At 35.3% G+C, this 72,089-nt stretch overlaps 4 protein-coding genes across 5 annotated transcripts in view; 3 read left to right on the top strand and 1 right to left on the bottom strand.

Moving 5' to 3' along the window:
• The first annotated feature begins 5,123 nt into the window (after positions 1-5,123).
• LOC145608817 (transcription factor MYB108-like) lies at positions 5,124-7,416 on the top strand. The gene is made up of 3 exons (XM_081664412.1): positions 5,124-5,277; positions 6,205-6,334; positions 6,522-7,416. The coding sequence occupies exons 1-3, from the start codon at positions 5,124-5,126 to the stop codon at positions 7,156-7,158; spliced, it is 921 nt and encodes a 306-aa protein (XP_081520538.1). The 3' UTR covers positions 7,159-7,416.
• Positions 7,417-21,868: 14,452 nt separating this feature from the next.
• On the top strand, positions 21,869-30,086 carry LOC145609646 (alkaline/neutral invertase A, mitochondrial-like). Its single transcript, XM_081665098.1, has 6 exons — positions 21,869-22,959; positions 23,723-23,888; positions 23,969-24,180; positions 27,187-27,680; positions 27,781-27,829; positions 29,329-30,086. Exons 1-6 carry the CDS (start codon positions 22,156-22,158, stop codon positions 29,653-29,655), a joined length of 2,052 nt encoding a protein of 683 aa, XP_081521224.1. The 5' UTR covers positions 21,869-22,155; the 3' UTR covers positions 29,656-30,086.
• Positions 30,087-34,839: 4,753 nt separating this feature from the next.
• LOC145607250 (uncharacterized) lies at positions 34,840-39,027 on the bottom strand. The gene is made up of 5 exons (XM_081662968.1): positions 38,040-39,027; positions 37,421-37,793; positions 37,186-37,381; positions 36,049-36,957; positions 34,840-35,274 (listed from the first exon to the last, which is right to left on the bottom strand). Exons 1-5 carry the CDS (start codon positions 39,025-39,027, stop codon positions 34,840-34,842), a joined length of 2,901 nt encoding a protein of 966 aa, XP_081519094.1.
• Positions 39,028-67,832: 28,805 nt separating this feature from the next.
• LOC145608453 (U11/U12 small nuclear ribonucleoprotein 35 kDa protein-like) overlaps positions 67,833-72,089 on the top strand; it is a 5,531-nt gene continuing 1,274 nt past the window's right edge. The window contains exons 1-6 of one of the 2 annotated variants that reach the window (XM_081664068.1): positions 67,833-68,021; positions 68,115-68,212; positions 68,347-68,398; positions 69,877-69,947; positions 70,497-70,587; positions 71,249-71,324. In XM_081664068.1, coding sequence (XP_081520194.1) covers positions 67,868-68,021; positions 68,115-68,212; positions 68,347-68,398; positions 69,877-69,947; positions 70,497-70,587; positions 71,249-71,324 — 542 coding nt within the window. In that variant the 5' untranslated portion in view covers positions 67,833-67,867. Of the gene's footprint in view, positions 68,022-68,114; positions 68,213-68,346; positions 68,399-69,876; positions 69,966-70,496; positions 70,588-71,248; positions 71,325-72,089 lie in introns of both variants that reach the window. The other variant, XM_081664067.1, reaches the window with a different exon arrangement.

The following is a 72,089-nucleotide window of genomic DNA, read 5'->3' as shown; positions in this document are numbered from 1 at the left end:
AGTCTTAAAGAAATAGAAGCGTATTATATACATACACAAAGTACATATGCCATGGCAAAGCGTGTAGATGTAGAATATGTTGCTATTTGTTAGCCAAAAAGCAAATTTTGTAAAATAAATTTTTTTTTGGCACCTTTTTTAATTTTGATTTTTTGGTTAATGCTTTATTTTAAGCCCCCCAATCAAGAGTTTGGTAGATTAATTTAGATTAGGTCCTAGGCTCTACACCGTAAGATGCGCCTCAAATTAGATGCTAAGAAGGTGTACACGTATATGGATTAAAATCACATAAAAAAAATAATAAAACATGATCAAACTATCAAATCCGTCACATAATTGGAGGCACTAAAATATGTAATCATTTGGAGGAATTTGGAACAATTCATTAATTAAATAATGTTATTATGTTAGAGATACACATTCTTTGTTGAAAACGATGTATCAAATTTATAGTTTAGGTATTGCATGTGCGAATAGAATAAGGGAGATTATTTGTTGTTTAAGAGGTTTTAACTTGACATGTTGGCATTGTTGGGACTTTCGGGTAATTCTAGTGGATTACTCAATATATTGGTTTTATGTAAATTGATAGTAAAGTGATTTCATCAATTTAACGTTGCATGATATTTAAAAAACATTATGCACTATTTAACATAAACATAAAAAATCAAATAATCATTTTTTTTTTAATCAAAACTATAGTGTATAATGTATAATGTATCATATGTTTCAACACAATCTTTTTTGTATGTGGCCTGCTGTACCGTGCGGCAGGGGTTATTTGAGGATCTAGGTCAGGGGTTACTTGAGTTTCTGGGGGTTACTCGAGTTTCTCAGTCAGGGGTTACCCAAGTTGCCAAGGTTACTCGAGTAACTAGGTCAAAGATTACTCGGATTGTCAGAGTTACTCGAGTTTCTCGGTCAGGGGTTACTCAAGTTACTCGGTCAGGGGTTACTTGAGTTACTCTTGATTAGTCTTGTCCGAGTAACCTCACAAGTAACCCCTGATTGAGTAACCCCTGACCGATAAACCCCCGACCGAACTCCTTAAATAACCCCCGACCGATGAGTAACTCGAGTAACCCATAACCGAGTAACCCCTAACCGATCAACTTGAGTAACCCATGATCGAGTAACCCCTTAAGTAACCCATGATCGAGTAACCCCTAAAGTAACCCTTGACCGAGTAACCCCTGTCCGAACCCGTCATGACTCTTGACCGAGTTACTCAAGTAACGGCTGACTGAATAACTTGGGTAAAACCCTAACACAATAACTCTGGTAATCCCTGCCACACCGTGTGGGCTGCTGCACTAAAAAGTTGTTGATGTTTCAATGTTTGGTTTGGTTCTAGAATAGTTTATATGATACCTAAAGAGCTACATATATCATTATTCAAAAATTATTGGCGTATGTAGTGTATAATTAAGTTAAATAAATTGTAAATAGGAAGAACAAAAAGGATCAAAGAGAGTATAACTTAAAATAAAGATAAAATGATAGAATTTACTCTACCAATTATCACCATTAGTTTTGGTCACCTTCTGTTGCCTTCAATGAACCATAAGCCGGTAATAGCGACTAATTAGTGGAACAATGGGAAACATTCCAAAATTGACTTGGTCTAATTAAAATTAAAACACACACAATTCTAGCTTTGTTGGAGCTTGATTCAGCTCTTTAATGAGTTTGTCTTGATTGACCTTAAGTCCTTAACTTGATGTCCACTCAATTCTAATATTTTTTTTTAAAACTCCTACCTCTAAATTTCGTTTGCACAATGATGAGTAAAACTCTTATAGATACCTATATTAACTTTTTCATTGCTATTTTAAAAGACGATCTTGAGCATATTATTGGAAAAAACCTTCGTAGTTGACACGAAATATCCACATTATTATACTATAATTAGTTTTTGGGTCCGGGCGATGATCCAAATTATTACATGAAACTAGTTGATCATTAATATTAATATACATTGTAATTTATGATTTAATTTTCTTGTAATTAAAATTTTTATTCATATTGTCATTTGATACACATTAATAGTATTTTGTATTCAAAAGATTTAGAAGTTACGAGTTCAAATCTTGTGGAGAACTTTTTTTTTTTTTTTTTAGAAACGCCTTTTAATGTATTAGTATAGATTTATTTAAATGAAGAAAAAAAAAATTATTATATTAACAAACAAAAATTATTTGCAATTTGGATACACTATAACACAGCACCCTGCGTATGGTGTGCCCTATTAAAAATTGTTGTTCACGTTATTTGTAATTTTTGACTTAAATCTAGGTTGAATTTTATCTACTTATATGCAATATTTTCTTACTTATACGCATTATTCTTTTTACTTTAATGTATTAGAGCACTAATATAAATCTATGATAAAAAAAATTAAAAATAAAAAATAAAAATAAAAAATAAAAAAATGAAAATAAATACTTTGATTCAAAGGATATGTTATTTATATTCCACATCAATAACTTTTAAAATTAAAATTGTTATTTTAATTATGTTTCACCAAATACCCCTAAATTAACACTTTATTCACCATATACCCCTCATTATTTTTAAATACATCATATAGCCTTGATTTTTACAAAAATGAACTAAAACCCTTAATGACTAACTGTAGTTAACCTCATTAGTCATTAGGGTTAATCATGTCACGTGGCATCAGATGATGGATTCTTCATTTTTTTTAAAATATACCCTTCGTCATCGAAGTCCCTCCGATGGCAGCCACCACTGAACAACCATCTATCAGCAGCAACCGTCCTCGAAACCACCCATTACTCCCTTCCCCTGCCCCTACAAATACCCCTATCCCTTCTCCACTTATATGAGACCACCCTAAATCCCCTTCCCTCACCGCAAAACCACCTAGCCCTTTCCCTTCCCCAAACCAATCCCTCCTTTCCCCCTACCCTTGAAACAACGAAGCCCTAAACCCCCACACCACCAAAATTCACCTGAGATTAGCTCTCTTCCCTCGAAACTACCTGTCCACCCCAGAATCCACTAAACTTATACTACCACCGATCCACATTAGTTGCAACTATTTTCTTTTTGGGCCGGTCCACATTACTTGCAACTTTTCCATTTCTTTCCTTTTTTATTGATAAAATTAACATTTTACCCTTACTTTTTTTTTAAAACACCCTAATTAAAAAACTGATTTATCTAATTAGCTAAAACCCTAACATTAATTAAGTTAACTATTTTCACCAAAATCAACCCCTTTCCATCTAATCAGCCACCTTCATCTTTCTCCTCATCACCATTATTCATCAAATTTCTACATCTTCTTCCTCATCCCCATTTTTTTCTCTCTCCTCCTTCAACCTTCCACGTGAATCGGCAAAGATTTCAGCGGCAATTTCCGTGCAGAAAATCAGCGGCAATTTGCTAGGTTGGTTGCGTCGGTGGCCTCGTGGGTTTGCTGGGTTGGTTGCGTCGGTGGCTTCGTGGATTTGCTGGGTTGGTTGCGTCGGTGGCCTCGTGGGTTTCAAATCGGTGGGTTGGGGTTGGTGGTTTCGGTGTTGGTTGATTCGGGGTGCTGGGTTGGTCGTGGTTTCGGTGTCAGTGTGTCGAGTTTTCTGGGTTGGTTGCGTTGGTGTGCTGGGTGTGGTCGTAGGTTAGTGGTCGTGCCTGGGTTGGTGGTCGTAGGTTAGTGGTCGTGGTCGGTGGTCGTGGCTGGGTTGGTGGTCATGGCTGGGTTGCTGGTGGTGTACCGGTGGGTTTCTTTTGTAAAATTGGGTTGAATTTGTTTTTTTTTATTTAAATAATCATGTTTAGGATCTTTTGCGTCGGCCTTCGCAATCACCTCCAAAGTTGCAACTAATGTGGACCGGAGGTAGTATTTGAGATCAAAGAGAGAGAGAGAGAGAGATGAGCAGTGTTGATATGATGGTGCAGTGGAGGTATAAAGACGACGATGTTCGACAGGGAAACCAAATGGAGGGAAGGGTGGTTTTAGGTGGGCTGGTCTCGGGTTGGTGGGTCAAATAATTACTTGAAGGATAAGGCGATGGCGAATTGAAGGAGGTTGAAGGCTGGGGAAATAATGGTGGTGGAAGAGAAAAAGGAGTTAGGGTATATGGTGAATAAAATCATAATAATTTAGGGGTATTTGGTGAAAAAATAGAACCGTTGATAATTTACTACATTTCAAAGTGATTCAGTGTGTAGATTTTTTAATAATGCATATGAGAATGAAGATTTTGATAATGATTAGGAAGCGAAATAACCTGCTAACTAATCTTATTTCTTTGAATCTTTGCCTAAAGTTTGCTTCATAAATATTTAATTAAATACTTAGGGCTATGCATTTGCATACCCATTGTGTAAGTTGCATCCGTCACTGATTTAACATAATTAGTGATCAGATTCCAAATAAGAAGAACCAAATTAAACAACAGATCGAAATAAATCATAATCAGATTCCAAATAAGAATAACAAAATTAAACAACAGATCGAAGTAAATCGAGATGATCACGAAATCGATGACTAATTACTTTTACCGTTCTACCATAGTCAACCGGGACCATTTTTTAAGTACATACAAACAAGGAACAATGGTCGGAACCAACAACACGAACACCTATAATAATAAGAAGCAAAATACCACTTTTCAATTTTTTTTTTTTTTTTCTTAACCCAAAACCCCCGAAAACAACGCGCTTAATACAGTTACTCACGATCTCAGATTTATGCAAAAAATGTCAAACAGTCAAACTTCATACCACTTATATTAATCTCCTATTTTTAATCATATAATCGTACTATTTTTACACTTCTAATTACTATACTTTACTACCAAGTTGATGTATGACATTTTCATTTCTTCTTATATTATAATAACCAAATAAAATTAACCAAATTTATAAAATTCTTCCTTCCATAAAAAACCATATATTATAATTCAAATTGCGGCGAATTTCTACCACATGGTCACCTTTTTTCTTCACTAATTTCAAACCCCTCTTCTTTTTTTCCATCTATAAAAAGCTTCACACCTTCTATATCTTCATTATGTGTTAATCCTCTTTCTCACTCTTCTCTCTACAAAAATAATACCATTTTTTTCGTCGATCAATAAGTTCGAAAGAAACAAAGTATGGACGTGAATAATACTACTAAATCGTCCGTTAATAGTGAAGATGAATCGGACCTCCGAAGAGGTCCGTGGACCGTCGAGGAGGATCTTGCCCTCATCAATTACATTGCTACACACGGCGAAGGTCGCTGGAACTCCCTTGCTCGTTGTGCAGGTAACGTTAACAACAACAACAACAACAACAACAATAATCGTTTATCGATCTAGTATGAATCATGCATATTGATTGTGTCATGATAATTATGGTTTCGAAAATAACTTGATTAAGTTTAGGAAAAATGGGTATTGATTAATAACGACTTTTGTGTACCATAAATTTCTTTCACTACTATTTTTGTGCAAGTAACAAAACTCATGTGTTAGGCCAGTTATTATGTAGTTGGCTAAATATTCTTCTCTTACAACATCACCTGAGTTGTTTTTGCATGAACCATTTCGAAGATTCATTTTTTCATTATTCTCATCGTCTCTTAAAGTTTTTCTTGTTTGAACAACTGTTTTCTCTCGAAAACAATTAAAACGAGAATAACTTTTAAAAAACAAAAAGAGTATTTATGAAAAAACGATAAAGAAAATATAAAGATTTATGATGTAATAATTGGGGTTTTTATGACGATTTGGCTGAGTTGTCATCATAAAAACAACTTAGGAAAAAAAAAACGTTTTTCAAGTTAGTGATACTTTTTAAAAAAATTTGATGATACCTTTTATTTTTTTAAGAGAAATAATTTGATGATACCTTGATACAATTCATCTATCTTCTCCAAATCTTTACAAAAAATTAAAAATAAAAATGAAGTACATGGCCTTTGTGTCATTATGTGAACTCGTACACATCTCTTTAGTGCGCAAGGCATTTCGTAGGGATATCATATTGTCCTTAATTATTGGTTCTTGCTTATGTTTGTGCTTATGTTATTATGCACTAACTTTACTAATCTATGTACTAGTATAACATATCATTCTTCTTTTTCCCCTTTTTCTTTTATTTTCGCGTTCTTTTTCTGGTTTGGATAATCTAATGACAATTATTATTATCATCGACTTGTACTAACTTGTACATGAATAATGTATGTAACAGGCCTTAAGCGTACTGGAAAGAGTTGTCGATTGAGATGGTTAAATTATTTACGCCCCGATGTTCGTCGAGGAAATATTACTCTTGAGGAACAACTCTTAATCTTGGAACTCCATTCTCGTTGGGGCAACCGGTAATTACCTCCCTTCAATTCAATGAACAAATTAATATTTTGCTATACAATCATGTTAAATATCTACTAATTATGCAAACTAATAATGTTATTAACATCATCTAAGAGATTTTTATTGCATGTAATTTTTTTGGGTTATTAAGTATGAACACTATTAATAATTAATAGAATTTTGTGTATATTGTAGGTGGTCGAAAATAGCACAATATTTGCCCGGAAGAACAGACAATGAGATAAAGAATTATTGGAGAACTCGTGTACAAAAGCATGCTAAGCAACTAAAATGTGACGTGAACAGCAAGCAATTTAAGGACACAATGCGTTATCTTTGGATGCCTAGACTAGTTGAAAGAATCCAAGCTGCAGCCGCCACCAACGGGCCCCACACTACTGCCACGGCTACTACTTCCGGAGGATCGGGCACCACCACTGCCACGGGTGGACCAACCATGGGGTACACCGATAATTTTATTCATGCACCGGTAAATTCTAATTTTACCCCTGAAAACTCGGGTAACTCTTCAGATTCCTATGGTACACAAGTCTCGGATTTTGGGGATTATTATGGAATCCCGGTTGCTAATCAAAGTGTTAATCAAGATTATTACCAAGGTGATCAAGTGAATTATGGAGGTGATAACTCATTAACAAGTCCTAATAATTGTAATTATCTTAATAACCAAGGGATGGATTTCCAAGGTGTTGATAATTACATGGAGCAAAATAGCCAACAACAATGGTCTTTTGGTCTTGGGGATACAACGGATAATTTGTGGAATATTGAGGACATTTATGTCTTACAACAACAATTTAGCAACATGTGAGTGGAATGTTTAATTTGCCTCTTATTTTAGGAGCCAAATATTTAGAGAGTCTCCCAATTGGAGCTCATTATATACTTATTTGTGTCATAACTATACACAACATGTTATCTTAATTAGGATCATACATATATATGGGATTTATGAAACAAAAATCCAAAAAAAGAAAAAGAAAAAGAGATCGAGAGAGAGTTGATTTGTATTTGTGGATTCTTGTAATTTTTCACTTTTTTAGCATTTCGGGTTGGAGGTAAATTTGTAACTGGGATATAAAACTTTAATCTAAATTCTTTAAATTGAATCATTTTTTTTACTCTCCTTTATGATATTTTCTTCTTGATATTGGCACATAGATATTACATCCATACATAGTTTTATATTTTGATTTCATTGATCTCAAACTTATGAGCTTATATACATAAAATCTTTAGCTAGAATGTCAAAACTATAATGATTTGAAATTGTAAAACTATTAATCACATGAACATTTACTTCATAGTTATCGTCGTGCATAATATCTAACAGACTATACAATAATAATAATAATAATAATAATAACAATAATAATAATAATAATAATCCGATCCTTTGCATCTTTGTCTCTTTTATTCATTATTTACTACTTTTACTAAATAATAATTAAAAATTAATTATTCAATACTTCTCGTATAGCTTAACCTTTTAAAACTCAATATATAATCCATCAAAACACAATAATTTTTTTAATATATTTTAATTAAATTTGACACTAATTTTATTTTAAAAAACCATGCTTCTAGAGAGTGTGCTAGGTCTCATCTAGCTAGGAACTTACTTTTGGTAACATTTTCACACACGGACACAAACAAACATTGATTGGATAAAAGAAGCTAAGTTAACTTGTTTTAATTAAGGTCACCATAAAATAATAGTACTTTGATTAAGAAGCATAATTGGTTCCACCATCTTTCTTTGTAATGTCATTATTATATACAAGAATTAAACACTTACTATTTCTTAATAATTATGATATGGAATTTGTTTTGGAACATAGTCTATGGGGTCTGAACCAAGACTAAAATTAAAGGACACCCTTTATTTATATATTTTTATTTTTTATTTTTTCACTTTAATTCTTTGTAAATTACTAAAAATTGAAGAAAAAAAATGAGAAAAGTCTGCTGGTGATGATATTGACAATTGGCATATGATTATTGAGTGGGGAAGACTTGGAAGTCAGCTTTGGGAACTCCAAACAAGGCTTTAAAAATTGGTCTTATCTTGATGGATGTGTGTTCAAAAAGGTGCACGTGAGTATTGGATTAGAGGGATATTTTTGGAATTTTATTAACTCAATTTGCATTGAAACAAAAATAGTAAAATATTTTAATGGAGTGATAATAATAATACTAGTAATAAGCACTCCGTAGAATGTATGTAGCATATAGAATTTTCAAGTGTGAATCCTTTTTTGGATTCTTGTTTACTACCGTACGGACATGGTACTCTAGGTTATCCGTTTTATAATTAAAAGCCTAGTTTTGATATTTATTATTCACATAACAAAGAGGAATTGGCTTCTAATTATGAAACGGATCGAAGAAAATATATTATTATATTTTTAAATTTTTATTTCAATAATCTCTTGTACGTAAGGGGTTAAAATATTGACAAAAAATTTGAAAGTCACATGTATTAAGTAAATTATACTTTTATAAAAGTAAGGAAAAGATTCTATATATGAAGGAGCTGAAAAACCTTTTATAGGTCAACTCGATTCGAGTTAACAGACAGAATCTTTAAGAGTGAAGGAATGGTAAAGGGAAACTTCACCTCCACTAGTTGAATTTTGATCCTATAAGATTGTAATTATGAGAAGTAACATGTAAATCTTTTCACTTGGTCAAGTCTTGCTTTGGTACATTTATTAGGAAAAAAATTAAAATAATACGAAAAGATGGTTAAACAAATGCTATACTACCTCTGTTTCATATTATTTGCAACGATTAGAAACGAAGGTAGTATCTATCTTTGCTCGTTGTACAAACATAAAATAAAGTTAACTACATACAAATATCAATATTACTTCTATTATACTAAGGCCCTGTTCTCTTACGTTGAAATTCAGTTCAGCTCATTTCAGTTCAGTTCAGCTCATTTCAGCTTTCAGTTCAGCTCAGCTCCTAATTTCCTTTTCTTATAATATATTCAGTTCAGTTGAGCTCAGTTCAGCTTTCAGTTCAGCTCAGCTCCTAATTTCCTTCTCTTATAATATATTCAGTTCAGTTGAGCTCAGCTCAGTTCAGTTCAGTCAAGTCAATTAGAATAGGCCCCAAGTATTCACTATTCAGTATGTATGCTGTGATAATACAAGTATAAATCATGCACTTTTGCATTCTACTCCATGATCCCATACGAAAAAAAAAAACACTTAAAACTGTAATTTCCATGTTTCTCTCCTTGTCCCTCTTCTCCAAACATCTTTGTCCCAAAGCGGCTGGCTCAGATAAACTTTACCACACTATAGGGCCATTTCTACAAAAAAAAAAAAAAAAGGTTGATGATGTCTCATCAGTTTATCAACTTCATTCATGGAACTACTGGATTAGCTTTCTAATTAGTATAATTACTAATAATTATTCCATGTAAACTTTGTTAATAAGCCAAATACATGCAATAATAAAATCTCAGTAATGATGGTAATCGGTTCAGTGTAGGCCCATTTAGTTATTCATATACAAATGTAAAACACTCGTATGAAATGATAAAATTTGTACCAATTATAAACACATAGCAGTATTTGGTAGAGGTGGAAATTCCCTTATACCATTTCCCTCAACTTAGGGCCTGTTTTGATTGATTGAACTGAGCTGAGATGAGCTGAGCTAAACTTATTATAGCTAAATTGAACTGAATTGAATATTTTTATGAGAGGAGGAAATAAAGATAAGAACTGAACTGAACTTATTGGAGCTGAACTGAAAATAAGCCGAAGAAAACATACCCTTAGATTAATCAATTAAGTACATAGCTCGTAAATAAACGTTGGATAAAAATCAACAGTAATGGTTGAGGCTTTGTTAGAGTAAGAGCAAAATAGAGTAGAAGGTTCATCCATTCTTTATGAGCTGAATTGATCGAAGTAGAAAAATGAACTAAGCTAAGTTGTATGAAGTATTAAACGAAGTTGAACTGAAAATAAGTCGAAAAGAATAGAGCCTAAATAACTAGTGACGGGAATTTTTACTTGATGAGCTTAATGTTAATAAGTTCGAGTACCCTCACTAACCACTGCAAGTAAGGTCCATAACCCACGTCCGTTTCAAACAAAAAACATGTCTTCTTGCCTTAGTACAAGTTTGTCTATGTAACTATAGAGCAAAAATGGTCCCCCTAAGCAAATATTGATTTCGCAATCCCTTAATAATTAAGCGTTTATGTACTATCTTGTTTGGGACAAGACTAGCTTGTTAATCAAATATTCCCCATATGAAGTAGTTTTTTTTTTGGAAAATTTCACATTTGCTACCAGGGAAAGCACCATATTTCACATTTGCTACCCCTTTAATTTTTTATTTTATATTACTACCACACAAACACACTAACTATTGTAATCACTACCACTTGACAGAATCCGTTAGGATTTCCGTTAAGTTTATTTTAAAAAAATTTAAAAAATTTAAAAAATAAATTTTAAAAAAAATTAAAAATAAACAAAAAAAAAAGTCAGCCACCCAAAAACCCTAGCCCTACCCGTCAGCCACCCTCCCCCCTCCCCCTGCCGGCGGCCAGTGCCCAAAGATGCGGCGGCCGGCGTCGGAATCGAACCCCCCCCTTCCCCACCCAAAACCGACAACCCTAACCCTTATTTCCCTGCCCGAAACCACAACCACCGACACCACTGTAACCCCCAAACCCGGCGACGCACCATACCACCACCACGACACCACCCTAACCCCCAAACCCAGACAACCACCACCCACGTGCTTTCCCACGAACCCACCCACAAACCCACCGCCTAGACCACCACCACCCTCAAACCCACTCAAACCCACGAGCCCAGACCACCACCCACCGGAACCACCAAACCCAGACCTGTCGGAATGGGTCTAGGGTTGAGTTTTCAAGGGGAAGGGGAAGTTTTGAAGGGGAGGGGGCTGGGATCGGGGTTTGGATTGGGTTTTTGAGGGGAGGGGGCTGAGATCGGGGCCATTTTCGGCAGCCTTGGTGGTCTGGGCTGGGAAAAGGGTCGTTTTCGGCAGCCTTGGTGGTGGAAGAATGGGTGCGCTCTTGGTGGTGGTTATGTGAAGGTGAGGAGGTGTTGGTGGCGTTTGGGAAGGAGGTGGGCTGCTGGTGGAATTCGCGGCTGCCGTGGGCTTCTTTGGGCGCCGGCGTTGATGGGAAATGGAGGTTGGATGGTGGCAATGACGGTGGTTGAAGATGGAGCGGTGGCGGTGAGGTGGTTGGATGGTGGTTGGGCTCCACTAACGGAAATAGTAACGACATCATTTAAATGGTAGTGATATCTAAAATTTTGGTGTTTGTGTGGTAGTAATATAAAATAAAAAATTAAAGGGGTAGCAAATGTGAAATAGGGTGCTTTCCCTGGTAGCAAATGTGAAATTTTCCTTTTTTTTTAATATGGCTTGGTGACTCCATTTAGGGGTGTCCGTTCGGTTTTCGGTTTGGATTTAGTCCAAATCCGATCCAATCCGAAATATAATTCGGTTTTCAATTTTTTAATCCGATCCGATCCAAATTTTTCTCTTGATCCAATCCGATCCAATCCGAATTAAAATTCGGTTATTTGGATCCGATCCGAAAATCCGAATTATAATACATTATTTTTTAGCTCCTCATACAATTATAAAAATAAAGCTTTAATACAAATAAAAGTCTTTAAAATAATGAGTAAAATAAATAGTTCAACGTCAAGTCATTAATTAATTAATACAAAGTCTCCCTAATTTATTTTTTGTAGTAGTAAGTATTTGAGCTAAACTTCAAAAAATAAAGAAATACATATTTATACAAGCTTAATTTTACAATTCGGTTTTCGGTTTGGATTGGATCCAATTAGGGTAAATCCGATCCAATCCGAAAATCCGAATTCCCAAAAAATCTCAATCCGATCCAATCCGATTTAAAGTTCGGATCCGATCCGAATTGATAATTCGGTTTGGATTGGATTGGATTTCGGTTTTTATCCGAATTATGGACACCCCTAACTCCATTAGATGTATGAATTTGAAAGACCCACAATTAATTAGAAACTAGTTATTGGCCCGGGCAATGCCCGGGTCATTATAAATTTATTACTTTAATCGAACTATATATATTTTGGCTTGTTTGTCATTGAGAGATTGAGTGGTGGTTTTTTTTTTTTTTTTTTATTTAATATGATAGCTTAAATAGTTTGTTGCTTGTATGAGTTGGTTTGATTATAAGAATAATTTTTTTACATTAAAATAATCATAAAAATATGATAAATCAAATCTTTATAAATTTGATGTCAAAATATATACGACTCCATAATGCACAAAAATCTTTTACTCTATGATTACAATTTTATGAGTTAATACACAAAATAAAAATGGAGTAATGTTTAATTTCTTACAAACTTTATTAGTATCTAATTATTAAGGAGTTATAGTCCAATTCAAGGGAAATTGTCATGCCATGCATATGAAGAGTTTATCAGTTAAATTTAATATTAATACATGAAAGTTAATGCATAGAGTTTTTCAATAATTAATGCTATGGTATGATTTGGCGACGACACATCATATGCCAAATGGCAAAATTGTTGACACATGGCAAAACATCATGTCTTGCCATGAGTTTTAATATATATATATTAAATACAGAATGAAAATAATCTTAAAAAGTTCTTTATATTTATGAGGCTATGGTATAATTACATGACAATATTAGTCACCGGACAACGAAATGTTGTTGCTTGCTTTATGTGGGGTTTTTTTCCTTATTTGTGAAGGTAAATAATAACGACTTACCCATAATTGTGTTTACTGGAAATTGAGACTGGTGAAAATAATCTATGACTGTGTCGAAATATATAGATTTACTATGCTAGGAAGCTAGGATAGACTAAGGTGAAAAGGGGAAGAAAGCAAGAAAGGATTCAAGGAAATTATCAAGGATGAATAAAGAGGCTACAAGTAGAGCCGCATAGAGCTAATTTTACTTCAAAACTAAATTCTTAGATGCATTTTGTCCGAGTTAATTTTCCAATTATTTGTTAACTTTTGAGCATTGTTGAATCATGTGTATCTGAATACTGAGTATTATATATTAATGCCACTCATTGTGATGTACCCTATATGCTATATGTTGTACCTTGTTTCCAATTAGGTCAATGAGCGCAAAAGATATATTAATTAGCACCGTAAATTCCTATATAAAGTGGTAGCACGTTGCTTCTAAATCGTCTGTTATCTTTATGTAAAGGCGTAAAGGTACTGGATGCTTTCTCCATCTTCTTCACTACTATAGTATTTGAACTGTGTCAAAAAACTTGTTCTCTTCATGTGAAATGCAAACACAAGCCAAGAAAAATTAAGCTGAAACAATAGATAGATAAATCTGATACGTCTTATCACTCCATTATCCATATGAAGTGCAAGCACAAGCCCAAAAAAATTAAGCCGAAAGGACTTGCCATCCCACGCGCAACGCGCGCATTGGCTGCCCTACTATTTTAAAAATTCGGAATAAGTAACGCAAAATTAAATTTTATGGACACACTAACTCTACATATACCTTTATCACATACGTTATAAACGGATTAAATACAATTTATAATCGACTACAATCTCAATTTAACAAAAAGCACATTTAAAATTTATCAACTACAACGTCCTAGTTGTTTCTTTTTGTTTAAGGAAAATAAAAACCTTATTATGGTTGACTTTTAAAATTGTGTTTATACTATCAAAATTTAATATAGTACGGAGTAATATAATTATGTCTACCTCCTTTTTGTTCTTTCATGTGAATGAAATTGCGACCTACACTTTCGGAAACTTTTATATTGTACATGAAAAAAATGTGAGATTTTATTGAGTTAACTGTAACAATGGATCAACTTGCCAACTTGGCAAATATGGACAGCTATGAGCCATGTCAGCCAAATTTTGTTTATTTCTTTATTTTACTCTCTTCATCTATCACTCAATTTGCAAGCAATCACATGTTAGAAAACCTAACCACATAAGTAAATCTAATAACTAATTAACTACTGTAAAAAGTTCCAAAAGTAAAATCAGGGGGAAAAAAAAAATTGAGAAAATAGAGTATGGAAAAAATGTAGAGGTAAACAATTTAAAATACTTGTAAAAGACAGTTGAGAATTATACAATTTTTTTTTTATTATTTATTTTTAAAAAAACGATCAAATAAGAAGAAGACACAATGACGTCCATGGTCTAGTTACAAATACCCACGTCACATATTATTTATCGAAAACATAATGTATATTGAAAAGACAAGTTATGAGTTATGATACTATTATTACAATAATTAAAGAACTTTGTAGACCACAAGATGTGATCAAATAATACCATGCACTTTCATTGTCCCTTTTTCACCCATTAATTCAAAATTAGTACTAATTGATCCTATTTTGTTCTTTCATTCTCAAATTTCTCACTTGCGTGAAGCATTGTTTTGAAAGTGACATTAAAAGACACCATGTTAAATGATGTATGCACATCAATTTTTTCAATACTTGAGAACCACAAGTTAATATCATGATCAAATTAGTTAATTAATTTGATGATTTACTTTAATTACTAACCATCTTAGGTTGTTACTTAATAAGTGCATTTGATGTAACGTCTTCGCAACTTTTTTGGGTATTTTTCCATGTTCGATTTCTTTTATTAGAAATATACACATGTTCATCTTAATTGATAGTTGTCCAAATCTTAAAATTTTAATTATTATATTGACAACTACCCTTTTCGTAACTACTCAAAATTCTTTGGAATAGGTCACTAGATTACCATAATAGATTAATAACTTACGTAGTTTGCGTTACATGTGGTAGAATTTTAACTTAATGGCATATCTATTTCTTTTATGTGTATATTTTTTGTTATTAAGTAAAGGGAATTACTAGTTGTACAACCATTTTCAGTAATTTTATATGGATTATTGAGTACTTAGGTAGCTAGAATATGTTAATACCAAACTTATTGACTGTTTTGCAAGCTTTACTCATACAATAATATTATTACTCACGCGTACGCAATCACCCATATGTAAAATATTTGAAATATTTTAAGTATTATGGTATGAAATATTGAAACCAAATAAGAATCACATGATCATTCTTTTTCTTAAACAATTTCACTTTTAAAATTCAGGGTACTAGAGCATACTCGTACAAAGCACAGAATGCATTATACATTATTACCTAAAGTGATAATAATAATAATAAAAAAAAATATAAAAAAAAAAAGAAGTGTGATCAACATAATTTGAGGATTTGGGGGATTGTGGTAAATTGACTCTACAATTATATTATAGATATATAGTAGTATAAGATTTGCAAAAGCTTTACTTCATACTCTTATTGACTCTACATATGCATGGTTTGGTAAGTTTATGTACCAAGATATGCCCTTATTATTATTATTATTATTATTATTATTATTAGCGTTAATAGATCGGCATAGTCTACATCCCTAAGGGGCTAAGGGGGCTAGCCACATACATAAAACATGTACTTGTGTGGCAAATTACTTAGCGGCTTAACTGACACGGTTTGGAGGATCGTTCCAAGCATGGATGCAAGAAGCTAATTAGACAATGTTGATCCATTAAATTGCAAAAAAAACATGTAAAAGAACCTTTTAAGTCTCATCCACATCCCAGTTAGACATCAATCACTCAAATTGATGGTTAGTTAAGCTTATTACTTTAGCACGTGTGAATGTACTTGGCGTTGTAGGAATCGACCAACCTTATCATGTATGAATGTGTTTAACACGTGTGATTATTGTGAAATTGACTTTATATCGGATAGGACAAGGGTCAAGGTAAGGAGCCGCAAACAATTTTTTAAAGAACCTGTAAATTGTCCATGAATCATTAACGAAAGGGACAAAAAAAGGCAACCAAAATATGGACAAATCCGAAAGCAATAACGATTTAATCCATAAAGGTTACACCTTATTCATAAATCATAATCCATTAAATTGCTAACTCCGTATGGTAACGAAACTCGAGAGTTTGAGGAGGATGGTATAAATTGAACAACGAAGACAATTCCGCCCATATTGGCCTATACTTAGTTCTAATTACGACATGTATAAATTGCAATCGAAAAACATATAAACAAATATTGAATTTGTAACATCCTAGGTTAATATGAGCGCATTAAGTAGATATTGTTATTTTTGGGCCCTAACTCGCAAAGATTTGCTTTGCTTTGAATTTTGGGCTTAACAAAGGGATTGAGATAATGAAAAAGCTAAAGTGCACTAGAATAAATGGCTTTGGGTTATAACAAAATTTTATTTAAGCAATATTCAAGTCAATTGCGCAACTACCCAAACTAAATTCAATTAGTATTACATGCACCATGGTGCACCTAGAATTAGGTACACCAGGCCCAATAGCCCAGCAAATCCATGTCTAATAGAAAGAAGTCTGCACTCAAGAGAAAGAAGCCCAACCATTTTTTTTTCACCATTGAATTTGGATATTCTTTTTTTTTTTTTTTCTACCTCTAAATTCTTACTAAATTAAAACTTTTAACATCCATTTATTTATTTTTCTCTCTCCTCTATTTTTTTTTTAAAGATTATTTTTGCTTCCCTCATTGATAATATTGATTCTCCCTTTTTTTACCCAAAAATTACTAGATTCTCTAAAATTTTCAACAATGGGGGAAAACTCTACTTTCTCTATCCACTTTAATATAAAGGTTCTTCTATTTAATTTAAAAAAAAATGGAGATTTGTTGCTTTTTTTTTGTTTTTTTTTTTGGAGCTTTTTGACCAATTTTGGTGGGTTGAGCAATGAAACTAGCAAATCTGATGTTAATAGTTCTATATCCATTACATTCATATTTTGATATTATATTTCTAGTTTGTTCATATACGTTGTCTTTTATGTCCATATATATGTGTTGTATGAAGTAATAATTTGTGTATAACTTTTATCAAATATTTTGGTATGAAATAATAATTTATTTGGATGTTGTGTATTTCCTTCTTTTGTTGTTTAATACTTCGTATTTAATTATAGACCAACTACTGAACACCTTCAAGAAACTTCTGAACATTCACCAGAAACTCCTGATAAGACACCAGAAGAAACACAAAAGCCCCATAAACTTCTGATAAGCCCCTAGAATTTTCTGATAAGCCACCAAAAAACATAGAATCAATCTCAAAAACCTCTAAACTCCTAAAAAAAACTTCTGAACCACAATTACTAACCACTGAACACCCTTCAAAACATTTTAACCTCCTTCAAAAACCTCTAAACCTCCTACAAAAACTTTTGAACCCCAATTACAAACCACTGAACACCCTTCAAAAACATTTTAACCACCTTCAAAAACCTCTGAACCCCAACCACAAACCACTGAACACCCTAGCAAACCCTTGAACCTCCTACAAAAATTTTGAAGCCCAACCACAAACCACTAAACACCCTAAAAATACTTCTGAACCCCAACCACGAACCACTGAACACCCTACAAAAACCTTTGAACCCCCTACAAAAACTTCTGAACCCCAACCACAAACCACTAAACACCCTACAAAAACCTCTGAACCCCTTACAAAAACTTCTGAACCCCAACCATAAACTATTGAACACCTTACAAAAACCTGTGAGCCCTCTATAAAAACTTTTGAACCCCAATCACAAACCACTGAACACCCTAAAAAAATCTCTGAATCCTCTACAAAAAATTTTGAACCGCGCCAATTACAAACAAGTAAACACCCTATAAAAGCTTATGAACCCCAACCACAAACCACTAAACACCCTACAAATACTTCTGAACCTCAACCACAAACCACGAAACACCCTACAAAAAATTCTGAACCCCAAACACAAACCGCTGAACAACCTACAAAAACCTCTAAACCCCCTACATAACTTCTGAACCCCAACCACAAACCACTAAACACCCTTTAAAAATTTTTAAACCCTTACAAAAACCTCTTAACCCATTCATAAACCATTGAATATCCTACAAAAACCTTTGAGCTCCCTACAAAAACTTCTGAACCCCAACCACAAACCACTGAACACACTTGAAAAACCACTGAACCCCCTACAAAAACTTCTGAACCCCAACCACAAATCATTGAACACCCTTCAAAAACTTTTGCACTTGAAGACACTGATCAGAATGCTAAATGTTAAGATTAATAAATTATAAAGTAGAGAATGCCAATTTTTTTTAATAAAATTAAAAATACATAGATCTAAAATAAAAATAAGTTCATAAGTAATGTATCGCATGTTCAGAATTATAATAAAGATGTTCGTAATTCCAAAAATACATGTTATGTATTTACACAAAACACAACATACGTTCATATTTTTAACTTAAAATGTTCAAAATACTAAAATATAATCAAATACAGATCTGTTCATAACAAAGTACACAATTATCACTAAAAAAATTAAAAGAATATGAAAGCTACATTTTCCGAAACTCAAACCTAACCATGGTGATTTAGATAATGAAATCTCATCAGAAAATAATCACACCATCATCTTAACCACCTTCTTCTTGATGACGATGCCATGTTAACATCATTGTAAAAACTCCATTAACAAAGCTTCAAATCGAAGGTTGAAAAAAAGAAAATTTGAATTTCATCTATTGTAATGAAGGAATTTACTCAATGGTGATCAACAATGTGAAGGAATTCAAATAAAATGATGATGAACAAATTCAAGAGAAAGAAAAATTAAATAGAGAGAAAATAGAGGAGAGAGAAAATAAAAGAGAGAAAAATCAGAAATTTGAAAAGTAGAAGAGGAAAGAGAAAAAAGGGTATATTTTAATTGGTGGTTCATATAGAACTATATGGACCATGGTGCATCTTATAAATTGCCAACTAAATTAGGCGGTAATGTACATTTCATCATTGGGCTTTATTTTGAAAAGACACATTGTGATGTCTAAATAACATTTAATATCAAATTTGTTGAGTAATGGTCGAGTAAGACTTGTTTAGAATTTTAGATAGATTTGGGGTTCGAATCCAATTTGGTGGGGATTAGGTCACTTTTGGTTGTATTCCCAATATGTTTTAAATAAATCTTTCGGGTAACGGTCTAGGAGAAGCAATGATTTTTGGGCCAAGTTTGGATCTTGGGTTAAGTATTTTCAAGTCGGGGTAATCGGATATGAGACAGTTTTATAATGTTTATGTATAATCAATTTAGTTATAGAGTTTAAGAGATACTTCATTTGTTCTTTTTTACTCATTATCACACTTGTCAATGCATACACCTCACTATCAATATTATATAATTCTCCATAAGTATAAAGATTTCACATGAGTATGATTTTTCTTCCGTGTAAATTACAAAAGTCAGTCCATATTAAGTGAATAGTACAAAACTCAAACTGAATCAAGTATAAAAGAGCAAAGAAAGTAGATATACGAAAGTGTATACTCCACTTATAGTCTTGGATCACCAGCTACTTTTGAGTTTCGAATGACCCTTTATGTTGCTTCTTGCAGTTTATGGTCAAGGCTCATATTGCAATTTTTATTATTAATGCTAAAGCCCAAAGGCCCAAGTGATCAATAAATTGGGTTTTATATATCGGCCCATTTGTAAGCCCAAATTACAGTTTGTCGTACAACAAGGATTAAGAGTTTAAGATATACGAAGATTCACGACATCCTAAGAAAAAACAAAAAAAAAAAAAATTGTCCAGAAAAAAACTTCCAATATCGACGGACACTATTCGCCACAACAGGTTCTAAACCATTTGCAGTAAGACACGTGTAAAGACGTCACTTTTTAATTATTTTTTTTACTTGTCAATGTTGGGTTCGTGGCCCTCAAAATTGGAAATGTTGGATTCAAAGTTGTCGTTTTATCTCTGAATTCCCACATTTTTCTTCACTTCTTTATTTGTGAACAGCACCGACTCTTCTGTGGCCTACCTTATCCATTTATTAATCTATTCATTGGACCTTTTTACCCTTTATTATGTGGAGTATTATATTCCATCTGTTTTTTTATATTTATATTTTAAATTATTACTTTGTATTCGTTACGCTATTTTATTTTTTTATTTTCTGTTGAATTAAAAAAATAGTGCATAAGTGAAATTTGTTAGATAATTAATAATTATGGCATATAGAATAGAGAAAGTGAAAAATAAAATACATATGCTATATCAGGATTTATGCATCTCAATGCATAATTTCAACCTTAAATATGTATTTAGTTTTATAAGGGATATAATTATTAAAAAGTTGATATTATGAAAATATATATTGAGACAAGTCTAATATACTATGATGACTATATTTTTCTTTACATAATTACATATAAAACCACAATATATGGTTGAAATGGATCGTGTGAATAACTTCAAATCTGCAAATGGTGTAATATTTCTAGAACAATTGAAGTTAAAATAGAAAAATAATTTTCGGTTTGATCAAACACACATTTAAATGCTTAAATTTGACCATTAATATGAATAAATAATAATGATAATAATAAAGACGAACTATTATAAAATGTTAGTAGTACGAAAACATATATTAATACTAATTTTAAAAATTATATGAGTAACAGGTTAAACTCTCCGTAAATAAATAATGTGAAAAACCAGCGTCAAACAATTTAAAATTGGAGAAATGAGAATAAGGACTATGACTAGTGGAGAGATGAGTAAATAAAAACATTACTTTAAAAAAAAAAAAACAATTTAGAAATACAATGTTGTTTAAAAAATAGTATAAAAAAATGCACTTAAAAAAGGGACAATTTAGGAAAGTACAACTCACTTGAGGGGTACTAATTCGAGTACTTGGGGTAAGGTTCGGTGGGATTGAATAGATTGAATCTATTTTAAAGTTAAATCAAGCTTAATTATTGTGTCTCTATAAGTTAAAATTTGAATTTGATTTTTTCGGATTATGGGTTGTTTGGTTGACAAAATAAAAGGGCAGAAGTGAAAATTCATGGAATTTTGTAATTTAGGTAGTTGTTTGGTTGACACAAAAATGTAAAAATAGAGAAAGTTAGAATTCATAGGAATTTCCATTTTCCACAAAATGTAGGAAGTAAATTATTTAACCCCTTGGTCATTCAAATTTCCAATACACAACCAAATAATTTAAAAAAATTCCTAGGAATTTTTGAAAAAATAATTTTTAGTGGAATACAACTTCCTACGGGAATTTTGTAAACCAAATGAGGCTTAAATCAGATCGGGTCGGTAGGGTCAGACACCATTCGAGTTTTAAATAAGCATCAAGTCATCAAGCACGTGCAGGGGCAAGAAGGTCAGAAACGTTACTTTGCAATAACTTATGATAATTGTTTCCTCTTTTGGTTTTGGTTTTGATTTTGATATTTCAAACAACAATAGATCCAAATGTTCTTTCCCCCCACCAACACGCTTTTATTTAAACAAACAATTAAAGTTGCATTTTTAGCAAGCTAACTTCATTCTTCATTCTTCATTCTTCATTCTTCATTTTCATTACTCAGCAACAATTTCAGTTTCAAATCACAACCATCATTTCCAATTCTCTCCATTTTCCAGGTTCTATCATTCAATAAATCAATCAATCATACTTTCAATTTCATCATTTTCAATAGTTTCTCTAATTTTGATTACTTTGTAAATATATATAATTAGGGTTTATTAATCTGTTTCTGTTGAATCATATTTTCAATTTCAACAGAATTGATTTGTATACTATACTTGATTGCATTTAGCTCAGATTGTATCTGATAATCTGATTATTTGAATTTGGATTTGTTGGAATGAATACTGGGGGTTTAATTGGGGTTTCTACTAGAGCTCTGATTAGTCGTAAGAGTAAGAATCCGATTAATTTGGGGTTTTCACGGAATGTTATAGTGATTGATGATATGTCGAATTTACGAGGTTATAGGCCTAATTATAAGATTAGGAAGCATAGATATGATCAATGTACATTGAATGTTGTAGGTAGTAAATGTAAGAATGGCTCGAATCGGATGGCTTTTTATGATTCCGGTTCTAGATGGAGTCATCCTAGGACTTTATTACGTTGTCGTCGTGGCAATGATAGGAGTAGGGGTGTTGCTGTGGTGGTGAATGTGGCGTCGGATTATAGGAACAATTCGACTTCTACAACATCATCATCATCGGTGTCTGAAGCTCGTGTTAATGAGAAGAGCTTTGAGAAGTATTACATTCAAGGCGGATTGAATGTGAATGTAGATGTGAATCTGAATCCTTTGGTGATAGAGAGGATAGAAGATGATGTAGGTGTAGAAGAAAAGGAGGATAGTGTAGGTGTAAATACTAATGACATAGAGGATTTGAACGAGGTTGGAGCTTCCACTCGTAAGGCTAAGTTGTCGGAGATTGAGGAGGAGGCGTGGGAGCTTTTGAGGAGCTCTATTGTGAATTATTGTGGAAATCCTGTGGGGACGGTGGCAGCAAATGATCCAAATGACAAGGAGCAGCTTAACTATGATCAAGTTTTTATTCGGGATTTTGTTCCTTCAGCACTTGCCTTTTTACTCAATGGGGAAGGAGACATTGTGAAGAATTTTCTGCTTCATACATTGCAATTGCAGGTAATCTATTGTATCCTTTAGCTAAGAAGAAGCCGACATAGTCACTTCAGATGTATGATAGCATGCTGCATATTTCATTCTTGTCTATGTTCTTTGTTGCTGTCTATGTAGAATTACTACTATATATGTTTAGGTGGGAGTGAGATAAAGAAAATTAAGATTTATTGTATCCCTTGAATTTATATCCTGTCATTCGCGCCTAACTACTGAAGCATTAGAGGAAAATACAGAAATTACACATAGTGATTTAGGTAGCTGAGATTTGGATGCTGGTACTTCATGAGTTACCTATCATGACATCTTATATGCTATTACTGATGGTCTCTTGAAAGGCAAAATACCCGAATATTAGTATTTTAGCAAGAATGTCCATTTGTCACTGAACATATATTATAATTATAGCATTTGGGAACCAAAGTATTTGAACGGAAAAGCTGGTTGCTTTTGTTTATACATTATAGTTCTTTTATCAATCGCATTCCTTAATCCTTAGTTTTTGTGAAGAGATAAAACAGTGAGATAGAGGAAGCATTGTTATGAAATTTATATCTTGGTTGAGAAATCTACAAATGTTAAGTCTGTGATTGTAATTTGAGGTAGTAGTTATAAAAAAACGGGGTAGTTTTAATTTGGCTGCTGACTTACGACTTAGAAGGTATAATAACTGGATTTTCTAAAATAAGCTGGCATAAATTATTGCCGTGTTATAATGTTAAGCATATCTTAAGGCATTTATCTAAGTTTCTTCTTGCTTAATCCATAGAGCTGGGAGAAAACTGTTGATTGCTATTCTCCTGGACAAGGGTTGATGCCAGCAAGTTTTAAAGTTCAAACTGTGGCTCTCGATGGAAAAGAAGGAGCCTTTACAGAAGTTTTGGACCCAGATTTTGGTGAAGCAGCCATAGGACGTGTGGCCCCTGTTGATTCTGGTATTGTGTTCACCTAATTTTAGACTTGAAGATTTCATTAATGTTCCTGCACGATCCATAAAATGCTATTTGATGTGCAGGTTTGTGGTGGATTATCTTGTTGAGAGCTTATGGAAAGATTACTGGTGATTATTCACTACAAGAAAGGGTGGATGTTCAGACAGGGATTCGATTGATTGTCAACCTCTGCTTAACTAATGGATTTGATATGTTCCCTACACTTTTAGTCACTGATGGTTCCTGCATGATTGATAGGCGCATGGGTATACACGGCCATCCTCTTGAGATTCAAGTAAGTTTACCTCTCATTATTCTAGGCCTTACTTTCTGTATCTCATGCTGCACTAATTTGTTATATTCATGTTTGTTGGTGTGCAATGATGTTCAAGCAAAATAGGTGATGTAATGTCTCCGTTCTGTATGTGTACCCATTGCCAGTGCTGTTTAATTCCATTGGTGCATTGTAGCTTACCATGGCTATAATCATGTTATGTCTGATTTGGTCATACATGCATCGATAAATGTTCCTGTATTGATGGCCAAATCTTGTGTTAATGTGGGTTTATAATGGTCTGGTCTGCATCAGTTGAATTATGAGTTTCTGACAATTAGTGAACATTCTAGACAGAATATTATAGCATTAATATTTGTTCTTTCACTAGGCGAAAAAACAAGTTGGCCACCGGTTCAAAACCCCCCTATGCCACCGGTTTTGAACCGGTGGTCATTTGGGGGGTGGCAATTCCTAGAAGAAAGGCCACCGGTTCAAAACCGGTGGCAAAACAGCTAATTGCCACCGGTTAACCGGTGGCAATTATTCTTCGCGCCTTTTTTTTTTGAGGGATGGCAGACAATTGCCACCGGTTGGTGGCAATTACAGGAAAATATATATATATTTTTTTTTCATACAATTCCTGCAATTATTCCTGCTATAATTTCTGCTGTAATATAATTATATATAACAAGATTTATAAATATATATTTAGACCTTAATAATTAAAAACCAAATGCAATACAATAAATAAAGTATCATATGCATAAGTACAAATTTGCACCATACTAACTATACAAACAATAAATAAAGTAGTCTAAAGTTTAATCAACAAAGTTTAAATTCAAAATGATGTAACATTTACAAATTGAAAGTGATGAAAGATGCCAACATGTCTCGTACTTCATTAAGGTCCTTGCTTGTTAACGGATCTCCCTTTTGCACCTTGCAAAACTTGGAATATATATACATTATGTTAGAATAAATTAGTTAAGTTAAACATGTGTAAATAAATATGCAAAAAATTAAATCACATAAAAAGAGCAACTTACTAAGTTTTAGGACGCATTTTTCATAACATGTTTTCTACTTTCCCATTTTCTACATTTTTTAACTAATGAGCTAGTTCTTTCTCGTAACATGTCAATTATACTTAGTTTTAGGTGGCTAAGCTTTGAAATCACATAAAAATGCAACCTACAAAGTTTTAGGACGCATTTTCATCCTAAATGGCCTAAAAAAGGCCTAAATGACTTCTACTTTGCCCATTTTCTACATTTTTTAACTAATGAGCTAGTTCTTTCTGATAACATGTCAATTATACTTAGTTTTAGGTGGCTAAGCTTTGAAATCACAGAAAAAGAGCAACTTACAAAGTTTTAGGACACATTTTCATCCTAAATGGCTTAAAAAAGGCCTAAATGACTTCTACTTTGCCCATTTTCTACATTTTTTAACTAATGAGCTAGTTCTTTCTCATAACATGTCAATTATACTTAGTTTTAGGTGGCTAAGCTTTGAAATCACAGAAAAAGAGCAACTTACAAAGTTTTAGTACGCATTTTCATCCTAAATGGCCTAAAAAAGGCCTAAATGACTTCTACCTTGCCCATTTTCTACATTTTTTAACTAATGAGCTAGTTATTTCTCATAACATGTCAATTATCCTTAGTTTTAGGTGGCTAAGCTTTGAAATCACAGAAAAAGAGTAACTTATTAAGTTTTAGGACGCATTTTCATTTTAAATGGCCTATAAGGCCTAAATGACTTCTACTTTGCCCATTCTCTACATTTTTTAACTAATGAGCTAGTTATTTCTCATAACATGTCAATTATCCTTAGTTTTAGGTGGCTAAGCTTTGAAATCACAGAAAAAGAGCAACTTACTAAGTTTTAGGATGCATTTTCATTTTAAATGGCCTATAAGGCCTAAATGACTTCTACTTTGCCCATTCTCTACATTTTTTAACTAATGAGCAAAAACTTTCTCATAACATGTCAATTATACTTAGTTTTAGGTGGCTAAGCCTTGAAATCACATAAAAAAGCAATTTACTAAGTTTTAGGACGCATTTTCATCCTTAATGGCCTAAATGACTTCTACGTTGCCCATTTTCTACATTTTTTAACTAATGAGCTAGTTCTTTCTCATAACATGTCAATTATACTTAGTTTTAGGTGGCTAAGCTTTGAAATCACAGAAAAAGAGCAACTTACTAAGTTTTAGGACGCATTTTCATACTAAATAGCCTAAATAAGGCTTAAATGACTTCTACCTTGCCCATTTTCTACATTTTTTAACTAATGAGCTAGTTATTTCTCATAACATGTCAATTATACTTAGTTTTTGGTGGCTAAGCTTTGAAATCACATAAAAAAGCAACTTACAAAGTTTTAGGACGCATTTTCATCCTAAATGGCCTAAAAAAGGCCTAAATGACTTCTACTTTGCCCATTTTCTACATTTTTTAACTAATGAGCTAGTTCTTTCTCATAACATGTCAATTATACTTAGTTTTAGGTGGCTTAGCTTTGAAATCACAGAAAAGAGCAACCTACTAAGTTTTAGGACGCATTTTCATCCTAAATGGCCTAAATGACTTCTACCTTGCCCATTTTCTACATTTTTTAATAATGAGCTAGTTCTGTCTCATAACATGTCAATTATACTTAGTTTGCATGGTAGATCATTGTTTTGCTCTTTGCATGGGAGATCGTTGTAGTTCCCATTTCTGTTTTCTTGACTTTTGACAGTATTGGAGAACTTGGGAGAGCTAACATTTTTTTCCCAGAAATTGGCATCCTATTTATTAATTATTTTTTTGGCATGCTATTTGAAACTTACAATTTTGTTGTGGTTATTCTAGTACAACCTCAACTGAGATGCGTTTAATTTTTGGCTTAGCTTTGGTGCCAATTAGAGTTTAGTAGATAAAATACTTTTTCTGATAGGATTATAATATTTGAGAATACAAATGGGTTTTAACTTAAGCTATGTCATAATTATAACTATCCGTAATCTTGCAGGCCTTATTCTACTCAGCTTTACGTTGCTCACGTGAGATGCTAATCGTCAGTGATGGTACCAAAAGTTTGATAGCAGCAATCAACAATAGATTAAGTGCACTGTCTTTTCATATTAGGGAATATTATTGGGTTGACATGAAGAAGCTCAATGAAATATATCGTTACAAAACAGAGGAATATTCTACTGATGCCATCAACAAGTTTAATATCTATCCAGAACAGATACCTTCATGGCTGGCAGACTGGATCGCTGAGGAAGGTGGTTATTTCATTGGTAATCTGCAACCCGCTCACATGGATTTTCGGTTTTTCACACTTGGGAATCTTTGGTCTATAATTTCATCTTTGGGTACTACCCAGCAAAATGAGAGTATACTTACCTTGATCGAATCAAAATGGGATGACCTTATAGCAGATATGCCTCTTAAAATATGTTATCCTGCTATGGAGTCCGAGGAATGGCGTATCATCACTGGCTGTGATCCAAAGAACACGTAAAGTCTAGTTTCTTCTGCATTTGTTTTCTAATTAACAGTTGTTTACGGATGTGTTTGATCTTGGTTGTTAGCCCTGATCCTCTTCATTTGCATGCAGTCCATGGTCATATCATAATGGTGGATCTTGGCCAACACTTTTGTGGCAGGTATGTATTTTCCGATGTTCACTGTGATATCTTTCCAAATGGTCCCCTAACTTGGGTGGGGTGAAAGTTTCTCTGTCAGTTCTAGTCATTGAATGCAACATTCTTCTATCTACTAAGGTCTGTTGCAATCATAGTCTGTTAGGTGGTGTCTGGCTCTCTTCCACCTTTTTTTTACTTCCCTTTGAATCTGTTTTTTCTTAGTTTCCAATTATTCCTTCCACCTACAGTCAAAAGTGTCACTGCCTTCAAAGATGACTAGTATTAAAACCTAAGTCATTTACTCTGGTAACTAGGCTTTGACCTTGTGCTTTGCTTGTAGAGTGTAGAGCAACATGGAAACTCTACATGACAACAATTCATCAGCAGGATAGATACCCAACATACAGATTGCACGATTTAAGTGGAATGGGATATCATATAGAAGATATCAAGAAATAACTAAATACTAGGGGCACTAGACAAACTTTAAACAGTAACACACTAACACCCATAAAATCCTAATGAATTTTGCTAATAAAGATTAAGGCTATTGAAGTTTGCTAGCAAAGAACTTCTTAGCTTCTGATTCATTGATGCTGTAGCCCAGACTTAGACAGCAAGGGCATATGTTTTGGTAGTCACCATGTGGTGGATGAGTTGCATTTTGTTAAATGTACATTCTCTCCTACCTGACTAAACAAGCCTAGTTTCAGAAACAAATTTTAACAATGGCAGCTGTTTTATTACCACTTTGCTTCTTATGATTGAAGCACCCTCATCTGTGGTCAGCATACTTAAGGGTTGGTAGCTCTTCTTGCTCAAGTGAAATCAGTTTCATTTGGCTCTAGATGGAGATTCTATACTCTTTAGAGAACTCTTTTTTCACATTTTCGATTTTCTGCTAAGAAAGTTGTTAGGCTGTTGGTTTTCTCTAAGTTCAAGATATTTGGCATTAGCCATCCTTGCTTTTGCTTTGTCTTGTGAGTGTTTCATCTTCACTTCACATGCATATGGACTTTATGTAGTGAGAACAAGAGGAATTTCTAGTAATTTTTTTGTATCTAAAATCGAATAAATAAGTCTTTCAATAAAGATTAAGAGTTTTCTTTTTATGATGAAACCTATAAAGCCTAGTCCAAATAATAGAACTAAGCCTAAACCCACTTATTTTTTTTTTTTTTTAAAAAAAAAATCAATAGATCTGTCGTTAATAGAAAATTAGAGTGATTTGTGCAGTATGGACCTTTGTAACTTGACTTTGGTGTCAAGTCTTGGTCAAAGTGAGGGCCAGAATAAACAGTTTTAAGTGACTATCACTAATCTCTGTTGCTTTCCAAGGCGTGGTTTTATCATCAGATCACCAATGGAACATAATATATATCTATTGGAGAACTGAGTACTGTCCCCTACACTTCACCCCTTTGCTAGCATGAACAGTGTTTCCCTCGTCACAACCACTGGCATCATGAATGCTGATAATTTGCTATATGATGTTGCTCTTAACTATGCTTGTTTTGCAGTTCACACTAGCTTGCATAAAGATGAGGAGGCCAGAGCTAGCTGAAAAAGCTATTACTTTGGCTGAGAAAAGGCTTTCAGTGGACAAATGGCCAGAGTATTATGATACTAAAAAGGGACGGTTTATTGGTAAACAAGCACGCCTTCATCAAACTTGGACTGTTGCTGGGTATCTAACATCAAAGATGCTCCTGGAAAACCCTAATGCTGCTTCGGCCTTGACTTGTGATGAGGATTATGAGCTTCTTGAGATTTGTGTTTGTGCACTCAAAAAAGGAGGCCGAAAGAAGTGCTCTCGTGGTGTCACTAGACATCAGCAAACGGCGTAGTTCTTGATATTGGTTGCCAAATCTCTGTTTTTGAAAACGCAAATTATTAATGCAAGTTGGGATCTGTTTCTACTGTAAATCTAGATAATAAAGCGCCAGAGGAGTTGAGCTTTTATTACAACTCCTGATGGTATTAAGATTCCTGCTGATAATTGTTTCACTAACATGTAAACTTGTAGATTCTAGGATTGAATGAACTAGATGAGACATGAGTACATGACCTTTAGTGTTCAACATGTACCTGAATGTTACTGCGTCCACTTTTCATGGACATGGTTTTTAACTACTGTAATCTTCTTAAAACCTACGAAAGTATGTTGATTGAAAGTAAAGAAAATTCAAGATTCAATAACTTTTGTATACATCCGATGTACAGTAATTTACTGTACATCGGGGGTCACTTTTTATCAAATTTAGGGTCACTTTTACAATTTTTTGGGTAACTTTTATCAATAAAGTATAAATACTTTGTAACATTTATTTATGTGAGGGTAACATTTATCCATATTAGGGTAACTTTCGCTTATTTTAGGGGTAACTTAATAACGGATGTACAATATTTATTGTACATCCGATTTATTTAAAAGTTTGTGTATTTGGTCTTGTATCTTAATATGGATATCATTGATTGCTATTGCTACATTATCCTATTATCTGGTGAATTTAGCCAGTTTGATGTCATAAAGTACCATTTTTAAAAATTAATCTATTTTATACAAACTACGGTAAAAGATTCAATAAAACAACAGATCTGTCAAGATTGATTCTCTGTTATATACGAACGTGACTATTTTCATTTTGGTGGGTGTAATATACTTCGTATTAAGTCATTGTAAAAGAAAAACTAAAACTGAAAGGAGTATGATACATCTTTATGAACGAAGGGGAGTATTAGGGTCTGTTCTCTTCAAATTATTTTCACTTCAGTTTAGTTCTTAATTTACTTCTCACATAAAATATTCAGTTTAGTTCAGTTAGCTCAGTTCAATCAATCAAAAAAGACCCTTAGATTCAAAGAAGGACCATCGATTTATCATTTTGAATTTTGATAAACATTAGGAAAAATTTTAAATTACCACCCAAAAATAGAACCAATTCCGAAAAACCACCCATTAAAAATTTTTTGTTTTAAATTATCACCCCTTAAATTAATTAATTACGCAGATTATAATACCACCGTTTTTAACAATCCGGTGGATTTCTGATGTGTGGGGCCCACAGTCATTACTTCCCTCCCTTTTTTTTTCTTTTTTGTCGAATTCACTATTCTAAGCTATTGAAGCCTACTCCTCTTTAAATTTTCTCGTTCAATTCTCTCTTTACAATCCACTTATCTTCATAAATTCTCACATACTCTTCAAATAGAATCCTAAATTGCAGATTAAAAACCTAATTTAGTTTTAGTTCACCAAAGAAGTTACTCTTGGGTAATAAGGTTTTCTCTGGAGGTTGATTGCAAAAGTTGCCATTTTAGGGCATTTGCTGGGGACCAGTTGCTTAGCTCATTCACCTGATGATTGCTAAGTGCAATGGCGTCGACAAAGATAAGCAATTTTGTTCCTTGCCTTTAATTTTGTAAGCTGTTGGTTGGTGATGGTAGAATTGCAATTTTGTTGAAATTTAGGGTTTAATGTGTAATTGATTGAATTATTTAATAGAGGTCAATTATGCTTTAATTGTTGGTGAATTGTTTAAGTATGTATGGATGTTGGTAGGACAGTGAATTAGGCGATTTGTTTATTGATGCTATGTACATTGGGTTTAATAAACAAGTCAGAGTTTTGTTAATCACTTAATTTTGCTGCTATTACACATATTGTTGGTTCTGTTCAATTTGTTGATGTTAAGGTTATATTAGGGTGTAACACCCCAATAATTCTCTCTTAAGAACCTATGAGAAACCTGTAAATAACCTGAACAAATCCAAGAGAATTACTGGTGTGCTACCGCCACGTGTTCAAACGTTAAGGCTATTACAGAAGTTAGCAGCGGAAAACCAAAACAGTTTAAATAAACCTCAAAGCAAAGTATTTAAATCAAATTAAGTATTACAAGTTGGAACCTTTAAGGCCCTTATTCAAAACCCAAAAGTAAAAGTAAGTAATTAAAATTCAGTGTTAAAACAAACTTAAACCAAGAGAAATAGTGTCAAATAAAATCGAGTTAAATAAAATCAAACTTGCAAGAAAAGCGAAAACAAGCAGCCAACTCTCTACTCAAGATCCCACAACCCTGATGAATGCTGCATGTGAGAGAACCTGTGGTTATTCTGCTCCCCAATATTACAAGTGTAAAAATTGGATCGTCACAGGGTCATTTGAAGGCGAAGGCCATGACCAAAGAAGGACACACACACAAAAGCACGCAATCAGCAAAAGCTGAGTACATACAAGCTGCAAAGTAAAATAAGGAAGTACTTAACATGCTACTAATAATCAATCATACGCATAATTAAATCACAAACTCGACACACGACTCGATTATTTAATTTAAGACTCCACTAGCTAATAGTAGCTAACTCATTTCAATTTATTCATTGGATTTAGCAATAGACAAGGTTGTCCAACCCATGTCCCATTTGGAACATCAATAAAGAAAAACCCCATGCCTCCTTTCGGAAACATCAATAAACATCCAACGACCACGGGCGCGACTCCGTGACCGTAGTTAGTATGAGATCTCACCTAACTCCTAGTTTTATAAAAAAAAAGTATTTGAAATAAGAGACTCGTAGATCAGACGGCCTCGAGAAAAGTACACGGCTAATACCCCATGTACCCCAACCCCTGATTGTCATTACTCCAGAAGTGCACCAATCCAGAGTTTTATTGCTCATCCATCTTGCACTTTACGTGATTTACAGGTTTAGACTTGGTGATGACTCACATGCATAACAATTCAATCAATCCAATATCAATTCAATCAAGTAAAACAACTTTTCAATTTCAATTCTTGATTTATTAGTGGCAAGCAACATTTATGATTTATTCCTTTACTACCTCGGTGTATAAACACCTTGAGTGCATAAGGCACCCCAAACTCTTAACCTTGTCTTATAAGACATGAACCATTCCTTTACTCATCCTATTTCATTAAATCATGAATGAGTAATAGTTGAATCATTTCACCAATCACATACCTTTGCCTCTAAGCACACCTTGCATAATTAGTACATAACCAATAATTGCAATAATAAATAATGCACATCAAATGAAATTCACAATGTATAACCATACAATTTAACCCAGTCATCCCTAGACATGGTACTAAGTTCTCGATCCATCCTTAAACATGCACCTAAAAGCAAGGTTTTGTAACTTGTACGTACCTTGAGTAAACAATTCGATTGGTCACTTTAAAGACTAGAAATCGCCTTCTACAAAGTCCTCTCCTAAACCAAATAATAAGGAATAAATCAATACCAAAGCAATTAAAATTACAGCAATACTAAAGTATTTAAAAACCTCTCAAACCATTAAAATAAAGTCCTTAAATTAATCCAATTAGCCAAAACTAATAGTACAACATCCCAACTACAAGTTTAGGTGTTAAAATCATGAAAATATAGTGTTTAATAATAAATTACAGCAACTTTAAAGTGGTAAAATAAATCTGAAAATTTGGTTTAAGCATATAAAATAATCCCATAAGCATAGTTATTTGAAAAAGCCATCATATAGTAATTTAGAGTGTTAAAAACCCAAAAATACATCAATTCAACGCAATTAGAGGCTTCAAAATAGAAGATACAAAATCTGAAAATTTAATAATAATCAAAATAATTGAACTTAAACATAATTTACATATAATATAGTTAGATAACTTAATTAGTATGTTTTAAACCCTAAAACCATGAAAAATCAACATTTAAACCCTAAATTTATAATTAAACCAAATCTGAAAATTTATTAAATAAATTAAACATGATGAAACTCATAAATTTATAAACTTTAATAACCCAAGTATAAATTCAAACCATAATAATAAGAATTCATAAACAAAATTTAATAAAGATCAAAACTTTAATTAAATAAAACAAGAATAAGAGAAGGAGAAATAAGGGAAGGAGAAGGGAGGAAGGAGGCAAACTGCTGGTGGTCGGCTGGGCGGCGACAAGGTGGCTGGCGGCGGTGGTGGCTGGCGGCAGCAGTTTTTTTTTTTTTTTTTTTTTTTTTTTCTCTTCTCCTCTCTTCGTGAAAGCAGTAGGAATGAAGGAGAGTGTTTTTTTTTTACGTGAGATTTGAGGGAGGAGAGGTATAAGAGTTTTTATTTTGGGCTTGTTAATTTCCTAATTAAATTAGGAGTGGTATTCCTAAATAGATTAGGATTATTGTAAATCAAAAATAAAAAAAAACACTACTTTATTTTAAAAAACTTCCATAAAATAATTTATTTAATAAAATTACCATAATTATAATTACAAGAGTAACATATAATTAAATTATAATTAAATTAAAATTTGGGGGATTACAATCTACCCCTCTTAAAAGAAGTTTCGCCCTCGAAACTTAACCCAAAAACCATAATTTTTTTCAAAATCGCTCAAACTTTTGTGTTTTGTATTGCTGTAAATTGCTTGCTTCTTAACAAACATACTTAACAAATCGGACTTTGTACTCAATGAACTCATATTTGGCTTAAGTGTACATACTTTTATTGTATGTAAACGCAATAATAATGCATAATGATAACCAAAAACATGCAAAAACGTGCAAAATCAAGCAATAAATGGTATAATTAAGGTAAAAGCGCGAAATTACATCGCATTCTTCCCCCCTCAAAAGAAAAGAGTTACGCCCTCGTAACTCACCTCGTCAAATAACTCGGGATACTTGTTTTTCATTTCTTCCTCGGCCTCCCAAGTGGCTTCTTCATAATCCTGATTAGACCAAAGGACCTTCACTATCTTCACATCTTTGTTTCTAGTACTGCGCACTTTGTGATCTAGTATCTTTACTGGTCTTTCTTCATAAGTTAGAGACTCATCCAATTGAATAGTCTCCGGTTGCAAAACATGGGTTTCACTAGGCACATACTTCTTTAGCTGGGAAATGTGGAACACATCATGCATTTTCTCAAACTCCATTGGCAAAGCCAATCTGTAAGCCACCTTTCCCACACGTTGGAGGATTTCATATGGCCCTACATACTTAGCACTAAGTTTCCCTTTCTTGCCAAATCGCATCACACCTTTTGTTGGAGAAATTTCAGAAAGACCTTGTCCCCAACATTAAACTCATCATCTCTTCTCTTTAAGTCAGCATAACTTTTCTGTCTATCTTGTGCTGCCTTGATACGCGACTGGATTAGTCTCACCTTGCCCACCATATCCTCAATGAAATCTGTACCCAAAGTAACCCGTTCACTGTAGTCATTCCAGCAAACTGGACTTCTGCACTTCCTTCCATATAGTGCTTCAAAAGGTGCCATCTTGATGCTTGCATGGTAACTGTTATTGTAGGAGAATTCTATCAAAGGTAGGTGATCCTCCCAATTTCCTTGGAAATCTAAAGCACAAGCTCGTAACATATCCTCCATAGTTTGGTTTGTTCTCTCAGTCTGACCATCTGTTGCAGGGTGAAAAGCAGTACTCATCTTCAATGTTGTCCCAAGGTTCTCCTGCACTTTTTGCCAAAACTTTGATAGAAACCTCGAATCTCTATCTGACACTATGTCCTTAGGAACTCCATGCAACCGAACTACATTCTTCACATAGACACTTGCTAGCTGCTTCTTTTTCCAGGTCTCTTTGATAGGAATGAACATCGCTGACTTAGTAAGTCTGTCCACAATCACCCAAATCGTGTCATTCCCAGAACGAGTCTTGGGTAGGCCTGTCACAAAGTCCATGGATATAGAATCCCACTTTCATTCCGGTATCTCCAAGGGTTGTACTTTTCCCATGGGTCTCTTGTGATCTATCTTCACCTTCTGGCACGTCAGACACTTGGATACAAACTCAGCTACCTCTCTCTTCATATTCAGCCACCAATAGAACTCTTTCAAGTCCTTATACAACTTATCTCCCCCGGGGTGAACTGAATAAGGTGTATTATGGCACTCCTCCATGATTTTCCTTTGAATCTCCTCGCACTTCTGTGGTATACACCATCTCTCTTTATATCTCAGACTCCCATCCTCATGAATCTTGAATTCAGTCTCCGCACCACTAGTCACTCGATCCCTAATCTTTTGAAACGACTCATCCTCCAGTTGCCTTTCTCTAATCTCCTCAAATATGGTAGGTTGGATGGTTAAAGCACTCAGTAATCCCTCTAACTCTCCTTGATTGATAACCTCAAGGTTCAATCGCCTCATATCTTCACACAACTCATTGGCTACAATTAAAGCATTGACATTATGACTCGACTTTCTGCTAAGGGCATCAGCAACTACATTTGCCTTTCCCTCATGATACTGAATGTGGACATGGTAGTCTGTGAGGTACTCTAGCCATCTACGTTGCCGCATATTCAAATGATCTTGGGTGAAGATGTACTTTAGGCTCTTATGGTCTGTGAAGATCTTACAAGAAACACCATAAAGGTAGTGCCTCCAAATCTTCAAGGCAAACACAACAGCTGCAAGCTCCAAGTCATGGGTAGGGTAATTGACCTCATGTTTCTTCAGTTGTCTCGATGCATATGCGATCACCTTTCCATTCTGCTGTAATACACATCCCAAACCATGCTTTGAAGCATCACTATACACTTCGAATCCTTCTCTCCCATCAGGTAATACCAGCACTGGTGCAGTAGTCAATCGCTCTTTGAGGGTTTGAAAAGCTAACTCACAACTCTCATTCCACTCAAACTTACTCTGCTTCTTCATAAGGGTAGTCATGGGTCTAGCTATCTTCGAAAAATCCTTAACAAACCTTCTATAATACCCAGCTAATCCCAAGAAACTACGAACATCAGTCACATTCTTAGGTGTTGGCCATTCACTTACTGCCTTAATCTTCGCAGGATCCACAGATACACCCTCTTTCGAAATGTAATGCCCCAAAAATGCAACTTTCTCCAACCAAAAATCACACTTAGAAAACTTAGCATACAACTTGTTCTTTCTAAGGGTTTCAAGGGTAGTTCTCAAGTGCTCAGCATGTTCTTCCTCATTCTTCGAATACACCAAAATGTCATCGATGAATACAACCAAAAACTTATCCAAATACTCATGAAACACTCGGTTCATCAAGTCCATGAATATGGCTGGTGCATTGGTTAACCCAAAAGGCATGACAGTAAACTCATAATGCCCATATCGAGTTCTAAAGGCTGTTTTTGGAATGTCTTTATCTGCAACCTTCAACTGATGATACCCCGACCTCAAATCAATCTTCGAAAACACACTTGCCCCCTTTAGCTGGTCAAACAAGTCATCTATCCTAGGTAAAGGGTACTTATTCTTCACAGTCACATTATTCAGCTCTCTGTAATCAATACATAGCCTCAAGCTTCCATCCTTCTTTTTCACAAATAACACGGGTGCTCCCCAAGGTGATGCACTAGGCCTAATGAATCCCTTGTCTAACAACTCCTGTAATTGAGCCTTTAGCTCACTCATCTCAGCTGGTGCCATCCTATAAGGTGCTTTTGAGATAGGTGCAGCTCCTGGGACTAAATCAATGGTAAACTCAAGTTCCCTCTTAGGTGGCATTCCTGAAATCTCTTCTGGAAAAACATCTAAAAACTCATTCACAATGGGTACATCCTCCATCCGCCTACTCTCACTCATACTCAAATCTTGGACACAGCAAAAGTACAATGGACATCCCTTACTCACTAGCTTCTTGACCTTCAAAGCAGAAATAATCCCAAAACCCTTAGGCTTCCCTAAACGTCTATATGACACCGTCTTACCCAAAGGATCTCTCAACTGCACCCTCTGCATCTCACAGTCTATCTTGGCCTTGTATGAACTCAGCCAATCCATCCCCAAAATTACATCTAAATCCCCTAGATTAAACTCAATAAGATTCGAAGGGAAGATAGCTTCTCCTATTTTCAAAGGCAAGCCTTTGAATATTCTATTACAATGGACAAGTTTGCCAGTAGGCAGACTAACCGACACATCAACATGACTGGACTCAGTTAAGTTTAATTTGCGCACAACAGAAGTAGAAATGAAAGAGTAAGCTGCTCCAGAGTCAAACAAAGTGTTGACAGAGGCAGAATGAATAGAAAAAGTACCAGTAACTACATCTGAGGACCTCTCAGCTTCTCCCTTGCTCATCACAGTCAAGCGTCCGGGAGTGTTGTTTCTTGCCTGGTAACCATTGTTGTTGTTGCCTGAGTTGTTGCTGCTGTTGCCAGATCTGTTGTTGTTGTTGCTACCATTGCCGAACTTCCCATTCTGACCATTTCCAAACTTCCCATTCTGACCATTTCCAAACTTCCCATTTTGACCATTTCCCCTGTTCCCCTGGTTGTTGAAGTTGTTAGGCCTCTGTTGAGTGTTCCCACCATTCTCACCATTTCCCTGTTGTTTCTGTTTGGTGTAACACTCATATTCCCTGTGCCCCTTTTTGTTACAGAACCGACAAGTCACTAAATTCCCATCACAATCTCTCCCAGGGTGGTTTCTCCTACACCTCTTGCAATGGTAGGTTCTCTCTCCATTATTAACAGTAGAAGAGTTGCTAGCAGTTTGGTCACCTCTATCAAATGAGTTCCCATTCCTAGGCCTCTTATAGCTACTTTGGTGCTCTGGTCTCCCAAAGTCCTTCCTCTTTTCCCCGGCCTTGGCAGTCTCTCCCACACTCTTAGAATTTAGGTGGTACATGTGGGCAGCTCTTTCATATACCTTGTCTAGGGTTTTAAATACCTTCCCCGCTAGGTCTTTTTGCAGTTGGTTAGTTAACCCTTGCTCAAACCTCTGAGCCTTCAGCTCCTCAGTGGGTACTACTTCAGGGGCAAACCTAGCAAGTGCCATAAACTTATTATAATACTCAGAGATTGTCATCTGCCCCATTTCCAGGTTTATGAACTCTTGGGCTTTTTGTTTCTTTAGGAAAGGAGGGTAGAATTTGTCTCTTAAAGCGGTTTTGAATACCTCCCACCCAAAGTTAGGTTTGGCTTTCACTAGCTCACAGTTATCTCTCCACCAAATGTCAGCTTCGTCCTTAAGATACATGGCTGCCTGATCCACTTTCAAATTATCAGGGCAGTTCAGTGCCACAAACAATTTGTCAAACTCACGTATCCAGTTCTCTAAGAAGGTGGGGTCAGCACCTCCCTTGAACACTGGGGGTCTCACTTGTGCTAGCTTCTTGAACATTTCTGCCTGGGGGTCAAGTTGATCCCCTCGGTTTTGGTTCAGATTCTCTGCCAACATTCGGATGGCTTCAGCAAGGGCGGCGTTATTGGCCATAGTAGTTTTACGCCTGAAAATATAGGGACATCATACTCTAGTTCAAATACTATACGCATATACTCACAGAATCATCATAATAAATATCACATATATTGGTTCAAAAGGGCACCTTGCTTTGCACCCCTTTGTCCCAAGTAGAATCATACAAATATAAACACAATTCACACCCAAATTCAAGTAAAGTTAAGAAAAATAATCCCCATACCACGTCACTCTTACTAGCTTAATAATAACCAAAGGAAATATCTTAAAATCTTTATTTCACTAACTTTAACTTTCTTTGGCTCACAAATATTAGTAAAATGAAACTTCTAATATAAAATAATGACTTTATTATAACTTAAATAAAAGTATGAATCCCAAAGAACAATAACTCTATAGCTTTAGCTACTTATTTAAATTAATCATCTAAAGCATACTATAATAAAGTTCTAATAACTATTATTAATGGCAAGTTGCCTTATTCATGCTAACTCTACTCTAAAAAAAATATCTCAAGGTATCACATTGCTGTTCCTATCTTTCTTTTCATCATAGTTATTGACATCAAAATCGGGATCCTTTTCATCATCTGAATCTTCAATAGTTATGTACTTGTGAAGCGGATTAGGATTCCTAGTAGCTCTTTTTCCCGCATTTGGATCTTCCAGTGGTGGTTGTAGCCATTCAAGGTCATCCTCATCTGGAAAGTCAATAAGGGTATAGTCCTGGAACATTCTTTTATAAGTGTTAATCTTATGCTTCTTATTCTTCGCAGTTTTAAACTCATGTATATATTGGTAGTCTTCCTCATCAGGATTATCTGGCGTCATAATCCTTTCGTACCTCTCTAAGGTATCTTCACTTCGCGCATCATTCTCATCCTCAGACACAACAATAGGGTTGTTCCTAGTAGCATTATTCGTGCTTTCAAACGTGCTTACTGAATCACTCATCTCCTTTCTACGTCATCCCAACGCAACGAACATACAAAAGCATAACACAAGTACATCACAAAACACATCAATTAAGACATTAATTACTAAATGTTAGATAAATAAGAAAAATGACACTTCAAATGACAATAAAATGTAAAGATATGTATAGAATATGCATGCATTCCCTTCTTAAGTCTACCCAAAGCTCACCAAGTAGACGAAATAAACTTCAAAATCATTTTAGATAAAACGTTTCAAACATACCAAGTTTCGAAAAATCACTTTAGCCTTTGAACTTAAATCCTCAATGTTAATTAGTTAGGCGCCTAAGACATGTTAAGCTAATTGGCTTTAGTGGTAATTAAATCTAAACCTAAGCTCTGATACCACTTTGTAACACCCCAATAATTCTCTCTTAAGAACCTATGAGAAACCTGTAAATAACCTGAACAAATCCAAGAGAATTACTGGTGTGCTACCGCCACGTGTTCAAACGTTAAGGCTATTACAGAAGTTAGCAGCGGAAAACCAAAACAGTTTAAATAAACCTCAAAGCAAAGTATTTAAATCAAATTAAGTATTACAAGTTGGAACCTTTAAGGCCCTTATTCAAAACCCAAAAGTAAAAGTAAGTAATTAAAATTCAGTGTTAAAACAAACTTAAACCAAGAGAAATAGTGTCAAATAAAATCGAGTTAAATAAAATCAAACTTGCAAGAAAAGCGAAAACAAGCAGCCAACTCTCTACTCAAGATCCCACAACCCTGATGAATGCTGCATGTGAGAGAACCTGTGGTTATTCTGCTCCCCAATATTACAAGTGTAAAAATTGGATCGTCACAGGGTCATTTGAAGGCGAAGGCCATGACCAAAGAAGGACACACACACAAAAGCACGCAATCAGCAAAAGCTGAGTACATACAAGCTGCAAAGTAAAATAAGGAAGTACTTAACATGCTACTAATAATCAATCATACGCATAATTAAATCACAAACTCGACACACGACTCGATTATTTAATTTAAGACTCCACTAGCTAATAGTAGCTAACTCATTTCAATTTATTCATTGGATTTAGCAATAGACAAGGTTGTCCAACCCATGTCCCATTTGGAACATCAATAAAGAAAAACCCCATGCCTCCTTTCGGAAACATCAATAAACATCCAACGACCACGGGCGCGACTCCGTGACCGTAGTTAGTATGAGATCTCACCTAACTCCTAGTTTTATAAAAAAAAAGTATTTGAAATAAGAGACTCGTAGATCAGACGGCCTCGAGAAAAGTACACGGCTAATACCCCATGTACCCCAACCCCTGATTGTCATTACTCCAGAAGTGCACCAATCCAGAGTTTTATTGCTCATCCATCTTGCACTTTACGTGATTTACAGGTTTAGACTTGGTGATGACTCACATGCATAACAATTCAATCAATCCAATATCAATTCAATCAAGTAAAACAACTTTTCAATTTCAATTCTTGATTTATTAGTGGCAAGCAACATTTATGATTTATTCCTTTACTACCTCGGTGTATAAACACCTTGAGTGCATAAGGCACCCCAAACTCTTAACCTTGTCTTATAAGACATGAACCATTCCTTTACTCATCCTATTTCATTAAATCATGAATGAGTAATAGTTGAATCATTTCACCAATCACATACCTTTGCCTCTAAGCACACCTTGCATAATTAGTACATAACCAATAATTGCAATAATAAATAATGCACATCAAATGAAATTCACAATGTATAACCATACAATTTAACCCAGTCATCCCTAGACATGGTACTAAGTTCTCGATCCATCCTTAAACATGCACCTAAAAGCAAGGTTTTGTAACTTGTACGTACCTTGAGTAAACAATTCGATTGGTCACTTTAAAGACTAGAAATCGCCTTCTACAAAGTCCTCTCCTAAACCAAATAATAAGGAATAAATCAATACCAAAGCAATTAAAATTACAGCAATACTAAAGTATTTAAAAACCTCTCAAACCATTAAAATAAAGTCCTTAAATTAATCCAATTAGCCAAAACTAATAGTACAACATCCCAACTACAAGTTTAGGTGTTAAAATCATGAAAATATAGTGTTTAATAATAAATTACAGCAACTTTAAAGTGGTAAAATAAATCTGAAAATTTGGTTTAAGCATATAAAATAATCCCATAAGCATAGTTATTTGAAAAAGCCATCATATAGTAATTTAGAGTGTTAAAAACCCAAAAATACATCAATTCAACGCAATTAGAGGCTTCAAAATAGAAGATACAAAATCTGAAAATTTAATAATAATCAAAATAATTGAACTTAAACATAATTTACATATAATATAGTTAGATAACTTAATTAGTATGTTTTAAACCCTAAAACCATGAAAAATCAACATTTAAACCCTAAATTTATAATTAAACCAAATCTGAAAATTTATTAAATAAATTAAACATGATGAAACTCATAAATTTATAAACTTTAATAACCCAAGTATAAATTCAAACCATAATAATAAGAATTCATAAACAAAATTTAATAAAGATCAAAACTTTAATTAAATAAAACAAGAATAAGAGAAGGAGAAATAAGGGAAGGAGAAGGGAGGAAGGAGGCAAACTGCTGGTGGTCGGCTGGGCGGCGACAAGGTGGCTGGCGGCGGTGGTGGTTGGCGGCAGCAGTTTTTTTTTTTTTTTTTTTTTTTTTCTCTTCTCTTCTCTTCGTGAAAGCAGTAGGAATGAAGGAGAGTGTTTTTTTTTTACGTGAGATTTGAGGGAGGAGAGGTATAAGAGTTTTTATTTTGGGCTTGTTAATTTCCTAATTAAATTAGGAGTGGTATTCCTAAATAGATTAGGATTATTGTAAATCAAAAATAAAAAAAAACACTACTTTATTTTAAAAAACTTCCATAAAATAATTTATTTAATAAAATTACCATAATTATAATTACAAGAGTAACATATAATTAAATTATAATTAAATTAAAATTTGGGGGATTACAATCTACCCCTCTTAAAAGAAGTTTCGCCCTCGAAACTTAACCCAAAAACCATAATTTTTTTCAAAATCGCTCAAACTTTTGTGTTTTGTATTGCTGTAAATTGCTTGCTTCTTAACAAACATACTTAACAAATCGGACTTTGTACTCAATGAACTCATATTTGGCTTAAGTGTACATACTTTTATTGTATGTAAACGCAATAATAATGCATAATGATAACCAAAAACATGCAAAAACGTGCAAAATCAAGCAATAAATGGTATAATTAAGGTAAAAGCGCGAAATTACATCGCATTCTTCCCCCCTCAAAAGAAAAGAGTTACGCCCTCGTAACTCACCTCGTCAAATAACTCGGGATACTTGTTTTTCATTTCTTCCTCGGCCTCCCAAGTGGCTTCTTCATAATCCTGATTAGACCAAAGGACCTTCACTATCTTCACATCTTTGTTTCTAGTACTGCGCACTTTGTGATCTAGTATCTTTACTGGTCTTTCTTCATAAGTTAGAGACTCATCCAATTGAATAGTCTCCGGTTGCAAAACATGGGTTTCACTAGGCACATACTTCTTTAGCTGGGAAATGTGGAACACATCATGCATTTTCTCAAACTCCATTGGCAAAGCCAATCTGTAAGCCACCTTTCCCACACGTTGGAGGATTTCATATGGCCCTACATACTTAGCACTAAGTTTCCCTTTCTTGCCAAATCGCATCACACCTTTTGTTGGAGAAATTTCAGAAAGACCTTGTCCCCAACATTAAACTCATCATCTCTTCTCTTTAAGTCAGCATAACTTTTCTGTCTATCTTGTGCTGCCTTGATACGCGACTGGATTAGTCTCACCTTGCCCACCATATCCTCAATGAAATCTGTACCCAAAGTAACCCGTTCACTGTAGTCATTCCAGCAAACTGGACTTCTGCACTTCCTTCCATATAGTGCTTCAAAAGGTGCCATCTTGATGCTTGCATGGTAACTGTTATTGTAGGAGAATTCTATCAAAGGTAGGTGATCCTCCCAATTTCCTTGGAAATCTAAAGCACAAGCTCGTAACATATCCTCCATAGTTTGGTTTGTTCTCTCAGTCTGACCATCTGTTGCAGGGTGAAAAGCAGTACTCATCTTCAATGTTGTCCCAAGGTTCTCCTGCACTTTTTGCCAAAACTTTGATAGAAACCTCGAATCTCTATCTGACACTATGTCCTTAGGAACTCCATGCAACCGAACTACATTCTTCACATAGACACTTGCTAGCTGCTTCTTTTTCCAGGTCTCTTTGATAGGAATGAACATCGCTGACTTAGTAAGTCTGTCCACAATCACCCAAATCGTGTCATTCCCAGAACGAGTCTTGGGTAGGCCTGTCACAAAGTCCATGGATATAGAATCCCACTTTCATTCCGGTATCTCCAAGGGTTGTACTTTTCCCATGGGTCTCTTGTGATCTATCTTCACCTTCTGGCACGTCAGACACTTGGATACAAACTCAGCTACCTCTCTCTTCATATTCAGCCACCAATAGAACTCTTTCAAGTCCTTATACAACTTATCTCCCCCGGGGTGAACTGAATAAGGTGTATTATGGCACTCCTCCATGATTTTCCTTTGAATCTCCTCGCACTTCTGTGGTATACACCATCTCTCTTTATATCTCAGACTCCCATCCTCATGAATCTTGAATTCAGTCTCCGCACCACTAGTCACTCGATCCCTAATCTTTTGAAACGACTCATCCTCCAGTTGCCTTTCTCTAATCTCCTCAAATATGGTAGGTTGGATGGTTAAAGCACTCAGTAATCCCTCTAACTCTCCTTGATTGATAACCTCAAGGTTCAATCGCCTCATATCTTCACACAACTCATTGGCTACAATTAAAGCATTGACATTATGACTCGACTTTCTGCTAAGGGCATCAGCAACTACATTTGCCTTTCCCTCATGATACTGAATGTGGACATGGTAGTCTGTGAGGTACTCTAGCCATCTACGTTGCCGCATATTCAAATGATCTTGGGTGAAGATGTACTTTAGGCTCTTATGGTCTGTGAAGATCTTACAAGAAACACCATAAAGGTAGTGCCTCCAAATCTTCAAGGCAAACACAACAGCTGCAAGCTCCAAGTCATGGGTAGGGTAATTGACCTCATGTTTCTTCAGTTGTCTCGATGCATATGCGATCACCTTTCCATTCTGCTGTAATACACATCCCAAACCATGCTTTGAAGCATCACTATACACTTCGAATCCTTCTCTCCCATCAGGTAATACCAGCACTGGTGCAGTAGTCAATCGCTCTTTGAGGGTTTGAAAAGCTAACTCACAACTCTCATTCCACTCAAACTTACTCTGCTTCTTCATAAGGGTAGTCATGGGTCTAGCTATCTTCGAAAAATCCTTAACAAACCTTCTATAATACCCAGCTAATCCCAAGAAACTACGAACATCAGTCACATTCTTAGGTGTTGGCCATTCACTTACTGCCTTAATCTTCGCAGGATCCACAGATACACCCTCTTTCGAAATGTAATGCCCCAAAAATGCAACTTTCTCCAACCAAAAATCACACTTAGAAAACTTAGCATACAACTTGTTCTTTCTAAGGGTTTCAAGGGTAGTTCTCAAGTGCTCAGCATGTTCTTCCTCATTCTTCGAATACACCAAAATGTCATCGATGAATACAACCAAAAACTTATCCAAATACTCATGAAACACTCGGTTCATCAAGTCCATGAATATGGCTGGTGCATTGGTTAACCCAAAAGGCATGACAGTAAACTCATAATGCCCATATCGAGTTCTAAAGGCTGTTTTTGGAATGTCTTTATCTGCAACCTTCAACTGATGATACCCCGACCTCAAATCAATCTTCGAAAACACACTTGCCCCCTTTAGCTGGTCAAACAAGTCATCTATCCTAGGTAAAGGGTACTTATTCTTCACAGTCACATTATTCAGCTCTCTGTAATCAATACATAGCCTCAAGCTTCCATCCTTCTTTTTCACAAATAACACGGGTGCTCCCCAAGGTGATGCACTAGGCCTAATGAATCCCTTGTCTAACAACTCCTGTAATTGAGCCTTTAGCTCACTCATCTCAGCTGGTGCCATCCTATAAGGTGCTTTTGAGATAGGTGCAGCTCCTGGGACTAAATCAATGGTAAACTCAAGTTCCCTCTTAGGTGGCATTCCTGAAATCTCTTCTGGAAAAACATCTAAAAACTCATTCACAATGGGTACATCCTCCATCCGCCTACTCTCACTCATACTCAAATCTTGGACACAGCAAAAGTACAATGGACATCCCTTACTCACTAGCTTCTTGACCTTCAAAGCAGAAATAATCCCAAAACCCTTAGGCTTCCCTAAACGTCTATATGACACCGTCTTACCCAAAGGATCTCTCAACTGCACCCTCTGCATCTCACAGTCTATCTTGGCCTTGTATGAACTCAGCCAATCCATCCCCAAAATTACATCTAAATCCCCTAGATTAAACTCAATAAGATTCGAAGGGAAGATAGCTTCTCCTATTTTCAAAGGCAAGCCTTTGAATATTCTATTACAATGGACAAGTTTGCCAGTAGGCAGACTAACCGACACATCAACATGACTGGACTCAGTTAAGTTTAATTTGCGCACAACAGAAGTAGAAATGAAAGAGTAAGCTGCTCCAGAGTCAAACAAAGTGTTGACAGAGGCAGAATGAATAGAAAAAGTACCAGTAACTACATCTGAGGACCTCTCAGCTTCTCCCTTGCTCATCACAGTCAAGCGTCCGGGAGTGTTGTTTCTTGCCTGGTAACCATTGTTGTTGTTGCCTGAGTTGTTGCTGCTGTTGCCAGATCTGTTGTTGTTGTTGCTACCATTGCCGAACTTCCCATTCTGACCATTTCCAAACTTCCCATTCTGACCATTTCCAAACTTCCCATTTTGACCATTTCCCCTGTTCCCCTGGTTGTTGAAGTTGTTAGGCCTCTGTTGAGTGTTCCCACCATTCTCACCATTTCCCTGTTGTTTCTGTTTGGTGTAACACTCATATTCCCTGTGCCCCTTTTTGTTACAGAACCGACAAGTCACTAAATTCCCATCACAATCTCTCCCAGGGTGGTTTCTCCTACACCTCTTGCAATGGTAGGTTCTCTCTCCATTATTAACAGTAGAAGAGTTGCTAGCAGTTTGGTCACCTCTATCAAATGAGTTCCCATTCCTAGGCCTCTTATAGCTACTTTGGTGCTCTGGTCTCCCAAAGTCCTTCCTCTTTTCCCCGGCCTTGGCAGTCTCTCCCACACTCTTAGAATTTAGGTGGTACATGTGGGCAGCTCTTTCATATACCTTGTCTAGGGTTTTAAATACCTTCCCCGCTAGGTCTTTTTGCAGTTGGTTAGTTAACCCTTGCTCAAACCTCTGAGCCTTCAGCTCCTCAGTGGGTACTACTTCAGGGGCAAACCTAGCAAGTGCCATAAACTTATTATAATACTCAGAGATTGTCATCTGCCCCATTTCCAGGTTTATGAACTCTTGGGCTTTTTGTTTCTTTAGGAAAGGAGGGTAGAATTTGTCTCTTAAAGCGGTTTTGAATACCTCCCACCCAAAGTTAGGTTTGGCTTTCACTAGCTCACAGTTATCTCTCCACCAAATGTCAGCTTCGTCCTTAAGATACATGGCTGCCTGATCCACTTTCAAATTATCAGGGCAGTTCAGTGCCACAAACAATTTGTCAAACTCACGTATCCAGTTCTCTAAGAAGGTGGGGTCAGCACCTCCCTTGAACACTGGGGGTCTCACTTGTGCTAGCTTCTTGAACATTTCTGCCTGGGGGTCAAGTTGATCCCCTCGGTTTTGGTTCAGATTCTCTGCCAACATTCGGATGGCTTCAGCAAGGGCGGCGTTATTGGCCATAGTAGTTTTACGCCTGAAAATATAGGGACATCATACTCTAGTTCAAATACTATACGCATATACTCACAGAATCATCATAATAAATATCACATATATTGGTTCAAAAGGGCACCTTGCTTTGCACCCCTTTGTCCCAAGTAGAATCATACAAATATAAACACAATTCACACCCAAATTCAAGTAAAGTTAAGAAAAATAATCCCCATACCACGTCACTCTTACTAGCTTAATAATAACCAAAGGAAATATCTTAAAATCTTTATTTCACTAACTTTAACTTTCTTTGGCTCACAAATATTAGTAAAATGAAACTTCTAATATAAAATAATGACTTTATTATAACTTAAATAAAAGTATGAATCCCAAAGAACAATAACTCTATAGCTTTAGCTACTTATTTAAATTAATCATCTAAAGCATACTATAATAAAGTTCTAATAACTATTATTAATGGCAAGTTGCCTTATTCATGCTAACTCTACTCTAAAAAAAATATCTCAAGGTATCACATTGCTGTTCCTATCTTTCTTTTCATCATAGTTATTGACATCAAAATCGGGATCCTTTTCATCATCTGAATCTTCAATAGTTATGTACTTGTGAAGCGGATTAGGATTCCTAGTAGCTCTTTTTCCCGCATTTGGATCTTCCAGTGGTGGTTGTAGCCATTCAAGGTCATCCTCATCTGGAAAGTCAATAAGGGTATAGTCCTGGAACATTCTTTTATAAGTGTTAATCTTATGCTTCTTATTCTTCGCAGTTTTAAACTCATGTATATATTGGTAGTCTTCCTCATCAGGATTATCTGGCGTCATAATCCTTTCGTACCTCTCTAAGGTATCTTCACTTCGCGCATCATTCTCATCCTCAGACACAACAATAGGGTTGTTCCTAGTAGCATTATTCGTGCTTTCAAACGTGCTTACTGAATCACTCATCTCCTTTCTACGTCATCCCAACGCAACGAACATACAAAAGCATAACACAAGTACATCACAAAACACATCAATTAAGACATTAATTACTAAATGTTAGATAAATAAGAAAAATGACACTTCAAATGACAATAAAATGTAAAGATATGTATAGAATATGCATGCATTCCCTTCTTAAGTCTACCCAAAGCTCACCAAGTAGACGAAATAAACTTCAAAATCATTTTAGATAAAACGTTTCAAACATACCAAGTTTCGAAAAATCACTTTAGCCTTTGAACTTAAATCCTCAATGTTAATTAGTTAGGCGCCTAAGACATGTTAAGCTAATTGGCTTTAGTGGTAATTAAATCTAAACCTAAGCTCTGATACCACTTTGTAACACCCCAATAATTCTCTCTTAAGAACCTATGAGAAACCTGTAAATAACCTGAACAAATCCAAGAGAATTACTGGTGTGCTACCGCCACGTGTTCAAACGTTAAGGCTATTACAGAAGTTAGCAGCGGAAAACCAAAACAGTTTAAATAAACCTCAAAGTAAAGTATTTAAATCAAATTAAGTATTACAAGTTGGAACCTTTAAGGCCCTTATTCAAAACCCAAAAGTAAAAGTAAGTAATTAAAATTCAGTGTTAAAACAAACTTAAACCAAGAGAAATAGTGTCAAATAAAATCGAGTTAAATAAAATCAAACTTGCAAGAAAAGCGAAAACAAGCAGCCAACTCTCTACTCAAGATCCCACAACCCTGATGAATGCTGCATGTGAGAGAACCTGTGGTTATTCTGCTCCCCAATATTACAAGTGTAAAAATTGGATCGTCACAGGGTCATTTGAAGGCGAAGGCCATGACCAAAGAAGGACACACACACAAAAGCACGCAATCAGCAAAAGCTGAGTACATACAAGCTGCAAAGTAAAATAAGGAAGTACTTAACATGCTACTAATAATCAATCATACGCATAATTAAATCACAAACTCGACACACGACTCGATTATTTAATTTAAGACTCCACTAGCTAATAGTAGCTAACTCATTTCAATTTATTCATTGGATTTAGCAATAGACAAGGTTGTCCAACCCATGTCCCATTTGGAACATCAATAAAGAAAAACCCCATGCCTCCTTTCGGAAACATCAATAAACATCCAACGACCACGGGCGCGACTCCGTGACCGTAGTTAGTATGAGATCTCACCTAACTCCTAGTTTTATAAAAAAAAAGTATTTGAAATAAGAGACTCGTAGATCAGACGGCCTCGAGAAAAGTACACGGCTAATACCCCATGTACCCCAACCCCTGATTGTCATTACTCCAGAAGTGCACCAATCCAGAGTTTTATTGCTCATCCATCTTGCACTTTACGTGATTTACAGGTTTAGACTTGGTGATGACTCACATGCATAACAATTCAATCAATCCAATATCAATTCAATCAAGTAAAACAACTTTTCAATTTCAATTCTTGATTTATTAGTGGCAAGCAACATTTATGATTTATTCCTTTACTACCTCGGTGTATAAACACCTTGAGTGCATAAGGCACCCCAAACTCTTAACCTTGTCTTATAAGACATGAACCATTCCTTTACTCATCCTATTTCATTAAATCATGAATGAGTAATAGTTGAATCATTTCACCAATCACATACCTTTGCCTCTAAGCACACCTTGCATAATTAGTACATAACCAATAATTGCAATAATAAATAATGCACATCAAATGAAATTCACAATGTATAACCATACAATTTAACCCAGTCATCCCTAGACATGGTACTAAGTTCTCGATCCATCCTTAAACATGCACCTAAAAGCAAGGTTTTGTAACTTGTACGTACCTTGAGTAAACAATTCGATTGGTCACTTTAAAGACTAGAAATCGCCTTCTACAAAGTCCTCTCCTAAACCAAATAATAAGGAATAAATCAATACCAAAGCAATTAAAATTACAGCAATACTAAAGTATTTAAAAACCTCTCAAACCATTAAAATAAAGTCCTTAAATTAATCCAATTAGCCAAAACTAATAGTACAACATCCCAACTACAAGTTTAGGTGTTAAAATCATGAAAATATAGTGTTTAATAATAAATTACAGCAACTTTAAAGTGGTAAAATAAATCTGAAAATTTGGTTTAAGCATATAAAATAATCCCATAAGCATAGTTATTTGAAAAAGCCATCATATAGTAATTTAGAGTGTTAAAAACCCAAAAATACATCAATTCAACGCAATTAGACTCAAAATAGAAGATACAAAATCTGAAAATTTAATAATAATCAAAATAATTGAACTTAAACATAATTTACATATAATATAGTTAGATAACTTAATTAGTATGTTTTAAACCCTAAAACCATGAAAAATCAACATTTAAACCCTAAATTTATAATTAAACCAAATCTGAAAATTTATTAAATAAATTAAACATGATGAAACTCATAAATTTATAAACTTTAATAACCCAAGTATAAATTCAAACCATAATAATAAGAATTCATAAACAAAATTTAATAAAGATCAAAACTTTAATTAAATAAAACAAGAATAAGAGAAGGAGAAATAAGGGAAGGAGAAGGGAGGAAGGAGGCAAACTGCTGGTGGTCGGCTGGGCGGCGACAAGGTGGCTGGCGGCGGTGGTGGCTGGCGGCAGCAGTTTTTTTTTTTTTTTTTTCTCTTCTCTTCTCTTCGTGAAAGCAGTAGGAATGAAGGAGAGTGTTTTTTTTTTACGTGAGATTTGAGGGAGGAGAGGTATAAGAGTTTTTATTTTGGGCTTGTTAATTTCCTAATTAAATTAGGAGTGGTATTCCTAAATAGATTAGGATTATTGTAAATCAAAAATAAAAAAAAACACTACTTTATTTTAAAAAACTTCCATAAAATAATTTATTTAATAAAATTACCATAATTATAATTACAAGAGTAACATATAATTAAATTATAATTAAATTAAAATTTGGGGGATTACAATCTACCCCTCTTAAAAGAAGTTTCGCCCTCGAAACTTAACCCAAAAACCATAATTTTTTTCAAAATCGCTCAAACTTTTGTGTTTTGTATTGCTGTAAATTGCTTGCTTCTTAACAAACATACTTAACAAATCGGACTTTGTACTCAATGAACTCATATTTGGCTTAAGTGTACATACTTTTATTGTATGTAAACGCAATAATAATGCATAATGATAACCAAAAACATGCAAAAACGTGCAAAATCAAGCAATAAATGGTATAATTAAGGTAAAAGCGCGAAATTACATCGCATTCTTCCCCCCTCAAAAGAAAAGAGTTACGCCCTCGTAACTCACCTCGTCAAATAACTCGGGATACTTGTTTTTCATTTCTTCCTCGGCCTCCCAAGTGGCTTCTTCATAATCCTGATTAGACCAAAGGACCTTCACTATCTTCACATCTTTGTTTCTAGTACTGCGCACTTTGTGATCTAGTATCTTTACTGGTCTTTCTTCATAAGTTAGAGACTCATCCAATTGAATAGTCTCCGGTTGCAAAACATGGGTTTCACTAGGCACATACTTCTTTAGCTGGGAAATGTGGAACACATCATGCATTTTCTCAAACTCCATTGGCAAAGCCAATCTGTAAGCCACCTTTCCCACACGTTGGAGGATTTCATATGGCCCTACATACTTAGCACTAAGTTTCCCTTTCTTGCCAAATCGCATCACACCTTTTGTTGGAGAAATTTCAGAAAGACCTTGTCCCCAACATTAAACTCATCATCTCTTCTCTTTAAGTCAGCATAACTTTTCTGTCTATCTTGTGCTGCCTTGATACGCGACTGGATTAGTCTCACCTTGCCCACCATATCCTCAATGAAATCTGTACCCAAAGTAACCCGTTCACTGTAGTCATTCCAGCAAACTGGACTTCTGCACTTCCTTCCATATAGTGCTTCAAAAGGTGCCATCTTGATGCTTGCATGGTAACTGTTATTGTAGGAGAATTCTATCAAAGGTAGGTGATCCTCCCAATTTCCTTGGAAATCTAAAGCACAAGCTCGTAACATATCCTCCATAGTTTGGTTTGTTCTCTCAGTCTGACCATCTGTTGCAGGGTGAAAAGCAGTACTCATCTTCAATGTTGTCCCAAGGTTCTCCTGCACTTTTTGCCAAAACTTTGATAGAAACCTCGAATCTCTATCTGACACTATGTCCTTAGGAACTCCATGCAACCGAACTACATTCTTCACATAGACACTTGCTAGCTGCTTCTTTTTCCAGGTCTCTTTGATAGGAATGAACATCGCTGACTTAGTAAGTCTGTCCACAATCACCCAAATCGTGTCATTCCCAGAACGAGTCTTGGGTAGGCCTGTCACAAAGTCCATGGATATAGAATCCCACTTTCATTCCGGTATCTCCAAGGGTTGTACTTTTCCCATGGGTCTCTTGTGATCTATCTTCACCTTCTGGCACGTCAGACACTTGGATACAAACTCAGCTACCTCTCTCTTCATATTCAGCCACCAATAGAACTCTTTCAAGTCCTTATACAACTTATCTCCCCCGGGGTGAACTGAATAAGGTGTATTATGGCACTCCTCCATGATTTTCCTTTGAATCTCCTCGCACTTCTGTGGTATACACCATCTCTCTTTATATCTCAGACTCCCATCCTCATGAATCTTGAATTCAGTCTCCGCACCACTAGTCACTCGATCCCTAATCTTTTGAAACGACTCATCCTCCAGTTGCCTTTCTCTAATCTCCTCAAATATGGTAGGTTGGATGGTTAAAGCACTCAGTAATCCCTCTAACTCTCCTTGATTGATAACCTCAAGGTTCAATCGCCTCATATCTTCACACAACTCATTGGCTACAATTAAAGCATTGACATTATGACTCGACTTTCTGCTAAGGGCATCAGCAACTACATTTGCCTTTCCCTCATGATACTGAATGTGGACATGGTAGTCTGTGAGGTACTCTAGCCATCTACGTTGCCGCATATTCAAATGATCTTGGGTGAAGATGTACTTTAGGCTCTTATGGTCTGTGAAGATCTTACAAGAAACACCATAAAGGTAGTGCCTCCAAATCTTCAAGGCAAACACAACAGCTGCAAGCTCCAAGTCATGGGTAGGGTAATTGACCTCATGTTTCTTCAGTTGTCTCGATGCATATGCGATCACCTTTCCATTCTGCTGTAATACACATCCCAAACCATGCTTTGAAGCATCACTATACACTTCGAATCCTTCTCTCCCATCAGGTAATACCAGCACTGGTGCAGTAGTCAATCGCTCTTTGAGGGTTTGAAAAGCTAACTCACAACTCTCATTCCACTCAAACTTACTCTGCTTCTTCATAAGGGTAGTCATGGGTCTAGCTATCTTCGAAAAATCCTTAACAAACCTTCTATAATACCCAGCTAATCCCAAGAAACTACGAACATCAGTCACATTCTTAGGTGTTGGCCATTCACTTACTGCCTTAATCTTCGCAGGATCCACAGATACACCCTCTTTCGAAATGTAATGCCCCAAAAATGCAACTTTCTCCAACCAAAAATCACACTTAGAAAACTTAGCATACAACTTGTTCTTTCTAAGGGTTTCAAGGGTAGTTCTCAAGTGCTCAGCATGTTCTTCCTCATTCTTCGAATACACCAAAATGTCATCGATGAATACAACCAAAAACTTATCCAAATACTCATGAAACACTCGGTTCATCAAGTCCATGAATATGGCTGGTGCATTGGTTAACCCAAAAGGCATGACAGTAAACTCATAATGCCCATATCGAGTTCTAAAGGCTGTTTTTGGAATGTCTTTATCTGCAACCTTCAACTGATGATACCCCGACCTCAAATCAATCTTCGAAAACACACTTGCCCCCTTTAGCTGGTCAAACAAGTCATCTATCCTAGGTAAAGGGTACTTATTCTTCACAGTCACATTATTCAGCTCTCTGTAATCAATACATAGCCTCAAGCTTCCATCCTTCTTTTTCACAAATAACACGGGTGCTCCCCAAGGTGATGCACTAGGCCTAATGAATCCCTTGTCTAACAACTCCTGTAATTGAGCCTTTAGCTCACTCATCTCAGCTGGTGCCATCCTATAAGGTGCTTTTGAGATAGGTGCAGCTCCTGGGACTAAATCAATGGTAAACTCAAGTTCCCTCTTAGGTGGCATTCCTGAAATCTCTTCTGGAAAAACATCTAAAAACTCATTCACAATGGGTACATCCTCCATCCGCCTACTCTCACTCATACTCAAATCTTGGACACAGCAAAAGTACAATGGACATCCCTTACTCACTAGCTTCTTGACCTTCAAAGCAGAAATAATCCCAAAACCCTTAGGCTTCCCTAAACGTCTATATGACACCGTCTTACCCAAAGGATCTCTCAACTGCACCCTCTGCATCTCACAGTCTATCTTGGCCTTGTATGAACTCAGCCAATCCATCCCCAAAATTACATCTAAATCCCCTAGATTAAACTCAATAAGATTCGAAGGGAAGATAGCTTCTCCTATTTTCAAAGGCAAGCCTTTGAATATTCTATTACAATGGACAAGTTTGCCAGTAGGCAGACTAACCGACACATCAACATGACTGGACTCAGTTAAGTTTAATTTGCGCACAACAGAAGTAGAAATGAAAGAGTAAGCTGCTCCAGAGTCAAACAAAGTGTTGACAGAGGCAGAATGAATAGAAAAAGTACCAGTAACTACATCTGAGGACCTCTCAGCTTCTCCCTTGCTCATCACAGTCAAGCGTCCGGGAGTGTTGTTTCTTGCCTGGTAACCATTGTTGTTGTTGCCTGAGTTGTTGCTGCTGTTGCCAGATCTGTTGTTGTTGTTGCTACCATTGCCGAACTTCCCATTCTGACCATTTCCAAACTTCCCATTCTGACCATTTCCAAACTTCCCATTTTGACCATTTCCCCTGTTCCCCTGGTTGTTGAAGTTGTTAGGCCTCTGTTGAGTGTTCCCACCATTCTCACCATTTCCCTGTTGTTTCTGTTTGGTGTAACACTCATATTCCCTGTGCCCCTTTTTGTTACAGAACCGACAAGTCACTAAATTCCCATCACAATCTCTCCCAGGGTGGTTTCTCCTACACCTCTTGCAATGGTAGGTTCTCTCTCCATTATTAACAGTAGAAGAGTTGCTAGCAGTTTGGTCACCTCTATCAAATGAGTTCCCATTCCTAGGCCTCTTATAGCTACTTTGGTGCTCTGGTCTCCCAAAGTCCTTCCTCTTTTCCCCGGCCTTGGCAGTCTCTCCCACACTCTTAGAATTTAGGTGGTACATGTGGGCAGCTCTTTCATATACCTTGTCTAGGGTTTTAAATACCTTCCCCGCTAGGTCTTTTTGCAGTTGGTTAGTTAACCCTTGCTCAAACCTCTGAGCCTTCAGCTCCTCAGTGGGTACTACTTCAGGGGCAAACCTAGCAAGTGCCATAAACTTATTATAATACTCAGAGATTGTCATCTGCCCCATTTCCAGGTTTATGAACTCTTGGGCTTTTTGTTTCTTTAGGAAAGGAGGGTAGAATTTGTCTCTTAAAGCGGTTTTGAATACCTCCCACCCAAAGTTAGGTTTGGCTTTCACTAGCTCACAGTTATCTCTCCACCAAATGTCAGCTTCGTCCTTAAGATACATGGCTGCCTGATCCACTTTCAAATTATCAGGGCAGTTCAGTGCCACAAACAATTTGTCAAACTCACGTATCCAGTTCTCTAAGAAGGTGGGGTCAGCACCTCCCTTGAACACTGGGGGTCTCACTTGTGCTAGCTTCTTGAACATTTCTGCCTGGGGGTCAAGTTGATCCCCTCGGTTTTGGTTCAGATTCTCTGCCAACATTCGGATGGCTTCAGCAAGGGCGGCGTTATTGGCCATAGTAGTTTTACGCCTGAAAATATAGGGACATCATACTCTAGTTCAAATACTATACGCATATACTCACAGAATCATCATAATAAATATCACATATATTGGTTCAAAAGGGCACCTTGCTTTGCACCCCTTTGTCCCAAGTAGAATCATACAAATATAAACACAATTCACACCCAAATTCAAGTAAAGTTAAGAAAAATAATCCCCATACCACGTCACTCTTACTAGCTTAATAATAACCAAAGGAAATATCTTAAAATCTTTATTTCACTAACTTTAACTTTCTTTGGCTCACAAATATTAGTAAAATGAAACTTCTAATATAAAATAATGACTTTATTATAACTTAAATAAAAGTATGAATCCCAAAGAACAATAACTCTATAGCTTTAGCTACTTATTTAAATTAATCATCTAAAGCATACTATAATAAAGTTCTAATAACTATTATTAATGGCAAGTTGCCTTATTCATGCTAACTCTACTCTAAAAAAAATATCTCAAGGTATCACATTGCTGTTCCTATCTTTCTTTTCATCATAGTTATTGACATCAAAATCGGGATCCTTTTCATCATCTGAATCTTCAATAGTTATGTACTTGTGAAGCGGATTAGGATTCCTAGTAGCTCTTTTTCCCGCATTTGGATCTTCCAGTGGTGGTTGTAGCCATTCAAGGTCATCCTCATCTGGAAAGTCAATAAGGGTATAGTCCTGGAACATTCTTTTATAAGTGTTAATCTTATGCTTCTTATTCTTCGCAGTTTTAAACTCATGTATATATTGGTAGTCTTCCTCATCAGGATTATCTGGCGTCATAATCCTTTCGTACCTCTCTAAGGTATCTTCACTTCGCGCATCATTCTCATCCTCAGACACAACAATAGGGTTGTTCCTAGTAGCATTATTCGTGCTTTCAAACGTGCTTACTGAATCACTCATCTCCTTTCTACGTCATCCCAACGCAACGAACATACAAAAGCATAACACAAGTACATCACAAAACACATCAATTAAGACATTAATTACTAAATGTTAGATAAATAAGAAAAATGACACTTCAAATGACAATAAAATGTAAAGATATGTATAGAATATGCATGCATTCCCTTCTTAAGTCTACCCAAAGCTCACCAAGTAGACGAAATAAACTTCAAAATCATTTTAGATAAAACGTTTCAAACATACCAAGTTTCGAAAAATCACTTTAGCCTTTGAACTTAAATCCTCAATGTTAATTAGTTAGGCGCCTAAGACATGTTAAGCTAATTGGCTTTAGTGGTAATTAAATCTAAACCTAAGCTCTGATACCACTTTGTAACACCCCAATAATTCTCTCTTAAGAACCTATGAGAAACCTGTAAATAACCTGAACAAATCCAAGAGAATTACTGGTGTGCTACCGCCACGTGTTCAAACGTTAAGGCTATTACAGAAGTTAGCAGCGGAAAACCAAAACAGTTTAAATAAACCTCAAAGCAAAGTATTTAAATCAAATTAAGTATTACAAGTTGGAACCTTTAAGGCCCTTATTCAAAACCCAAAAGTAAAAGTAAGTAATTAAAATTCAGTGTTAAAACAAACTTAAACCAAGAGAAATAGTGTCAAATAAAATCGAGTTAAATAAAATCAAACTTGCAAGAAAAGCGAAAACAAGCAGCCAACTCTCTACTCAAGATCCCACAACCCTGATGAATGCTGCATGTGAGAGAACCTGTGGTTATTCTGCTCCCCAATATTACAAGTGTAAAAATTGGATCGTCACAGGGTCATTTGAAGGCGAAGGCCATGACCAAAGAAGGACACACACACAAAAGCACGCAATCAGCAAAAGCTGAGTACATACAAGCTGCAAAGTAAAATAAGGAAGTACTTAACATGCTACTAATAATCAATCATACGCATAATTAAATCACAAACTCGACACACGACTCGATTATTTAATTTAAGACTCCACTAGCTAATAGTAGCTAACTCATTTCAATTTATTCATTGGATTTAGCAATAGACAAGGTTGTCCAACCCATGTCCCATTTGGAACATCAATAAAGAAAAACCCCATGCCTCCTTTCGGAAACATCAATAAACATCCAACGACCACGGGCGCGACTCCGTGACCGTAGTTAGTATGAGATCTCACCTAACTCCTAGTTTTATAAAAAAAAAGTATTTGAAATAAGAGACTCGTAGATCAGACGGCCTCGAGAAAAGTACACGGCTAATACCCCATGTACCCCAACCCCTGATTGTCATTACTCCAGAAGTGCACCAATCCAGAGTTTTATTGCTCATCCATCTTGCACTTTACGTGATTTACAGGTTTAGACTTGGTGATGACTCACATGCATAACAATTCAATCAATCCAATATCAATTCAATCAAGTAAAACAACTTTTCAATTTCAATTCTTGATTTATTAGTGGCAAGCAACATTTATGATTTATTCCTTTACTACCTCGGTGTATAAACACCTTGAGTGCATAAGGCACCCCAAACTCTTAACCTTGTCTTATAAGACATGAACCATTCCTTTACTCATCCTATTTCATTAAATCATGAATGAGTAATAGTTGAATCATTTCACCAATCACATACCTTTGCCTCTAAGCACACCTTGCATAATTAGTACATAACCAATAATTGCAATAATAAATAATGCACATCAAATGAAATTCACAATGTATAACCATACAATTTAACCCAGTCATCCCTAGACATGGTACTAAGTTCTCGATCCATCCTTAAACATGCACCTAAAAGCAAGGTTTTGTAACTTGTACGTACCTTGAGTAAACAATTCGATTGGTCACTTTAAAGACTAGAAATCGCCTTCTACAAAGTCCTCTCCTAAACCAAATAATAAGGAATAAATCAATACCAAAGCAATTAAAATTACAGCAATACTAAAGTATTTAAAAACCTCTCAAACCATTAAAATAAAGTCCTTAAATTAATCCAATTAGCCAAAACTAATAGTACAACATCCCAACTACAAGTTTAGGTGTTAAAATCATGAAAATATAGTGTTTAATAATAAATTACAGCAACTTTAAAGTGGTAAAATAAATCTGAAAATTTGGTTTAAGCATATAAAATAATCCCATAAGCATAGTTATTTGAAAAAGCCATCATATAGTAATTTAGAGTGTTAAAAACCCAAAAATACATCAATTCAACGCAATTAGAGGCTTCAAAATAGAAGATACAAAATCTGAAAATTTAATAATAATCAAAATAATTGAACTTAAACATAATTTACATATAATATAGTTAGATAACTTAATTAGTATGTTTTAAACCCTAAAACCATGAAAAATCAACATTTAAACCCTAAATTTATAATTAAACCAAATCTGAAAATTTATTAAATAAATTAAACATGATGAAACTCATAAATTTATAAACTTTAATAACCCAAGTATAAATTCAAACCATAATAATAAGAATTCATAAACAAAATTTAATAAAGATCAAAACTTTAATTAAATAAAACAAGAATAAGAGAAGGAGAAATAAGGGAAGGAGAAGGGAGGAAGGAGGCAAACTGCTGGTGGTCGGCTGGGCGGCGACAAGGTGGCTGGCGGCGGTGGTGGCTGGCGGCAGCAGTTTTTTTTTTTTTTTTTTTTTTTTCTCTTCTCTTCTCTTCGTGAAAGCAGTAGGAATGAAGGAGAGTGTTTTTTTTTTACGTGAGATTTGAGGGTGGAGAGGTATAAGAGTTTTTATTTTGGGCTTGTTAATTTCCTAATTAAATTAGGAGTGGTATTCCTAAATAGATTAGGATTATTGTAAATCAAAAATAAAAAAAAACACTACTTTATTTTAAAAAACTTCCATAAAATAATTTATTTAATAAAATTACCATAATTATAATTACAAGAGTAACATATAATTAAATTATAATTAAATTAAAATTTGGGGGATTACATAGGGGGTATGTTTGTGGACAAAAAAAAATAAGGGGGAAGACTTTGTGTGGCTATGAGGTGGCTTGGAATATTGGAGGTATAATTGCAAAGTGAGTGAGATGTCAGTGCACTTAGTAAGAGAATCTTGTATTTGGGGGGTTTGTGAAGCTAGATTTACATGTGCCAAACTTGTGGAATATTTGGTACAAACAAAAGGGGAAGACTTGGTCAAATGGTAAAAAGGAAATTTTGACTAAAGATGATGTAAAGGGCTTTTTGGAGACAAAGACTAAGGATGGGTTTGTTGTAGTTTATTATACTAGCCAAGAACCCAACACTGCTCAACCCACCCAAAACATTCAAAGCAAAGCTGTTAAACCCACTGAAGTTAGGAGAAGCCCTAGGTTTAAGGTCAATGTGGCAAATAAAGACAAGGATAAGATTGTAGAGTAGGGTAAAGAGGGAGGTCCACCCGAGAGTGTGAAAGGGAAGAAAACATCAAGAAAGAAATTGTTCTCTGAAATTGTGAAAGGGAAGAAGAAGCAAGGGGAAGAGGAAGGTCCATCTGGGAGAAATACGGTGAAGATAAAGGGAAATGGATAGGGAAAATGTAAAACAAAGGGTAAAAGGAAGAAGAAGACAAAGAGAGAGGTTGAGTTGGAACCAGAAGGTGGATCTGGCTCCTCTGATTGCTATGACACTGAATGGGAAATAGGGGAAGAGGAGAGGGTAGATGAGGATTCTGACCTTGGAGAAGATCTAGGAAGCACTGTTAACAACATAATTCAAGATGTCAATGCAAGTTTCGAGTGTGTGCAAGATAAGAGAGAAGATGAAGTGTAGAACCAGGAGTCTCTGCTTGAAAGTGAATTGTTGAGCAAAGAAGTTACTCTACAGAGAGAGTTCACTTCTAATTTTGAGGATTTGGATAGCCCTAGGTGTTCTGATGATGAGGAAAACCCATGGTTTCATGCCTCAACAGACTTCAAAAAACCAATTGTTTTGCTGAAAGGGCAGAAGTTCCTCAACAATAAACTGCTTAGGAAAGCATTGAGGATTCATGCAATGGAGAATAGGTATGAATATTGGTATATGCACAATGATAGCAGCAAATTAACCATCTAGTGTAGGAGGAGGTGTCAGTGCAAATGGAATCCTAAAAAGTGTAGGCTGCTTAAGTGTACTTGTGTTGGTGGGAGAAGATGCCATTTTAGGGTGGTTGCAAGGAGATCTGTCAACCAAGATTTTTGGCTGATTAAGAATTTGAATTTGAAGCACAAGTGTGTAAGGTTAAGAAGCAATCTCAATCTTGAGGTTTGGAGAACTGACCTAGGGTGGAAGTTAAAAGGATTCATAAGGAGGGTCTTAGTTGATCTTGGCATAGAAATCACTTACAGAAAAGCTTGGATGGCTATGGAAAGGGCTAAGATAATGATCTATGGATCAGCATCACAACAGTATGCAAGAGTGTAGGACTATGGGAATGAATGCTCTTACGCAGCATAACTCTAGAACAAAATGTGTTGTTGTAGTTGATGGGATATAGTAGCAGATTAAGCCCCACTGTTCCCGAGGATGTTTGTTTGCTTAGCACCTATGCCAAAAGGCTTTTTGTCTGGGTTGATGGATGCCATCTCAAGGGTCCATACCCACGGCAGATACTTGTTGTAGTAGGGAAATATGGCAACAATAACATATTTCCCATTGCCTAGGCTACAATTGAAATAGAGAACACAGAAACATGGGTGTGGTTCCTTGACAGCCTAATGAATGCCCTAAAGGATGAGAATGTAGGCCTTGGCTTTACCTTTATGCCAGACAGACAAAAGATTAACATGGGAACCCTATCCTATAATTTATTTTCAACTGTTTATTTTATGCTGTGTTCAGTTCACTAATTTGGTGTTTGTTCCATGGTAACAGGGCTTGTAAGAAGTTTTCAAGCACGTTGTCCCTTATGCAGACACAAGGTATTGTGTGAGATACATATGGGCCAACTTTAAGTTGCAATTTAGTGGAGCAACTTTCAAGTAGCTATTCTAGTCAGCAACAAGGGCTACAACACTGGTATGCTATGTGTAACTGATTGTTTGTGAGTGTTTGTGAATATGACTGCGTGTGAGTGGAGCAACTTTCAAGTGACTGTGTGTGAGTGTTTTTGAATGTGTGTGAGTGTTTGTGAATGTTTTAGGACTATTTTAGGGCTGTGTGTGACTGTGTGTGAGTGTTTGTGACTATGAATGTGTTGAACCTGATATGTGTATGTGTTTTTGTCCTTTTGTAGTTTGATTTTGAAGTAGCAATGACGTCAATAAGGTTCTTTTCTGAGGATGCATTTGAATATCTAGCTGACATCCCACCTGAGCATTGGTCTAGACATGCTTTCAGTGCATTTCCAAAGTCAAATATGTTGCTTAACAACATTTGTGAGACTTTTAAAGCTGTAATCAAAGGAGCTAAGGATAAGCCCATTTTGACTCAGATGGAGTGGCTTAGGAGGTATATGATGAAAAGAAACAATGACATATGGGCAACTTATCAGAAAATGGAGGGAAAGGTAGTTCCATATGTCAAGAAGGTATTCCAAAGAATGGAACCAGCAGTGAGGCATTGCATTTTGCAAGTAGCTAAAGGTGACACCTATGAGGTTGAGCTTAATTCTGACATATTCAAAGTTGACCTAAGCAAGGGAACATGCACTTTCTACCATTGAGACTTAACTGGTATCTTTTGTGTCCATGCATATGCATGCATCATGGACAAAAGGGCAGACCCTGAGGATATGTTGACAATGCTTACTTTGTGTCCACATACATGTTAACATACAGGTATGATGTAGCACCCATGCCTGGTCCAAACCATTGGGACAAGGTGAAGCTTAGGCAGCCACTACCACCAGTAATCAAAGTACAGCCTGGAAGGCCTAAGTCTAAGAAGAGGAAGTTGGAACAGGGAGAAGTGGAAGGCCAGAACTAGCAAGAATAGAAACCAATCAAAAGAAGAGCAACCTATAAGAATTGTGGCCAGCTTGGACACTATGCTAAGACCGGCAAATGATGAGTCACATTTATATAGGATTTATAGGCACGTCTATGCTAGTTTTATAGTTTCTTTTTTAGTCTTTTATTGCTTTTTAGGTCGCAATTGCATAAGTTTTCCTTTTTGTGCTCTATTACGCTTCGCTTATATTTCTTAATGTTTCAAGTAGATTCTATAACTATTTGGACACTTTCCGAGTGATTTTGGAAGAATCGGACAATGAAAGGAAAAAAAGTCGATGAATTGAGGTTGCTCAATGAAAGATATGTGTTTGTGGAAGCTTAGGTTGAGATTTATATGAAAGAGTAATGAATATAGCACCCACAAGGGTCGTTATGCACTTTACGGAAATGAATTTGAGTTAGAAACGAAGATAAACGAAGGTTTGCAAAGTATCAAAAATGACCTTTTCTCACTATTTTGATCATATCTTGATTTCATATCACTGCCAGGGCGCGGGCAAACCTGCGGCCGCAGGATATGGCGAGTGCACAACCAACCCACAACCACGAGGCTTTGTCGCTGCACATCTTCACTCGTCCCTTTATTTATCGATCTTATTCGTGCCACGTCATCTTTTATCATCCGATAATAACATTACAACTTATGTAATTTATATTTTCTTATTTCTTTTATTTAATTATTTTTAGATTAGATTTAGGATTTTATAAATACTCAAGGGATATTATTTTTCCGAGAGGCCTTTTTATAATTTTTATTTTACGTTATGTTTTGAGTTTTCTCTTAAACCCTAGTTTCTCATGGCATCTCCATGGATTCTTTCATGGATGATTCTTAGGTTTACTATTTTAATTCATTGAGGTATTTTTATTTTTATCTCTTGCTTTCAATTATGCTTTCTTTATTAGATCAAGTTTTTATTATTATTTCATGCCTGAGTAGTTTTATTCTGTTTGGGAATCCATGTTCAGTTAATGAATCTTGATTGATGTTTTTGATACTTTGATTATTGATTTATCTAATTGATAGCGTTTTATTGTTGATCTTGCAACCTGATCTATTGTTTGATTAATAATCGTTAATATGAGTTTGAATCGAAAGATCTTACTTTCAAAAGCTTTTTTACTATTAACAATTCTGATTATGTTAGCGACCGAACTACATATGTTGAATTGAGAGCGTTAAGACCCGACCGTAGGCTTAGAAATTACTGTTGATAATTGATTGATTGAATTGTTATTGATATTTGATAGATTTCGAACTACAAAAATGGTGAACCATGTCCCTAGGTCTTTTTTATTAATTGTTTAATTTCGTGACATAGTTTATTTTCTCCAAATCCTTGAAAGCTAAAATAGTCATCTCTCTATGATTGACCTACTTACCCTACTACATTGTTAGTTGGTTTTGTTAGGAATTTATTTTTGGCAGGTGTACGACAACCTATCAAATAACCCATCTGTGACTCCAGTGTGTGGCTGTATCATCCCCAAAGAAAGAAAGAGGTAGACCACATTTGAATACTGATTGGGTGAATGATTAGAGAAAGAAGAAAGCAGAAAGCAGAAAGCAGAAAGGGCTTTAAGAAAGGTAAGTGAAAGAGTGATTTGTGTATAAGTAAGTGATTTACATGGTTTTTAGCATTAAGTAAATGATTTGTGTTTTGTTTTGCAGAGTGCTCTTGGTGGTACACTTGGACCAAACATTATTGCCGGCAAGAGGTTCCTTCAAAAAGAGTAAAGGAAGCAGCAGCAACAACAGAGTCAGCAGCAAACATAGCAGCAGACTCAACAGAGTCAAGCTTCAACTACAACAGTTGCCACTACCATTGCACCAGATGCTAGACCACTAAGAAGCAAGTTACATATTATTAGAGGACTTAGGGAATAGATTACTTTGCTCCAATCTTGTAAAGTAATAGTTTATGTAAGGTGCCTGCCTTTTTTTATTAGTTGAACAATGATGGATGCCTTTCCTTTTGGCTGTAATCTTTTGGGATCTGTTATGAACTACTGAATGATTAGTTGTTGATTGCACTTTCAAGATTATTATATGCAATTTTCTGTGTCATCATTTTGTTGTTTTTTTTTTTTTTTACAAAAGTTGTTGTTATATTAGTGTGTCAATGTCACTTGTTTAATTCAAGAATAAAGCACAACTCATAGCAATCATAAAGTTGAAACCAAAATAACTTGTTTCATTCATTACAACATAAAAAATAGCATTACAAACATCACTACATTCACTCCACCTCCCCCTTAAACCAGCTTATTTAGTACAGCACAACCTAAAACTAAAAAAACTAAACACATAAGAACTACAACAACCATAAGCTTGCTGTCAAAATTGTCATTGTTGTTGCTCATCTTCTTTCTGTTACCACTTAGCTAGGGCCTCGCATTTCAATCTCAAAGTATCAACCTCATTTAGCAAGCATCTTCTTTGGCAGTGAGTTCATCAACCTAAACTTTTAATGTGTTGACTTCACCCTTCATCAACTTTTTGTCAAGCACAACTCAGTCCCTTTAGTGTCAACCCACTCAAAACACTTACACCCCTAGTTTCAGTGTTAGGGTCATAGAATTTGCAAGCCTTGAATTTCCTGCCTGAGTTCTCCCTAGTCCAAGATGTCAACTTTGCAAAAGGTAAGCCACAATTGCATTTCTTCTGGTTTGTGGGAGATGTGTTATTCCAAGACATCATCAAACCTAAAATAAGCATAAAACATGTTAGATTAAGCAACAATGCCAACAAACAACCAAGTATACACTAATTACTCAATCACATCTATTCACTGTGGTGATTGGCCACCAAAATGAGGATAACCAGGAGGTGGCCAAGTCCCATTTTGTTTCATCCTGTACTCAATGATACGGTCGGCCAAGAAACCAGGGTCATTTGTGCTTCCAACATGTATGATGTAAATGTCCTGATTAGGTAATTTCCTAATCATCTTGAACACATCACCATCATCTTCTAAAGTCCTATACTTCCCTTTATAAATATACTGGAATATGGGGTACAGTACAGGAGGTCAATTGATCCTTCTATTGGATCATCCATATCACGAAGTTGATCTTCAAATGCTTTTGCTGTATCTTGTAAGTTACTTTTGCCAATCTCATATTCAATGTCAATAACAACACTCAAATACTTAAATGTGAAAACCACCTTATTCTCTTCCGTTTTTGCCACAATAATTCCAACAACAAATAAACATACAAGCTTACAACATGCTCCAATCAATCATTATAGTACTTAAGTAAAATATCACCAGATCGAATTAGTAGCAAATCATTGACAGAAAACAAAAACTGGGCGAAGATCAAGAGCCCTAATTAACTAATCACCCAATTTTCCCTAATTAAAATACGATAAGAACCCTAATTTGCGAAGAATAAGAACCCTAATCAACTAATCAACCAGTTTTCCCCAATTTAAGTACAATAAGAACCCTAAATTTATAGAGTAATTGAAATTACCTGTGCGAATTCATCTTCTTGATTTCTTGAGGATGCGTCTGCAATTACAAAGTAGGTGAATATGTGGAATTTGGGGAGAATTTGCAGTAGAAATAGCAATTTATGGTAGGGGATATGTTTTATAGGAAAAAATCGGGGGAGAATTCAATTAAGAAGCAAGAACTAGCCGTTATTAGCTGTTAGGAGGTCCCCACACATCAAAAATCCACCGGATTTTAAAAAGGTGATAATCTACGTAATTAATTAATTTAAGAATGGTAATTTATAATAAAATTTCTAATGGGTGGTTATTTCAAAAATAGTTCTATTTTTTTGTGGTAATTTAAAAATTTTCCTAAACATTATGAGGGGTAAAAGTCAGCATATTTTAGGGTGGATCAATCACTATTTTCACTAGCGGTTATAGGGAGTAATAGTTTACCTAAAACCTAGTCGTACTAGCAGTTTTACCTTAATATATGCTGATTTTGCCAAACTTCAATTTTCTCAGTTTTAAGCCTGGTCGCGAGCTGTCTTCAACTAAGGCCCTGTTCTCTTCACCTTAAAAAAATAATATTAAGTAAAAATAATTTCAGTTTAGTAAAAATAAGTTCAGTTCAGTAAAATTAATTTCAGTTCAGTAAAAATAAGTTCAGTTCAGTAAAATTCAGTTTTCTTAAAGAAGAATTATAATAGAAAATCAGTAAAAATAATTTCAGTTCAGTAAAAATAAGTTCAGTTCAGCAAAATTAAGGTGAATCAAACAGGGCCTAAGACAGTTGCGCGACCAAGCAAAATCACTCAAAAACAGAAAAGCAAGCACAGGAACACAGAAAATAGTGTAATGAGCGGAAACAGAAGCAGCAGCAACAGCGTAAATGCAGTGTTTTACGCACAAACATACCACCCCATTCAAGCCGGCAGCATCGATGGCACCGACATTCTTCCTCACGACAACGCCGTTTATCGAGCTCTTCTCTGCTCTTCCGCCGGCCTCTGTACTCCCTCTTTCTCTCTCCTCTTTTTTCTCTTTCTTTCTAACACCCATTTCACAATTTTATTCATATAATTCTTTTCTGGGTGATTTGCAGATGACCCATTTGGTGATCCTAAAGTTACAGGTGACCCCAATTGTACTTTGTTTGTTGGTCATCTTTCTCGCTCCACAACTGAAGATACCCTTAACAAGGTTAATTCATTGATTTTTTTTTTTTTTTTTCTTGAATTTTGATACCCTTTTCATTATATGATGTGTATATTGTTTTCAATTTATAAGGGGAAATTAAATTCTGATTGTTTTGTGGTGGATGGTTTTGTTTACAGGCTATGAGTAGGTATGGTAGGGTGAAGGATCTTCGAATTGTGAGAGATATAGGTAAGATTACATTCGTCGTTTTCAGGGTTTTTTTTTTTATTTTTTTTTTATTTGTTTGGTTTGTGGAATTTGTGTTGTTGGATACATGTATCATTGTAGAATTGTAGTGATTTTGTGTGGTGTATGGTTATATTGAATTTTGGTTTTCTTAATTGTTCAATAAAGGGTTGTTTAATGGAGTAGACTGTTGAATGTAGCATATAATTGATGTTATTTGGTATGTTGATGATTTTATAATAAGCATGTGTAAGAGCTTCACCTTTTGTGTTTCTGCTCTAAATCATGCAACAAAGTTTAAGATTAAAGATAGGGATTAGGGAATATGCAATGGATGGGAATTAAGAGAGTTATTATGGAATTATAGTGTATGGAATACATAGAGTGACAAAGACTAAAGAACCCTGCTTCAATTAGTTAGCTAAACAATTGTTTTTCTTGTTAATGAAGATTTCACACTTTAGGATGCCTCTAAACAATTTTGGATGGTACCAACTTATTGGCAGTCCATTTATTAAGTTTCCTAGTTTTAGCTACAAAAGTGCAAATTCAACTAGGTCCAGTCCATCTATGAGAAAATTTAATACGTAGCAATTTCAAGTCATGAAGATCTACCTTTCCGTGGGTGCACATGAGGGTTATTTATAACAATGGCATGCTTCTTTAATTTGTTTAATTGAAAGCGGATAAATAGTCAGAGTACAAATATTACAATTTTAGGATTTGAATGAGTGAATGTCATTTGGCTTAGGGGTTGGTTCAATTTGAAATTTCAAAAATGCCTGACCTTAGTGTCAATGGATTGTACAGACTACTAAATTTCTGTTTATACTGGAACCTTTATGAATTTGGAATAGGTACTGACTAATAAATCATTGCAAGGCTATGAGTACCTGGACGGCTGGACAGTGGGCTTAAGTGTGACACAAATAATTTCATGAGGATATTCTGTAATCTGTATCCATCTAGAAGTGTTCTCACAGATAACAGTCAGGATCTGTATGCTAGAAAACAGGGATGTGATCAATGCTATAGCCAAGCTACCAAAGGGAACAACGAAACATTAGTCATTTTGGGTCCAAACTTTTGTCATTTGATCACTCTTGTTTCCATAGGATGTCTTTGCGGTTGAATTCTTTTAATTGGGCCATAATATTGAAGTATCTCGAAGTAGCTAAATGTGGTCTCTACACACATTAGTGTAATTAGATATGTTTGGTGGTTATGTTGAATATAGGCTCTTACTAAACTAAGTTGACTTCATAGCAATCGGAGATCTCTCAAAATTAGACTTTTGTAAGTGCTATCAATCTCTGAATCGTTTGTTGGATTTGGAGTCTTTGACATCTTATTGAAGTTTTTGATTAATGAGAATACATGAAATACACTCACTAGAGTAGCTTCCTCTGTCAAATAATTTTAAAATAGAAATGACAATGTGTCGTGTAGCAAGCTGCTAACTTTATGCTGTATTGTTGCAGTTACAGGTGCATCGCGTGGTTATGCATTTGTTGAATATGAAACAAACAATGAAATGAGGCGTGCATATGAGGTTGTGATTTGTTTTTATGTACAGTATATATTTCTCTCTCTTGTTCTCTCTTTTTTTTTTTTAAAAAAAAAAAAAAAAAAATCTATCACCCTCTGGTACCCAAATCATTTTGGGAGTAAGGCTTTGTAGTTGTTAACACCCTCTGGTAACCAACCACTTTATCAACCTTGGATCCTTGTTTGGCTAGGGATAGCTTTGCGTGTATCTTAATTTCTACCCATTAATGAATAGGTCCATACTGAATTGCTGATGACGTTGAATTGCACACTGTTTACAATGTTAGCAAACTCTGGCTTTTGGAACTTGTGAATCACAAACTTCAAAGCTTGCGTCAAGATTGGAGGGGAGGGGGTATGTAAATGTAGGGATAGCTTATGGCCTATAGTTTGTGGTTCATTATCCTTGGAAGTCCTTCTGATATGTAGCAAAGTGGACAGATAATAAGGAATGTAACGTGTATGTTAAATTTTCTAGTGTACTTTTCTGTTAAATTCCAAAAAAAAAAAAAAAAAAAAAAATGTACCTCTTATTGTTTTACTTTCCATGTAGGATGCACACCATTCTTTTATTGCTGATTCTGAAATCATTGTTGATTACAACAGACAACAACTGATGCCTGGATGGATCCCAAGAAGGTTAGGTCAGTTTATTATCCTTCCTTTTCTTTTCAGTACAGATGTAGGTTTGTCTGATGAAAGGAAATTTCGTCTCGTTTGACAAAACCCTTAAAATCAAACAAATTTTTTTAAATTCTAACTAAACCCTATTTAGAATTTTCAAGTCTAGCGCCAAGTTCGGAATTGATCCACAAGGACTAAGGGATGTTGATTTGAATCATGTAGAACAAGTTGGGAAGCATCAATTGCCAACTAGAAAACTCTACTCTGAACTTAAAACCTAAAATTTGGAGTTAACCCGAATTAGATGATAGTAGGTTCAGAGAAACTTTTTAGAGCTTCGCCTGGAACTTGTCTATTTGGGAGGCTGTGATGTTTGTGCAGGCGAACTTTTCTTAGTTCAGGCGGACTCTTGCAATTCTCCTTTTCTATATATTTTCTTCTCCCAACTCTGCTTCAAGCTTGATAAAGTGTTCTCCAAATACCGTATAGTCAATAGCAAATCATCATAGAACGTGTTTGGAGATAAATGAGAAAAACATAGGTTAGAGCCTAAAACATAGGACCAGAGAGATTAGAATAAGTTAAGGAACTAAATCACCCTAAAACTTACTAATTCTCTAGCTTATGAGCAATGTAAATGACGCTTATCATTAATTTGATTTGGTTTCTTTTCTGTCACAGGAGGAGGGCTTGGTGGTAAGAAGGAATCTGGGCAACTTCGTTTTGGCGGACGAGAAAGACCATTCCGTGCACCCCTGTATGCCCTTTAGTTTTTCTTTCAAATGAAAAAAAGTGAAGAATATTGAATCTTATATTGTTATGATTTGTGGATCTCTGCTTTCCCCCTCCAAATTCTCTTTTTACAAATTGTACTGTTTGAATGTTGTTTGATGGTCTCTCTTTTTTTCCCCCTTTTATTTATTGTTACAGTGGACACTATACATTTTATTTCATTTGCTTTTATGCTTTGACTGTCTGCTTTCTGTTATTTGGCCTCTGAAATTTAGTTAAGGGGCGTACTGATATTATCAGAGAAAAATTCCAATTCTCGGTAGAGTCAATAAAGGCAGTGGAGCACTAGCACAGTTGGTTGTCTGCAATTCTTGAAAGAGCATGTCATTACAAACAAAAGCCTAACTTCTTAGCCTTTATGATTTGTTTATCTTTTGGCAGTTGAAACTTTTATAGCTATTGTCTCTGAGGATGAGCATAATGTTTAGCACCATTTTTAATGTTAGCTTGTTGAAACTTATTCTTTTGTTCTTCCTTGTGCACTCCCACAGTATCTGAAAAGAATGTGAGGCCTCTGGATTTTGGTCCAGTGAGTGGAAATTCCCAACATAGATGTTTTCATACACCAGGTTATCAATGATAAAGTTGATAGTGTAATACTCGTAAAGTTCTGTTTACTCACACTTGATCTAATCATAGATTTCTTAGAATGTCTGAAGCGGATGTGTCACTTGTGCAAGCTCTTGTTGAAGTCCTCTACAATTAAATGCTTTCTGATGTCCTGTTTTGA

The sequence above is a fragment of the Chenopodium album genome, chromosome 23, assembly GCF_948465745.1.
Source record: "Chenopodium album chromosome 23, dcCheAlbu1.1, whole genome shotgun sequence".
Lineage (NCBI taxonomy): Eukaryota > Viridiplantae > Streptophyta > Magnoliopsida > Caryophyllales > Amaranthaceae > Chenopodium > Chenopodium album.
This window is presented reverse-complemented; position numbering and strand designations above follow the sequence as displayed.

What these genes read in the sequence shown, in the direction of transcription:
- LOC145608817 (XM_081664412.1), top strand. Translation starts at nt 5,124, where the DNA reads ATGGACGTGAATAATACTACTAAATCGTCCGTTAATAGTGAAGATGAA. An exon ending in CTCCCTTGCTCGTTGTGCAG is followed by an intron (nt 5,278 to 6,204) that starts GTAACGTTAACA and finishes TGTATGTAACAG; the next exon opens with GCCTTAAGCGTACTGGAAAG. An exon ending in CATTCTCGTTGGGGCAACCG is followed by an intron (nt 6,335 to 6,521) that starts GTAATTACCTCC and finishes TGTATATTGTAG; the next exon opens with GTGGTCGAAAATAGCACAAT.
- LOC145609646 (XM_081665098.1), top strand. Translation starts at nt 22,156, where the DNA reads ATGAATACTGGGGGTTTAATTGGGGTTTCTACTAGAGCTCTGATTAGT. An exon ending in TTCATACATTGCAATTGCAG is followed by an intron (nt 22,960 to 23,722) that starts GTAATCTATTGT and finishes CTTAATCCATAG; the next exon opens with AGCTGGGAGAAAACTGTTGA. An exon ending in GGCTGTGATCCAAAGAACAC is followed by an intron (nt 27,681 to 27,780) that starts GTAAAGTCTAGT and finishes ATTTGCATGCAG; the next exon opens with TCCATGGTCATATCATAATG.
- LOC145607250 (XM_081662968.1), bottom strand. Translation starts at nt 39,027, where the DNA reads ATGGCCAATAACGCCGCCCTTGCTGAAGCCATCCGAATGTTGGCAGAG. An exon ending in AAATGGGAAGTTTGGAAATG is followed by an intron (nt 37,794 to 38,039) that starts GTCAGAATGGGA and finishes ACTCTGGAGCAG; the next exon opens with CTTACTCTTTCATTTCTACT. An exon ending in ATGAGGGAAAGGCAAATGTA is followed by an intron (nt 35,275 to 36,048) that starts GTTGCTGATGCC and finishes CAAAAAGTGCAG; the next exon opens with GAGAACCTTGGGACAACATT.